Source organism: Adiantum capillus-veneris, chromosome 15, assembly GCF_014529385.1.
Source record: "Adiantum capillus-veneris isolate H3 chromosome 15, ASM1452938v2, whole genome shotgun sequence".
NCBI classification, from domain to species: Eukaryota; Viridiplantae; Streptophyta; class Polypodiopsida; order Polypodiales; family Pteridaceae; genus Adiantum; species Adiantum capillus-veneris.
In genome coordinates this window covers 123,272,365-123,344,453 of record NC_140945.1, presented here as the reverse complement: position 1 = coordinate 123,344,453, position 72,089 = coordinate 123,272,365, and the positions used below count along the sequence as shown (strand labels likewise).

The following is a 72,089-nucleotide window of genomic DNA, read 5'->3' as shown; positions in this document are numbered from 1 at the left end:
TTGTGAAGTGACCATAGTATGGTGGATGACTTCATTGATGGTCCTAGGTCTTTGAAAGTTGACATACTCGGCCATGTCTTCAGGTAGCCCAGCACAAAACTCTTGTTTTTGTTCTTCAAAGTCTATCTTTTGGTAGACCGTAGCTTTGAGATGTAAATCCCAAAACTTGTTCACATACTTAGACTCGTTAGGAGATAGCTTCAAGCTTCGCCATTTGGTAAGAACTTTGTCTTTGGCATTGCTTGCAAGAAATTGCTTCGCTATGGAAACTCTTAGAGTTTTTCATTGTCGAGCAGATTTTTGAAAATACATAGATACATGTTGCAGCTTAGAGGACTTTGTGATGCCCTCATCTCCAAAGGCCGCATCCAATTTCTGGATGAAGGCCAAGACTTTGTACTTGGCGCCAAAAGTGTCATCATACGTGAGAAAAGAAATACTCTTTTCTCCCTCTTTGAACTTCTTGAGCTTGTAGGACCTTTTCCAAGCAGCATAATACTTCCGATGTCCTCTCCTCTTGAACTCATTAGGAGATAAGGCAGTGCTTTTATCGGAAGAGGAGGAAGATGATGGAGATGGAGAAGAGAGTTGACCTCTTTTTTTCCCTTTTCTTCTTTTAATTCCTCTCTTCCTTCTCAGAATTATGAGGGGAAGGACTATATGATAACATTTTCCTCTTGGGAGGAATTGGAGATCATCGGGACTGTTGTCTTCGTGGAGCCGCATCTTCTGAAGGGTTTGGAGATTCACTTCTTTCTCTTTTATATGATTCTCCTCTTCTCTCACCGGAGAGGGTCTTCTTTTGGGACACTCAACAAGAGGCCTCCTAAGCTCTCTCTCTTCTTGGGGTTTGGAGAATCCCATGGATGCGAAGTTGTTGGGAAACTTTTGGCTTGTAAAGCGGGTTTGCCCATGGCTTGTTGCAACCTAGTGACAAGATAGTTTGCAAACACAAGGGCATCATTAGTAGCACCTTCATGTGCAAAATCAAAGTCATCAATATTCATTCTACTCTCTTTATTATTGTCATCCATGATAACTAAATTTATGTAAATGCTACTTTGTTCTTTGGCAACCTCAAAACTTTAGTTTCTACTCTTTTTATCTTTTGAAAATGAGCACTCAAGCAACCACACCCATGTTTTATAAACTATTAATTGCATAGATTAGTGGGGAGGGTTTACCAGTAATCAATTGATATAGTTCATTTTGAGCTTGCTAGTAGCTCAATAATGGTTAATCACAAGGCAAGCCCCAAAAGACTCCATTATTAAGTCTATAGTTCCCAATAGTATACCTCCAACTTTGTTCATTCCAACCAGGATAATAAATCCCTATCCCACTTACCCTCTTGCAATGAACAACTCCAACCTTTCATGGACAACTTAAGGACCTCTCTTCTTAATCAAGAAAAGAGAAACCAATAGCTATGATACCAATGTAACGGAATAAGGTTAATAACAGTGATTGTAGCGGAATTAAAGTGACAGAACATAGGGAAAGTACTTGATTGAAGATAGCAAAATAAACATTATACATAGTTAGCTTGGAATGAACAATACTTGCAGAATAGAGAGAGAATTAGAGAAATTGACAATGATTGAGGACCGAATTTACTTGGAGCCGGTCCGCCCTCCAAAAGGCTTTTGTATTATAAGTTCTTCCATAAAGAGAGACTTGGTACAATACATGCTTTGTGTTCCTTGAGACCTTGTTAATGTCATGAAGATGGTAATCTTCATGCACCAATAGTATGTCTGTAAGTAACTTGAAATAAATGAACTTGTCCCCGGCCTCAATCCCAAGACCTCGAACACCTTCGTAGGTGAAGAGAGCTAGGGAAGGGAAGAGAAGAAGTCTAGATATATTCTTACGAGAAAGAAGTAGTCTCCTCACATATCATTACTCTTAGAGCATAGCATAGCCTAGTAATGGAGATGAAGAAGATGATAAGCATTGCTTTGAAGCTTGACTCTTGGTTGCCAAGAGGAATTGGTGTAGGCTCTCTACTTCGCAAGCTTGGAGAAGGAGATGGAGTTCTTGCTCGACACATGAGATAATGTGCGAGTGTATGCCAAAAAGTAGGCCCCCATCTTGCTTTGGTCGACCCCCCTCTCCCTTAGCATTAGCTTGCACCCTATTGGCACATACCAAGGCCTAGCCAATCACAGGCTTTGGTCATAACTAGCAATAGAGGTAGCATTTGGACAAGTGTCCTCCTTTCCCCTTTTGAGAGAGAGCTTAATTGATTATTTAATTGAATCTAAATTCTCATTGGACCTCCCTAAAGGCCATCCAGTAGGATTCAGGTACACTATGAGGACAACATGGCTTGGGACTTGACATGTGTCCTTTATGCCTCTTGTGGAAAGGGTGCCTCTTGAGAGTGTGGGAGTTTGTTCTCTCTCATCCCCTACCTTTAGGGATCGCCCCCTTCTTTGTAGGCATCATGTTTGGCTTGAACACCTCAAGCACCTTGGTCATCAAGCACCTCAAGCACAGGCTTAGCTTGCCTAAGGTTTAAAGTACCTAAAGGTCCTAGATCTAAGGAGTTTCAGTATTAACCTTTGGAGAAGTTAATGAAGCTAACCCTAAGGTATTTTAAGTTCCAATTTGTGCACATTGTTCTTCAGTAGACCGTCTTCTTTTGAGCCCCTTTTGAGATGTAACCATCTCTAGGTCTAACAACACATATCTATGTTCTAGCTCTTGTTCGCCTTTTATCTTCCCATATTAAATGATCAGTGTAACATGAGAAAATCATTTGGTAAAGTTATATAATAGATTTTATGACATCACTTTGAGAATATCTATGTCCTAGCACTAGTTTGTCTTTTTTTTCCAATTTTTGGTACCAAACTAGTGCTAAGACAAATAGTTCTCGTACAATTTTTCAAAAAAGAAACAAAACTAGGATATACAGAGAGACAAATTACTCTCTCTCTCTCTCTCTCTCTCTCTCTCTCTCTCTCTCTCTCTCTCTCTCTCTCTCTCTCTCTCTCTCTCTCAAAAGAAAATGAACATCTGATTTCCTTAGGACCTTACATGTGGGTATTTGGAGCACATAGCATGGTGGCGCGCATTATCTTGGTGTGCACATTCTCATTATAAAAACATCAAGCCGTCACACCCACTGATATTCATGTATATGTGTGATCGACAAAAGATATGTAGGAAAAAAAATATGCACACATTTTCAATATGTGCACATAAGAGCAAAGAGGGTATACAAACCCATTGAAAACGCATATACTGATGTGCAACACTTATCGACACGTGAATGGCAGAATGTGCATTAGATAGAAAGTGCATACTGCAAAATGCTAAAAGCACCTATGTGTGCAAACAAGTACAATAGAGGTAGTGCTTGTATGAGGAAGGCTAGGGCTAGAAAAATACATTTTTCCTAACCGAAGAAATTAAGGGCCAACTTGAAATTCTCCCGGATTTTAGGTCAAAATTTGATACTTTTGCCAGTAATTACACTAAAACTTGTGAAAATTTCCCAGTTTTCTTCAAGGCAAGCTCAAAATCTAACCGGGATTTTAGGATTTCAACCGGTTAAAATACACTAGACCCCATTTGTTTTCCAGCACTGAGGAAGGCCATTCGCTAGAGACTAAGGTCGAATGGATTCTGGGGAGAAGAACTATAAATTATCCACCAAACAAAACTAAGGCATTCAATTGCAACCAAAATGCACAAAAAGGGTATGTAAGCCTACAAATACAAATGATGAGATTGTAATTGGCTATCTTGACATATGAGAAGCAAAGGACAATGTGTATAAGACGTTCCTTAGTGTTATAGTGAAGAGGGTTACCCTAATGTAGCAATGGCATGCACATAGTTAGTGGGGAAGGCAACAAAATGCGCGAGTAGTGAACGATCGAGGCCGTGCTCATGGCACACCACCAGTGGGGAATCAATCTTAGACCACCCCTCAAAGCCGTGCTGGCAACCCCCTGTTAGTCATGACCTCTGTGATTCCCTCCTATGCGCTTGAGCTACACCAACATTCCAGCAGTCTGCATTAGAAAATTTTGCACTTATCACAAGAAGATTTAGAAATTTTCTCATGTAGGAAAAGGGAGCCTTGTTCAATGTTTTTCATACTATACATAACATCATGAGCTTCTATTCGGGAGGCACTACATACCTAGCTAGGTACAATTGGGGAAAGGGGACGGCCCCCCCACCGGGCCGGCGGTCCCCTGCCCCCAATCGTACCTAGCTAGGTATGCCGTGCCTCCCTCACAGAAGCTCATGATGTTGAGGTAAGTGGTAATGTGGAAATTATTGTGAGAATCTATCCAAAACTTCTTGTGTAGTAGCCATCAATTTCTGCTGCTTGTTTGTGGATGTGCTTGAGTTTCCAGCCAAGAGGATGAACCCCTCACGTGTAGCCAGCCCAAATCAAAGGGTCGACATAGGGTGTGCTTATTTTTGCGCTTATTATCTTATTGAGTGCTTATTGTCTACATTCTTAGCGTTGGTTTTGTCAACAATTGTAATGGTTGTTGCTACACGTGTTTTGCTTTGGTGGCCTTAGCCCCCCCAATCCTAAGATCTTAACCTTTGTGTTGGAATTAGGGTTGCAGAGAAACACACACAGCTTGGAGAAGACGAAGGAAGCTCAAGGCACACAATAGAGAGTATGTTACTTAGTGTGCAATGGAAAGATAGATAGCCCTAGAGTGATGGGCGTATATACAATGCACGGGGGAAAAAACCTCCTAAAGAGGGAAAAAATGCCCCGGCGGTCCTAGTGTGTTCACACACATCACTACCACATGTATATGGTAACAAATCCCCCCTGGAGTGATGCGGTGAACGAGACTGGCACATGAGTAAAGGGAAGTGCCATGCCCTGAGGACAGGATCAGTCCACAAAGGGGAGTAAGCCCAAAGCTTTGCGGAAAGCTTCAAGCTTCTCACGAGACAATGCCTTTGTGAAAAGATCTGCAAGGTTGTCCTGTGTTGGCACATAAGCCAAGCTGATCTCTCCTGCTGAGAGCCTCTCCTTGACATAGTGGTAATGCACCTCAATGTGCTTTGTGCGAGCATGAAAAACTGGGTTCCTCGCAATTGCCAATGCGCTCTGACTGTCAGTGTAGATAGTGTTGGCAGTGTCCTGTCCAACACCCAAGTCAGCCATGAGGCGTCTGAGCCATACACACTCAACCGTAGCTGTGAAGACTGCCCTGTACTCAGCCTCACAACTCAAAGTGGCCACAGTAGGTTGCTTCTTGCTCAACCATGATATACATGAACTGCCAAGCATGAAACAAAAACCACTTGTGGACACTCGCATGTCAAAACAACCAGCCCAATCTGAGTCCGAAAAAGCATGTAAGTCTGGCGGCAATGATCCCCCCTTGGGATAAAACAAGCCAAGATGTAAAGTGCCACTAAGGTAGCGAAAAATCCTCTTGACAGCCTGCCAATGCTTAGACCCTGGGCTATGCATAAATCTGTTGACCTGCGAGACTGCAAACTGAATATCTGGCCTCGTGTTGCATACATAAATGAGGCAGCCAACAGCAGTTTGGTAAAGAGTGACATCAGCAGGATCGCCAGCATCATGTAGACTCAACTTCAAACCTGTTTCCATGGGAGTGGCAATAGGTTTGCAATCCTCAAGTCCAAACTTACATAGCAATGTCTCTATGTAGCTTTTCTGACACAAGGCAATACCACCATCACACTGCTTAAACTGTATACCCAAGCAATGATGCAACAACCCCAAATCTTTCATCTTGAAAGTAGCATTCAAATCAGCCTTAAATTCAGCAATATGTCTCTCATTTGGTCCAGTGATCAGCAAATCATCAACATAAAGAACCACAATGAGAAATACATCATCCTCACGCTTTACATACAATGTGCTTTCTGTTGGACTGTTACGAAAGCCTCGTTTAACCAAATGAGTGTCAGCTTTCTCATACCAAGCACGAGGAGATTGCTTCAACCCATACAAAGCCTTCTTACATTTTCACACTTTGTCCTCTTGTCCTTTTATGACAAAACCGCGAGGCTGCGTTACATAAACTTCCTCAAATATGTCACCATTCAAGAAAGCAGTAACAATGTCTGATTGATGTACATCCCAACCAAAATGAGCTGCCAATGCACATAGAAAACGCACAGTAGTCATACGACAAGTGGGAGCAAAAGTCTCTTCATAATCTATGCCTTTTTGTTGTGCATAACCCTTTGCAACAAGTCGAGCCTTATGGCGATCGATCTCACCATCCGGCTTGCGTTTCAACTTGTAAACCCACTTCGTACCAATGGCCTTTTTGCCAGGAGGCAAATCACATAAAGTCCATGTGTCATTCTCTATAAGTGCATCATATTCTGATTTCATGGCAGCAATCCAATTTTCTGAATTCTGTGCTTCATCAAAAGACAGAGGCTCCTCAACATCATGTAAACTAGACACAGCCAAAGCATAACAATCTGATGCATAAGATGCATGGCGAGAGCCTGAACGAGTACGACTAGATAAAGGTGCATCCAATTTACTGTCACGCAAAGTGTGCACCAGCCATTTTGGCATACCTCTAGCCTGCTCATTTTCAGCCCTTTCCTCATCAAGTACATCATGTACATCTGCATCAGTAATAGGCTGTTCTAAAACATTTTCAGAAACCCCCATAGGCTGTACATTTTCCTCATTGGAACTTACATTCGTATTTCCACCACTGAAAAGAGGCAACAAAGTGTCATAAATGTCCTGTGAGCTTACATTATTGTCTCTAGTACATGACAGCAAGGGCTGAACAGAGTCTTCCACAAACACTACATCCCGTGAAACCAGAATACGTTTTGTTTGCGGATGATACAACCTGTAACCTTTGCTTTCAGCACTATAAACAACAAAAATACATTTGACAGCCTTATCATCCAATTTTCTGCGCTGCACTTGTGACACCAAAGCATATGCCAAACAGCCAAAAACACGCATGTGCTCAATAGAAGGTTTTCTATCATGCCATGCTTCATATGGAGTAATAGACTGCAAAGCTTTCGTAGGACACCTGTTAAGTACATAAGTGGCACACATGATGGCCTCAAGCCAAAAAGAATGCGGCAAAGCTTGACTTTTGACCATACATCGTGCCATTTCCGTTAGTGACCTGTTTTTCCTCTCAGCAACACCATTTTGCTGAGGTGTATAAGGCACTGTACATTGGTGTTTTATCCCACGACTAGCCAGAAATGCATTAAATTCATGAGACATATACTCCCCCCCTCGATCGGAACGGAGGGTGCCCATAGTACATTTTGAGACATTTTCAGCCATAGCCAAAAATTGTTTGAAGCACATAAAAACTTCGGACATTGCTTTAAGCGGAAATACCCATACATGCCTGGAGTAATCATCAATGAAAGTCACGAAGTACAGGTAATTGCCCAAAGACGGAGTTTGCATGGGCCCACAAACATCACTATGCACAAGCTGCAACCTGCATGTGGCCCTAACTGAACCATCCTTTGGAAACTTAGAACGCTGCATTTTACCCAGAATACAGCCTTCACAAACATGTTTGACAGGTGCTTCAAGAGGCGGCAAAGAAGCAACCATATCAGATTTCTGCAAACGCAGCAAACTGGCAAAATTCAGATGACCAAAACGTGCATGCCAAAGTTTTGCATCTGCAATAGCCCTTGAATCTACAACAGCATTTGCAAAATTTTGTCCGCACTTGTCATACAAAGTGAGCTTATACAGCCCACGGCACAAGAGCCCAGATGAAACAATTTCATCACCAAAACTGAGATCATGAACTGTACATCTGTCATCCACAAATTTGACTACAAGTCCAAGTCTAGCAAGTGCGGATACAGACAAGAGATTCTTCTTGATCCCAGGTACATAAAGTGCATCAACAAGTGTGAAGGAACTGCCATTAGCAGCAGTGAGCACAATCTTTCCAACTCCCTGAACTGGATAAGAGGCGTTGTTGGCACAAGTGACTGAATTCCCATGAGGGACAGACTCGAGAGAGGTAAACAATTCACGATGTGAGGTAATGTGCTTTGTAGCACCACTGTCGAAATACCACACATGTGAATCTGCAGCAACTGACAAGCATGCATCATGGACAACAGGATTGTAAGTGCACTCTGCGCTAAAAGCCCATTCTGCATCAACATCAGCATCACAATCTCCTTTCACAGAAGACTCAACAATGGCTGCATTTGTAGTGGAACCAGCATTTGCAGTGGAACCACCCTCTTTCTTCTTAGCCTCTTTGGCCTTCAACTTAGGACACGACTTGATCAAGTGATCATTGGCTTTACAATAATGGCAACGCATCTTCTTTTTGCCCTTATCACCAGAATTGCCCGACGAAGTGCTGCCACCAGAAGCATTAGGAACAGAATTTTTGCCACTCGCAGCAGAACCATAAGAAGTGGCTGCATTACTGTTACCACCCTTTCTTTGAGAAGCAATAAAAGCCTGTTCAACTGCACGCTGCCTAGTCCTGTTTTTTCTAGAAAGTGACTCTTGCAACAGCAATGTGCATAATGCATCAAACTTGACAACTTCAGGATTTCCTTGGGTCATCAGTCTCCAAGTACTAGCAAAAGTCTGGTAGGAATCTGGTAAGGCATCAAGAACAGTCTGCACAAGGGAACTGTTTGAAATGACTTCACCTGCAGAAATGAGTTGCTCATTGATATCCTTGACACTAGCAAGGAAAGTGTCCATATCATCTTCCTCATGCATAATCTTCGACTCTAGCTCTTTACGCAGCAAAGCAATTTTAGCCTCATTGCGGCTTGCATAAAGACCTGCTAGAATATCCCAAGCCTGTTTTGCAGATTTTGCTAAACGGATGTGAGGAATAATGGTGCGCTTCACAGACAACGCAATCAATGCATGAGCCTGCGCATCCTTAACATCCCAACGAGCTTGTTCTGCCGTAGGCAAAACAACTCTAACAGCTGCAATCCTTGCAACAAGACCTGCAACATCCTCAACATCGCCTACATCTTCAGAACCAGGACGTACATCAATGCCCTGCACAATGTTCCAGACACCTTTTGACACAAGAACATTTTGCATCATATAAGCCCACATAGGGTAGTTGTCCCCATCCAACCTGTCCTCAGCAGCAAACATCTTGAACACATCTGTGTTATTGTTGTCAGCCATGGTAAATGCTGCACCTGATGTGAAAACTGCCCGAAAATAGGAGAAATGGAGTGGGAACAACTTGTGCTATATAGCACAAACCGTAGAAGACTATAAGGCACCTGTTATGCAGAAAACGGCACTGACAGAAAATCTGCACAAAATGACGAAATAGCCTGTGCAGTACTGCCCGTAGTGGAAACGGAGGCCGAAATGAGCCCAAATCAAAATTCTGAGCAGACCTCGCTCTTTGAGCTTTCCCAAAATATTTGTCGACTTGCGAACGCTCGCCAAAGCTCACTGAAATCGGAGAAAGTGAGCAGGCGTGTGCTGGAGCAGCTGCGACTAAGCCCGGGAGGACGTGACCTGCTCTGATACCAATTGTTGGAATTAGGGTTGCAGAGAAACACACACAGCTTGGAGAAGACGAAGGAAGCTCAAGGCACACAATAGAGAGTATGTTACTTAGTGTGCAATGGAAAGATAGATAGCCCTAGAGTGATGGGCGTATATACAATGCACGGGGGAAAAAACCTCCTAAAGAGGGAAAAAATGCCCCGGCGGTCCTAGTGTGTTCACACACATCACTACCACATGTATATGGTAACACTTTGATCTTCTGTGAGTTCCTTTTTTCTTATTTTTGTTAAAAGGAGATCTTAACCTCTTCTTTTCAAAACTTGGGCCCTATTGTCATCGAAGAAAGCCTACTAGCCTTCCAGAGCATCTATGGCAGTGAGCCACTCTACCCCCATGATGATGGAGCAAGAGAACGGCACAACAATGCATGAGAAAGGTGAGTCACGCAAAGACAAGGGTCATGTGTCAAACACGTTGTGGTGGAAAATAACAAATGTACTTGCCCCGTGGTGGATGCCATGCTTCTAGATGGTGGGGTCAGCTAGATAGCGGACCCAAGCACAAAGTCTGCAAGAGACATAGTCATGCAAGAGAGGTCGACTCCGGCTAACTTCATATTCAAGACGGTGCTTGCTAATGAGAATCAAGATCTCATTCACGCGAATATTGGCAATTCAAAAATCTGGACGGGAGTGTTATTTGCAAAAGTTGTGAGAGGTGCTAAGCTATCTGATAAAGCAATTTGGAATCTGGATAGGCAAAAACAGGGTTCCTTGGCCAACCTGTCTCGAAACAACTCGACAAAGAATGCGGCATTAGAGACCCCCTTGACGGTGCTTGGTTTAGAGATGCTCAGACAAAAGCGAGAGCTGCTAGATCAAGAATTGGGGAAATCACAAGGCAACTAAAATTAGGGCTATCTAGTATGAAAAGATCTTTGCGTGAAGCGGAATACACTACAAATTTAGAAGAGAATCTAATGGACAAAATGTACACCGACCTGATGGCAACCCTACCGCCAATAGCTATTGTTTGGATGATGACTCTGTCATAGCAAAAATTTCAGCAAGACATATCAAGAAACAATTATCTATGCAAGAAAAACTCACTTTAAATTGATCATGCAGTGCAATTGACCATGCAGCTAAAATTGACCATGCAACTTACCTAGCCAAGGGTTTCTTCTCAGATAAGATTCAAGGAAGCTTCTATTGTTCCTAAGGCCCTAGGTGAGGGTCCTCTTGTGTTCAACAGAGCTCATGTCTGTGTATTTCTTTGGAACCCTTTGTTCGACTTGCAAGAGTCTCTGCAAGAAATTCACCTGGTACGGGTGGAATTCGTAGGCCTTCCAAGTTGGCTATGGACAACCTTAGGGATCTAGCGAGTTGCCTTGGCACCCTTTGTTCATGCCAACCAAGAAAGGCCTTGGCAGAAGCTACAATGGAGTATGCATCAGATCGAATTTCCAAACCCACCCCCAAAAAAAGGGTTTTCAATGACGACGCAGGATTAAAAGTAATTCCGTTGCAGTTTGGGACTTACTTTGGGGTGTGTTTTGAATGCAACAAGTTCGGCCACTTTGCTAGAGATTGTCCATTGTGCCGTAGAGCATGGGAGGGAGAAAATATGGGAGATAGTTTATTGGTGGAAGGAGAAATAATGGATTGTTCTAAGGAAGCAGACAATAAAATTGAAGACTCATCCCAATCCCTTCTGCAAGTGGAGCCCACTTAAGGAACAAACAGGTCTATTCCAGACTACGAAACCTCGTCTATTGGAGGAAATCTTTAAAATGGCCTCGTTCAATTGCAAATTGAAGGGGAATTCTGCTTAGTGGGGGACTTTAGCATGGTGTGCTCAAGGCAAGACCAAAGTGATCCTTGAAACATTCTTTTTTTTTTTTTTTTTCCGGGGATGGGGGGGGGGGAGCTTAAGAAATGGTCGACTTTGGAGTAAAAATGGCCATCGAATGATGCCTTGATGATTGGTAGAGATGTCATAGGGTTCACCTATCATTGTCTTCAGTCAACCCAATTAGCTTCCACGCTTGACCAGCTTTACTTCCCGCACAATACGGGCTGGGTTCCATCATCTCTTCATATGTAATTTCTCATACAAGAAACATATTGAATCACTTTTCTCTTCTGGGAGTGTTGGATTTTATGGTAGAAGAAAAGTATCAACCACAGGGATGGAAGAAACTGCTAATCACTAGTCCAACCTTGTTTAAGGATCTGCACTTCAAGGCATTGTTGTCTGAAGCATCTAGGGAGCTCATTCAAGACATTGCAAAAGAGAGAGCGTACCCTTGGAAAACGTTCTGGAAAAAAATTCAAACAAGCGGGTTGGGCCAACACTAAAAAAGAACAAAGCTCACGAGGTGTCAGCCCTTACCTCTGGTTTCGAAGAGATCGTCAAAAGAAAGTGCAAGGCACCACTTCTGGTAAATTCATACGCAAGTGTTGCAAAGCCACCTCCACACTCATCTGAGATGAAGAGACTAGATACTGGAAAACCACTGCTCTGTGATGGTCTCCTTGGGGCCCCATTTTACAAGGTTTTGTTCTTGATCCCTATCGTCTCTGTGGAACCATCGTGAAGGAGGATGATTGTCTCTAGAATGATTGAAAGAGGTCAATAGCCTCTTCCTACAGGAAGAAGTTCTTGTTGGTAGACTCTTGGATCTCCTTTTCCACATCTTCCTCCCACCTTGCTCTACGGCAGTCGAGTGGAATGTGTGGAAGTGGCCCGAGGGAAAGTCATTTCTTTCTCTCTCGACAAAGAGTGTCTATGAGAAGTTGGCTTTCTCTACTCTTGGACGATAAAGAGTTGAGGAAAAAAATGTGTATAGTTAGAGCTGTAGTCCAAAAAACCATGTGGGTTTCTAGGAATGAAAAGCTTTTTTTGAAAAAGAACCAAATGCATGGAAAACTAGTGCTGAAAACTCGCGGATGGCTTTTGTCAAGCAAGAGGAAGTGGCTTGCGGAGAAGAAGAAAATAAGTCCTTGACGAAAATATAGAAATTTTGTAACATGAATTAAAGGTACATTTAGGGTCGATGGTCTCAAATCCCTATGGGGGCTTTGCACCCATTGAACTGACCTTTTTTGTATATGTTGGACACCCTTGTGCAAAGGATATGCTAGGGTTTACATGTATTATTTTGATTTAATTCAAATCAAGCTTGAGCATTTTTTTTAAACAGATGTTCCTTAGTGTTAAAATCATGAAGTCAAAGTAGGAATGCACAATGAGACCATTTTGGTGCTAACTCGAAGGTAGATTGTGGATGGCTACCCATAACTATGAGGTCAATGGTGCATGGCCACCTTGTAGTTTGCCCCTCGGTAGAATCACATGCAAGAGGCAACGTAGCATATCACCCATCTTGAGTTAGTTTCTTCGATGCTCATGTGGTGGATGCATTTTAGTTTGTCATCCAATGGAGGAGTCAATCCTCTCTTAAATTAAGAAAATTTTAGCTTGTCATCCAATGGAGGAGTCAGTCCTCTCTGTAAATTAAGAAAATTTGGTGGACCATTATGTTACCAATTCCTACTTGTTTCAAGATTCATCTAAGAAAAGACTATCAGCAAAGGCAGTCAAATGAAATTGCACAGTAAGAACCGAACTTTGTATAAGCTTGTGACCAAGAAAGTATCACGGAGTTCTAAGCTTTGAATTCTAGTAAGCATAATTTTTACCTAGTGGTTTTCTTTCATCATGGTTCCACAATGTTTACGAGGACGCATCTATGGTGGTGGGCTCATGGAGCACACATGGCAAGCGCACTTTTATAGAGTGCATAGAGCACACTACAAGTACATAGATTTGGGGATGGAGTCCATAGCTAGTGCCAGGAGGCCACACATGATGTCATGAGGTCTAAGATGGCCACACGGGTGTGCAGCTTTGCACACCACAAGTCTAGGATGCTCGCACACCCAGTGTGAACATGCCAAGTCGATTATATATATGTGGGGCTGCTAGGGTTGGTTAAGTCTTATAGCACTCTTAATCTAGAGAGCTCCTTGGTGGAGAGCTCTTCATGAGAGGCGTATGACACATGTGTCTCATTGAGTAGTTCTTGAATAATGAATCAATTAACGTGTGTGCTAACATCATTGTACCCTAAATCTTGTCAAATTTCTCTTTCTAACCAATAGAAGTCATAATGAATGTCACTCTATCTAACCCTCCTTAATCAAGATCCCTAATCTTCCATAAAAAAACATCATTTATTAGTTTTTCTTCTTTATGATGCCTTTGCTCAAGTTTTGGTCAGAGAGAGAGAGAGAGAGAGAGAGAGAGAGAGTCTATATAATCACCCGTATTGCAATATATATTTGTCTGGCAGATATCACGCACCTATATTAATAGAAGCCAAAATGTAGTGGGTCCATTTATCAATTGCAAGCCCAAATAGACTTTTGGTACCAATGTGCCTGCTAGGTTATGGATTTACCCGTCAAATAAAATTTTGCAATTAGGTCTCCCCCATCTCAGAAAAATAAAAATTCTTTCAAAACATATTATGTGCATAAGTGAAGGGTAAGTTTAAGGAATGAAAAAACAGATGAAAGTAGAAAGTCACAAGACCTTTTATGTTCATATAAATAGGTGTTTTTCTTCTCTTTCATTTCTCCTTTAGCGTTTTGTTCTCCTCTGTAGCGTTTTCTTTGCTCTCTCTCTCTCTCATGTTGTACCCGTTCTTTTGAGCTAATATTGTTGCAAATCTATGTGCTATAAACTAATGCATCGTTTTCTTGTTATGAATACGATGAGAGGAATCTTTGAATTAGGAAGACCTTTTAATTTTTTTGAAGTAGGTGCTACGATTTTTTTTAATGTTTTAATAGTGAGAATCAACGAAGATCCGCACTGGCAAAGCAAAGGGTTGGTGGAGCAGAAGGGTGCCGCAATGCAGTGACTGCTCACAAGCAGGTGGCGAGCCATGACGGGGTAGGTGAGGCCATGAGAGCAAAGGGGCGGCAACAGTTGACGAACACCAGCAAGGGACGGGCAAACAATTTAGTTTTTTTTTAATTAAATAAAGTAAAGCAACGGCAACAACTTCATGTGCCAGCGCGACTGGTTACGAGATTACTCACTAAGTCCTCAACCAAAATAATTGAGTTCAATGCCTGTCTCCTATTTTTGGAAGACGGGAGATGGCACCTTACCGTGTTTGAAAGGTAGGAGTGGGAGGAAACTTGAAAGTAATGGAATAAAATGGAAGAGGAGCGAGTAGGCACCAGTAAGATTTTCTTTTTCCTGATTGAGTTATAATTTTCCAGGAAACTGCAATGTTTTGGGAAAAACCTGTAAATTTCAGTAGGCTCATTTTTTCTCTATGTTTTGAGTAGTTTTCTTCGGGATTGATGTTTGGTACCACGATTTTGAATGGCGCATTTACAAACTGGTCTCAGTTCTGGCAACAAGAAACTTTCATATTTTGAGGACAAAAGGGTGACACAACCGCCAATTCTACTTACCACTGCTACTGTGAGCTCACCGACAGATTTGCAGAGGTGGATTGAGCAAGAAGAGAGCCAAACAGCGAAAGAGTGCGCAATGTGGCGCATACACAGAAGTCATGATAATCCATCACACGCATGATATAAAAGTACAAAGTTTCAGCAAAAAGTGCATGGAAAAGCATATCCATTGATGGCCAGAGCTTCAAGCAGCATTTGCTTCCCAAAATTGTGAAAAACATTCACATAGAAGACCACCCTTCCATACTCTGAATCTTGAACTGAATGCTTGTTATAAAATCCACAGGAGTAAAATAAGAACTAAATTAGTCATAACAAAGAAATCTAAACTGTAACCATCACTGATTTGAAGGGTAGCCCCTTCCTAGAATTGTGTTTATTTTGAAAGAAAATAATCGGCAACTATCACTAATCAACAATATTCGAATACAAGTTCCGTGGACTATTGTCACATTCCTCATCATCAAGTCAACAAAAATTCATCAACTCTGAATCTTGAACTGAATGCTTGTTACAAAATCCACAGCAGTAAAATAAGAACTAAATTAGTCATAACAAAGAAATTTAAACAGTAACCATAACTGATTTGAAGGGTAGCCCCTTCCTAAAATTGTGTTTCTTTTGAAAGAAAATAATCGGCAACTATCGCTAATTAACAATATACGAATACAAGTTCTGTGGACTATTATCACATTCCTCATCATCAAGTCAACAAAAATTCATCAACAAGACTAAACGTGTCAAAATCATTGTAGTTTGAAATTTCAACAGCAACCATCACATTTGTCACATTTCCTCATCATCAAAACAAAGATTCATCAGTTTGCGCCAATACAAGAGCATGAAGACACTAAATCATGCTATATAAAGAGGTATACTAACACTAATTTGTCCTCATATCATTGTGAGACAGACACCAATGTGACGAAAAAACATTGCTTCCACATCTTTGCGTAATGCCCTGGCTTGTACAAGCCTCTTTCAAGCCACTAGTCAGATTCAGACTTCTCAAACCCAAACATTTCCACATCTTCATGCAATGATCCTTGCCTCACAAGCCTTTCAAGTCACCATTCGAATTGGAACATCTAAAACCCCACCTCAACTCTGCTAGTACTGCTGATCGGCTCTTAGTGTCTGCTATCATCTTTTTGAGCCATGACTTCTTGAGCCGCCTTCAGTGGCAGGATGCAGGGCTACCATTTTCCTACTACCATTCCTTTTTCAGAATCTGTGTGAAGCTCATCCTCAAGACCTCTCTTATTATCTTATCACACTCGTCTTCACTTTATGCACAAACTCCCATCTGCATATTCATGATACTGATAAAGAAGCTTCAAGCTTCCACCTGAAATCATCGTCTGGCTTCCTTTTCCTTGCATTTTTTCATGGCCCCCGCTGTAACTTACAATGTCCTTAGGCTGAACAAACAGCACCTTGTTTTGAGGGGACCTGAACTCAGGTGCTCGTTTTCGCGGCGTTCAACAATCATCAATTTTATCAAGATTCGATGATGGCATCAAGAGCCTCAAAATTCCTAGTAACAACACATTTGTCTTTGGTTCTCGCAACTGTATTGATGTCTTTTTTCATTGGACTAGAATCCGGCTCCTTTGTCAAAAAAGGTATTGGCATTTGGAACATCGCAGCTTCCTTAGCCTCGCTTTCTCTAGCTAGCCTCTCTCGTCGCGCATCCACGCGTTCTTTTAAACTGCCAAATCTAGGTAAATCCAAAAAACTTGACGCCAGCCTAGCCATCAAAGAGCTGCCATTCTGTTCTATGCTGCATTGCACAATCGTTCTTCTAATTACATCCAAACCTTGCTCGTGCTCCACGGGCACTCACAATGAAAAGAAACAAGTACTCAAATACTTACAAAGCCTTACATTAGTATGCAGACCTGGCATTTCTTTCATGTGGTGAAGCTTCTCCATTTCCTGTACTACTGCCGTCTTCATCCTTGTCCACCTTTGCTGAATCGGTCTTTTGGTTGAAGTCTTGAGTTGGTTGGCTGGTGGCAGCTGGAAGATTCTCAGGAGTCGGTGTCGCACTGTTGCGTTGTGCATTGCTTGCAGAGTTAAGATCTTGCAGAATGTGAATAACTGCTGAGTTCAAATCACTTGGAAGAGCGCCACCCAATGCTGGCATACTGCGAACAGCTCGATATAAAAGACGCACAACATCTGTCAGCTTTGCTCGAGGGACCTGAAAAGGATGCAACTATTAGGCATGAATGCTTTTTCCTTGCAGTTGACATTTTACATAGCGAGTCCACAAAATACTACCTTGCTACTCCACACTTTGCTGCTCAGTCTACTACTGTCTGTTTTAAGATAACTCTGGAGTTTCTTTTTCCCGGCAGCTGTTTTCTCATCCATGCTGGGAAACTCCTGTTCTACCAACATGAGAAGATCCTTCCGTGACAATGACCTGTAATTTAAGTCTGTCCGCTTTAGTTTAATCAGCTTAAAAATCCAATAAGCACAAATAGATCTTGCATCGGGGACAAAGAGAAGAGTCTTACTGAAGGAACAGGGAAAGCAAATACAATTACCAGCAAAACTCACCTGAAAGCACCTTCATGAGCTTGAGCAAACTTCACAATAGCCCGTTTGAGGATAGTCGTGTCTTCAAACAACTCAAGATCCTCTTTTGACTTCTCATTGGAGGCATAAGGTCTGAGATGATTGAGAAATTCTGTCCACTCTGGCCAGGAAGGGTGCTGAAAGTTCTTAGTGCCAGCCACCTCTTTCATTGCTGTAGGGTCATCTTCCTTGCTTTCCTCTTCAGGAACGACAACAGGTGCTCCACTAACAGATGAGTTCTCGGATATTACACCTGATCCTAGGTCAGAACTTTTCTCGAACTGCTCTGCCACTAAGTTCTCAGCATATATATAGGAAGCTGTGCTAACTGGTTTCATAGCTACCTCCTTCCTATTGTTATAATCATTCAAACATGAGCTTATATCCTCTGACAAGCCCATGGTGTTATCAATTGCTGCCTTTCTCAATTCCAATTTAGATTTCGGTAAGCCAAGCTCCTCCCTTATTGAGCCGAAAACCACCCTTTGATCTTTTAGGTGACATAAAAGCTCATTAAAGAACTGTCTCTGCTCTTGAAGGAAACATCCAAGGGGCTCATTATGTCCTTTTCGAGCCCAAGGTTCAGCTCCTGATTCTTTAGTATGTTCTGAAAACAATTTGTTTGCTACTCAGATTCAATATTTTCTATCAACTTTCTTTCGTAGATGACTGAAAAAGATCAGATTGAAAACAAGACTTGACTGAGTCAGATCCATACAAAATACATCGTAACAAACCTTTTAAGTGCTTCATTTGCGCCACTACTATAAGGCAACAAAGGCTTTGGACACCTGACAGTGTCAAAACAGGGAATTACAGCATGCTGAAATAGACCTGCAGCTCACTGAAAAGCTTCCAAACCGCAAGGGAAAGTGTCCTTGACGTGTACTTTTGACCTACAAAGGTTTTTGTGCTGTTATGCTGGCGAAATAGGGTCAAAAACCTACAATTACAGCCATGGACAGGTTTGGACAGCTTGGTGAGAGTTAGGTGAAAGTGTTTGGATTGTCTATTCGCAATAAGAATAAAGAAATACCGAAAGGGGCGCCAGTCTTTGGGGCCTATAGGGTGTCGTTGTCTGCTTGGTAGTGCTGTAGCTGCCAAGCCATGGTTTGTTTGAAGTGTTAATTCCGGTTTATTCATGATTCGTGAAGTTCCTCTCTGTCGTAAAGTTCAAGTAAAGAATCGAGTGAAAGCTAAAGTCTACCGCCCTACGGTTTCAGTATCTGTACCCATATCAGCATCGAGTGTCAGGTGCAACTGAGGTGTTTCAAGGATTTAGCTCGGATTTGATTCCCCGCACAAACACAAGGGACACTTTACTTCGCATGAAAGAACTAAACTGAACTGAAAGAAAGAGAGAGAAAAGAGATGACACAGGGTGTCCGGTTCCAACCCTCACATAGTGGTAGCTTCGCACTCTGCCATTGCTTCGAGTCAATAACTTTCCAATGAAAAAATGGTAGCTACACATTTTGCCACTGTCTTATAGTACACGTTGGATCCAGTAACACTTTCGAGCATACCCAAACCGACAGTTTAAGAATGCAGTTACACATGTACTCTTTAATAGAAGCAATTACTGTATTCTTGACAAACTGACAAGAAATACTCAATTCTATAGCACTAACCAAACTTTTGGACATTCCGTAAGAGCAATTGCCAAACTGACAATCTGTACAACTCTAACATTCATGTAACATGTACTTCATATGAGCTCACTTTAAATAACATGTAGATCATTTCTTTCAGAAGCCATTGTCAGATTGACAATCCATGTAGCTCTGAAACTCAAGGGGTCAAGGTAGGTTGCAAATCCGAGGATTCAAGGTAAAGTGATAACACAGTTGGTGACTCTGTAAGTTCACCTTCTTCCATCCACTTAGCATCCATTGGTGGATAGTTTCTGAACTTCACCAAGTGACGCCTAGCAACCTTGCCTTTCACTTTTCTTTCTTTATGTACCAAAATCTGTTCCGGGACCAAGATCTCGTCAAGTTCCTCGACTTTCGGCTGATCTTCAGCTGGCATATCTTCAGGCACATCACCCACATAGGGTCTGAGAAGACTCACATGAAACGCATTGTGAATCTTCCAACTCTCAGGCAATTTCAGCCTATATGCAACATCATTGATTATGTCGCATACTTGAAAAGACCCATAGTAACGCATGCTGAGCTTTGAAAACAGTCTTTCCTTGCCCTTCATCTTCTTTAACCTTGCCTTTTCAAAGCGCAGAAGGACCCAATCACCAAGTGAAAATACCACTTCACGACGGTGACGATTAGCTGCTTTCTTTTGCTTTGCCTGAGTCTTTTCTAAGGCCACTTTGACCTTCTTGTACATTTCATCCATGTCCTGAACATACTTATCTGCTTCAAATATCTTGTCCTTTGTATGCAATATGGGAGGAACTTTCTTGCCACCTTCAACTATCTCAAAAGATGCCTTACCAGTAGATGAATGCACTGTACTATTGTATGCATATTCTCAAACAAGCCTCTCCAGAACAAACTTGTCATGCATGGATCACGGTTGCTAACAATCGACTGTGACATGCCATGATACTTGAAAATATTGCTCGTAAACAAGCGTGCCATCTGATCTGGCTTTATCTTCTTCCAGACAGGAATAAAATGAGCCTGCTTGCTGAATCTGCAAATGATGGTCCAAATACCATCATTTCCTGTCTGCGTTCTTGGAAGATCAAAGATAAAATCCATAGCAATACTTTCCCATGGTTTATCTGGAATAGGCAGTGGTTGCAATAACCCTAGTGCCTTTTGCATGTCAAACTTGACCTTCTGGCATATTAGGCATTCTCGCACAAAGGCATCCACATCTCTTCTCAATGTAGGCCAGTAGAAGAATGTCTCAACCGCTTTAACTGTAGCATCGATACCACGATGCCCTGCATACGGTGGGACATGACTCTCTTCCATAGCTTTGCGTCGCAATGGCTTTGTGACACACAATCTGCCATGCATCATCATAAAGCCATCTTTGAGAAGATAGTGTTCATGACGTTGTCCATCCATTAGCTGCTCGAAGACCCTTGCAAAATCTTCATCGTTTGCATATTGTTCCCTCGTATCATCAAGCTCATGATGATAAGGAATTGACACAGCTGAAATTTGTGGCTTCCTTGACAAGGCATCAGCCACAACGTTCTTCTTGCCTTCCACATGCACAATCTGAAAATGGAACATGGACAAGATATTTGCCCGTCGCATATGCTTCTCAGATAACTTTGTCTGTGTCAAGAAGTATCGCAAGGTCTGACGATCCGTTTAGACAACGAAATCTGCACCTAGCAGGTAGTGTTTCCAACTTAAGAGCGCATAAATCACGGCTTGCAGTTCTTTTTCATAGACTTGCATAGTCTTTTCTGGCCCTTGCAAGATTCTACTCTCATAGGCTACTACCCTGCCATCTTGCATTAGCACTGCACCAATGCTACTACCGCAGGCGTCACACTGGACCACAAATGACTGGATCTAAAGTCATATTTTCCTTTATGAGATTAAAAGCTGAAATCTCTTTTTGTGTCCATCTGAAGGTGACTGCCTTCTAAAGGTGAAGCAATCTCAACAAAATTTCGAATAAACCTTCTGTAATAGGAGCATAGTCCCAAGAAGCTTCGGACATCGTGCACCGTCTTCAAATCTGGCCATGACTTGATCGCTTCAACTTTAGCAAGATCCATTCTAACACCATCCTTTGAGACAATGTGTCCCAGAAAGTGAATCTCTTCCAGAAAAAATTCACTTTTCTTTGCATTGATGAGCAACCTATGGCTGCGTAGCTCTTTGAACACAATGGCCAAGTGATGCCTATGCTCCTCTTCATTCTTTGAGTAGACTATCATGTCGTCAAAGAATATACCAACAAACTGCTGGTGTGAACGGAAAATTCTGTCCATCATCCTATTGAACGTAGCAAGAGCATTTGTGAGACCAAAAGGCATCACTAAAAATTCGTAAAGGCCAAACGTCGTCCTAAAAGCAGTCTTGTGCACATCCACTGATCTAATGCGGATCTGATGGTACCCACTCTTTAGATCTATCCTGCTAAACATAGCTGCTGCTTCTAATTTGTCCAGAATATCATCAATTCTAGGTATAGGGAACCTATTCTTGATGGTATTCTTGTTCAGTGCGCGGTAGTCGATGCACATACGCCATGAGCCATCCTTTTTCTGCACCAACAGCACTGGAGAACAGAATGGAGATGAACTAGGCTAAATCAGCCCCTTTTCTAACAACTCTTGTACTTGGCTCATTATCTCTTTCTACTCAACCGCACTAACCCTGTACGGAGGCCTATTTGGTGGGCTACTGCCTGGCACCAAATCTATCGCATGGTCCTTGGGTCTCTCTGGCGGTAATTGAGACGGTAATGAATCGGAAAAAGTCACTAAATTGTTGTAAAAACATTGACCTTTCTTTATCTAACACAGATAAATTTGATTCATCACAATCTGACACTTCACGTGCAAAAACCAAGTATGCAAAAAGATGCTTTTTCATTACAGAAGTAATAGCAGAAGCTGATACAGTGGGAATAGACTCCCCTTTAAGCTTTACATCCAGAATGTGAGTCTTTCTCCTGCTCTGTACAGTGATCTTTTTCTTGTAGGCATCCATGATTCCCTGTACACGAAACAACCAAGGAATGCCTAACAACACATCACATCCATCCAGTGGCATGATATAAAATTCTTCAGCATCTACATAGGACTAGATATATAAGCGCAACTTTCCGATGATGGGTGTCACAGCCTCTGTATGGCCACGACATGCCAAACTTGCCTCTGCTGTATACCCCATTTCTTCAGGTTTGATTCCCAACTTTGAAGCCAATTCTCGGGAAATGAAGTTGGCTTTGGCACCTAGATCAAAGAAGATAAGCATTGTTTGATCCCTGACCTTTCCCCATGCTTTGCAAAGCTCACTTGCATGTGAATTTGGCTTGTCGCCCACCATATCTGGCACTAGACCAACCATGGGCCTCTTTCCTTTTCTGTCCTCCTTGTCTTCAGAATCAACTGGCCGTTTCTTTTGAGGACAATTATGAGAAATGTGGCCAGGCTGCTCACAGATAAAGCATTTGTTCTCTGACCTTAGGACCTTCCTTTGCTCTTCCGACTTGCGAGGAAAAGGTCTTTTCCATTTCTTTGCTGGTCCCTTTGCTGGTTCAACCGTGGCTTTGCCTTTCCATGCTTTGGTTGGCTCTTGAGTCGCTCTAGGAACCTCATTGAGAACATATTTCTTCGCTGAATTTTTCTTGGCTGATCCTTCAGTATTGAATTCACAATCTTCTCCCTTGAGCAAACCATTGCCAATGTTTGCTACCTCGATGAGCTGCGTCAAAGTAGTGACTTTGGTCTTTGTGCAGTACTTTCTCATTCCTTTGAGTAGGCCACAACAGTATTTTTCAATCCGTTCTGTCAATGGCACAAACCTGTAGGAAGTTACTGGAGGTAGAGCATTCCAAAACTTCCAATTGAAGTCATCCAGATTCTTGCAAGTAGCAGCATTAAGCTGGTGCCATTCTGTCATGACATCTACTTCAAAGTCATCAGAGAACCATGCCGATGCAAAAATCTACTTGAAGTAAATCCATGTGGACGGAGCTTGCCCTTGAAGCAATAAAGTTGTCCACCATTGTCCCACATTCCCTGTCAAGAAGGTGGCTGCCTTGCGGACCTTTGAAGCCTCTGTAAAGTTTCCTCCTGCATAGGCCTTGTCAAACTGCCGGAGGAATGAGAGAGCCTTCTTCCTATCATCAAACCATGTAAAGGTCTTGAATGTCACACCTTTGCCACCTTCTTTGTACGGAGTTGGCTTCTCCAGCGACGTTAAGTTGTCATATGGAAGTGAATGAAACATGGGAACACTGTTAGGGTTCATCTGTGTTCCTTAGCCGCTATTAAGTTGACCTGGAGATGCCATATTTGGCTGTTGATTTGTAATTCCAGCCATACCAAAATTTGCCTATGGTATCCCAAATTGGCCCTGAGTGCTTTGAAACCCTGGTTGCAAGCCCATGACACCATACATGGGGTTAGGCATCATCGTTTGAGCACCCCCGAACACTGTTCCTGGCGTGTAAAACTGACTTCCAGGTGCATGACCAACCATGCTCAGGAATACTGATCCACCTCCAAAATAGCCAAGGTGTACTGAAGGTGGTGGGAAGACTTGTTGCATAGCCTATAGGTTGCTTCCCTGCCCATTAGAACCAGCTATAGGCTGTTGAAAGGTGGCTGGCTGAACTGGTACATCTTGAAAGACTGGCGTTTCAGCCACCTATTCTTGCACCTTAGACACAAGTTTTGGAGACTGCAAGGTCTCCGTCAAGTGTACAGGTGTTTCCATTGATTCTGTAGTATGAATCACCTGTGCTTGAGCCTTAACAAGCTTTTGAATATGATCCAGTGACCCAACTTACTGAGACGGAAGAGGAGGTTACAGAAAGGCTAAAAACCTCGGGTTCTGCATTACCTGTGTGAACATAGTCACAACAGTAACCACCTAGGTCCTAAATATATCATCATCCGTATGTGGCGGTCTTGAAGACTCACCCACTTCATGTGTCTGTTGACCCTGTGAAGAGGAAACCTCTTCAGTCACATCATCTGGTCTGTCAACCAAAATTGCAATTCCCTGTGTCTTCAAGCCCAAACTGACCAAGGCTCACTTCTATGGGAAAAAGTGATTTAATCCCGGCGACGGAACCATGAAACCGGCCCGTAGGACGGTAGACATTAGCTTTCACCCGATTCTTCAACACTTAACTTTACGACACAGAGCAATGACTTAAAAGGAACCTGTAACCAAGACTGAATTACACTTCAAGACAAATAGCACGGCCAGGAAGCTAGAATGCCTCCAAGCAGACAGCGACACCTGTAGGCCCCAAAGGTTGGCGCCCCTTTCAGTATTTCTTTATTCTTTAAAAGAGGGAATAAAACCTGTGGTTCCCTACAAGCTGCCCCGCACAATCTGGGCTGAATTCCATCTGTTCTGGCCCGATTTCGGCAACATAATTGTACTAGGACCCTTCACAGTCAGTATCCCCACGCATTAGATGACTTTCCCGACACATATGGGCACTTTGCAAAACCTGGCGAGAATCTGCAGCACGCTGAATTCTCTGTTTTCTGCCCCGAAAATACGCCAGATCACCTGTACAGCGGTCCCCTCGCGTCCCCGAACCTCCTGGGGGTATTAGGGTCCGTTTAGGGCCGAAACCCTAAACCTGCAAAAATACACAGCAGACTGTAATTCACTGTTTCGGGGTCCGTTTCGCGTGCCGGTCGCATCCGTAGCAAGTCCTCGAGCTCCCGCACCTGTAGGGCTACTTGCCCTTTCAATCGGACAAGATTTCGCACGTGAAACCTCTCCGAATTCACCTGTACCTGCTTGGGATTAGCCGCTAGCTAATCCAATACCTGTGCAAGAGGCTCTTGCCTCGGCAATCGCACATGAACCCACATAACTGTACATTGGTCAAATGAAAAGCCCACTAGAGGGGCATAACATACTGCTCACAGGGGAGAGAGAGAGAGAGAGAGAGAGAGAGAGCAATGCGTAACGTGCAGGGCATCACTCCTGGCACCGCACTGTACATAAGAGGGAAAGGAAGATCTCAATGGCTCTTAACCTGTGACAAAGCTGCAAATGAGTCTCCTCTCTCATTTTAGGCACCCCCTCTCTAGCCAGGAGTAGCAGAATGCTCACAGAGTGCCACATGGCACACTTTTCGACTTTGGGCATTCCCGGCTAAAAATATCTCAACTGGTGCATCAGTTGACTTTGCAGCACGGCAATAAAATGTTCCTCTTGTCATTCCAGAGCTAATGACGCGAACACATTTTCAGGTCCAAAATAGCAGTTCCCTAAATTTTAGATGCTGCCGCCATTGTATCTTCCTAGGTCATCTGACTCTCTTTGTACACTGCAGCCACACCAAGAACTAAAATGTAGCCTACGTAGCAAAGGATTCCACTTTGGCTAGTCAATGACCCCACTTTGGCTAACCATAGTCCTTGTCCAACCTTAGTGCTCTCTTGCCGTCAGGCATGGACTCCCTCTGAACAGTTCCACACTAGCTATGCAATGCAGGGCAGATAGATTTCCAGAGGGGTGTTTCCAAAAAGTGAAAATAAATAAATAATAAGAAAGAAATCAACAAGAAGGATAGATAGTAGTCACATGCTGGTGACAACAAGCAACTGCTTTGCGGTTCCGTCCCTCGAGTGCGGATCACGGGTACCCAAAAGGGCATCCGCTTCCCGCGAGCCTCCCTACCAAGGAGGATAACAGTCCTTTCGTGTCGACGGAGGTGGATGCACGCTACATGCGAATGCGAATGCAGAAGAGGTTAGGGATCCTATCTCCAACTCCTTCCATATCCGCATAAGAGGCTAGTAGATCTTAGTACTCAAGATCCGGGTTCTCGTGTATCCAATGTCGATCTTCCTTCAAAGACATGGCAATGAAGATGGGAGCTAATGAGTCCATGAGGGGACTCGAAGATTCTTTCAGGGAAAAAACTCGAAGAGGTTCTTTGGGTTCTTTGGTACTTGATGGTTCTTGGTTCTTGGGTTCTTGGTACTTGAGGTTCTTGATTCTTATGGGGTTCTTCTTTAGGTTCTTCCCTTGAGTTTACGAAGCCGAAGCACACACAAAGCTCTAATACCACTATCAGGCGTAGCGGAAGTGTTTAAGGATTTAGCTCGGATCTAGTACTCCGCACAAACAGAAGGGACACTATACTTCGCTAGAAAGGCCTGAATTGAACTGGAAGAAAGAGAGAGACAAGAGACGACACAAGGATGCCGAGGCCCAACCCTCAAGGGCCCCCTTGCTCTGTTGCCAGAGCAAGTACTTTATTTATTCTTGCACAAATGCTCATACAATGACTGAATGCTAAGATGCTAATGCTAATGGGTATTGATGCTAGGTACTATTGGTTCTATATCGAAGTCGACGACGACGATGGTGTCGACGACGAGTCTACGGTTGAATGTCGAGATGTTAGCAAGGTCAATGGTTAGGGCTCTGCAACCACGACGAGGCTAGGGCTAGAATTTGCAGATGCTCCAAAGCTGAAAACATTGTTATCTTGGACTGAAAACGCTGGTCCTGCAAAGCCGAAAATGTTGGCCATGCCTTCTAAGAAAACACTGGCCTGTTGGCTATCTTGCTACACGATCTGGTGCACCGCCACTTTCCTGGGTTCTTTGCCTTCTTCAAGCGCCCAAGCGTAGTAACAAGAAACGGCAGTTCAGAGGCTTGAAACGGAAACGCCGTTTCCTCACCGTTTCGGACCGGAAGAAACTTCGTTTCGAACCTTTTTTTTTTAAAGGCCAATATGAAGGAAAAAGGCAGGGGCTTGAGCACTTGCTCCAAACGAAGGGGATACAGAAGGCCCTCAAGGCACTCCCAAGGGGTAGTTGCCCAAGGGAGGATGGTTTGACTATGAGTTTCTTCTTGGAGTACTTGTAGTGCCTACCAATACATTTTGCACACTGGGGAGATGCCTGACAACACGTTTCTTATAGACCGTAGGTTGAAGGTTCTGAGTTTTTGTCATATAAATTCTGAAGGTTTGAAATTATAATCATTGACTTACCTTTCTCGGCTTCTTAATATTATATTGGTTTTCTTAATGAATAAAAGAACCTCGTTTCTTAACAGTTTCGGGTTGTCACTATGCGCCAAAGGCTACCCCTTTATAGGTGATAAGAGATGTGTTACGTGAGTATTTCACTTGCGCTACGTGGACATGCTTTTGCCATAGTCTAGCATCAGTCATAGCCTAGCTTAGGACTGAGTCTGGCACTTTGTGAGCCTCTAGCACGACGTGCATGTCCGAGCCGCTCATAGTTGCATACCCTCTCTTGCACAGTATAACATTCTCAGCATATAGGTTTTGACCGTGTAAACCACCTCTTAAGTGGACACTTATTTAATAAGTAACTTGTAGCAAATAAATGGAATCGTGGCTTCCTGGTAGCCTGCTCGACTCATCTTCAGGCACCTATAAAGAGCAACTTGTGGCAACGCTAGAAAGGTAGGAAGGCAGGAGAAGAAGGCAAACATTTTCCCTCACGACTTCCTCAGTGCGGCAGTCCAAGTCAGCCAACGTTTTCAACCATGACCAATCAGCGTTTTCAGGCATCATCTGCCAAAGAGGTTGCAATCGAACGTTTTCAATATTAGCCGCAGTCAATCAGCATCAGTACCCGCAAGACCCTTAGCACTTCGTCGTCTTCGACATAGTATCCGCAAGACACTTAGCACTTTGTCGTTGACTTCGCTGTCTTCGACATAAAACCCGTCGTCGACATATAACCTATCGTCGACCTCTTCGTCTTCGACATAGAACCCATCAATACCTCAGTACCCGCAGTGCCCAAGTAAACACAGTACCTTCAACATCTCCGTAGCATCAGTACCAGTACCCAACATCAGTAGCATCAGTACCCATTTTCGTCAGCATCTCAACATTTAGTCATTGTATCAGCATTGTGCAAGAATAAAGAAAGTACTTGCTCTGGCAATAGAGCAAGGGGGCCCCCGAGGGTTGGGACCCGACATCCCTGTCTCGTCTTCTCTTTCTCTCTCTCGTGTCTCTCTCTTTCTTTCAATTCAGTTCATGTTCTTTCAACTGAAGTAAAGTGTCCCTTGTGTTTGTGCGAAGTACTAGATCCGAGCTAAATCCATAAACACTTCCACTGCACCTTAGAGGATGGGTCGAGCAAGCCAAAGACAACCCTCACGATTCCATAAAATGGCTGACAATCACTTATTAATTAAGTGACCAAAATAAAAGGTGGTTCACGCGGCACAAAATGCCTACATAGTAAAATAATGTATTGTGCGAGAGGGTATGCAACTGTGACCGGCTTGGACATGCACATCCTGCCAGAGGCTCACAAAGGTGTCAGGCTCAGTCCTAAGCTATTGCAAATAAAGAGCGCACGTGACATCCAAGTTTTCCACACTTATGATTGGTGCTTGTGTGTGTGAAGAGAAGGAGTAAGAGAATGTCCGTGTGGGCTTAACATTAAGCTTGTAATGAGCGACAAAATTGGCTAAAGCCACACCGCTGGCTCAGATCGTCTTTCTAATAAATGAGATATAACTTTTGTATATGACATTAGAACCTCATGAAACTTTTCACATATGGGTTTTGTCAAAGTCGACGATGCGGAAGCGTAGAGACCAAAGGGAGTGAGCACGAGAGAGAGAGAGAGAGAGAGAGAGAGAGAGAGAGAGAGAGAGAGAGAGAGTCTCCTGAACCAATCAACCTTGGCAATGAATAACTGAATGTATATACAATGGAGGCAAGGGGTTGCTTATATAGCAAGCCTAGTAAATTGCCCTACCCAAGACTTTGACAAATAAGTAAAATAAATACCTAAAAGCCAAACTAAATAATGGAATCACATTGGGCTGTTCACTTGAGATGCCTAAACTTTAACACCCTCTCTGCAACTCATAGTGGACATCAATAGTGAGACCAAGTCGATGAAGAAGCTACCATGGACACCCCAGAAAGTGGCCATGAATTGGATACACCTCGGTGTTGCTCTCCTCAACTTTGTACCTGAAAGTAATGCCATCTTGAGCATCAGTTGCCTTTGTTCGTGTACTGTGAACAATCACGTCCAAAATATAAAAACCCAAGATAATGAACTGTTGCAACACATCCTGTCCATTATTTGATCAACAACAATGAATTGGCTAGCCCATCCATAGTGTTTTAGACGTCTGATTGGTTCCCTGCCAGATACATGTGCATTGAACTCCGACCTACGGGTCCAAACACCAATAACAACACAAGGGTCTAAATTAAATATAGGGAGCATTCATTGCCCCTCTCTGCCACTCACAAGCCTCTCTTTGGCTGAAGCTAGTCGTGACACCTGTCATTTGACTAGAATCTGACGTCGAGGCCACTGTGGCCATCGCCACAAGTGCCATACCGATGATCCAGTGTAACAAGGAATGGGCGAAACGCAGCCCAAACGTTCAGAAAAGGCGTTCCGACCGAGTCCCGTTCCCGAAACGGAGTCAGGAATGGAACTCCGTTCCAAAACGAGGTGTAATCGGAACGGTGTCCCGGAATAGGGCAGAACATGAGGCAAAACGGCGGAACAGGAAAAAGTAGGCATTTGGGGGCAAAAAAGTAGGTATTTGGGAGCTGATTTGGGGCTGTTTGGGGGGCGTATTTGAGGCAGTTTGAGGGTAGGTTTCAAGGCAAATTTTGGGACAGCTTTGGGGTTGTTTAAAAGTTGATTTGGGTCTAAGCTGAATGGAGGTAGTTCAAGCCTTACTTTAGTCAACCTTTTTGGCCCCCTCTCCTCCTCCCCGTTCCCGTCTTGTTCCGAACCCTCTCATTCCCGTTCCGGGTAACTATGTGTCGATCTCCTTTGTCAAATCTTTATTACCGTAATCTCTATCTGTAACGAACTTGGATACTCCAAGTCAAGATTCTACCACGACACAACAGAGATTCACTTCAAAACAATTCACAGTTTACAATTGATTCGACACGGCTCGAGTAGTTTCGTGCCTAGAGATATTGGCCCCAAAGACTGGCGCCCCTTTCGGTATTTCTTTTTGTATTAATTTGCAACTCAAAGTACAAGGAGTGGGAGGGGTCTCACTCTCAGACTCTGCGTCCAGATGCTCTACAGAGTGGGAGCCCAACCATGTATTTCAAGGTTTACAAGGGATGCCAAAAGCAGAGCCTCAAAAGCTGCCATATTTTTAAAAGCATTAAAAAATAAAGCAAATAGCCCCAAAAGCTTCAAAACTACCAAAATCAACATTGCGTAGAATTCTACCCAGTTTTTGCGTAGAGAAAAGCAGTTCGTACAGCTGCCACAATTTGTGCCGCAAAACACGGAATTCTCGTACAGCATGCCACGTCAGCACTACAACACCATTCTCGAAATTCTGCAGCCAGTCGGGGTGTAAGTGTGTGTATCTGGGCTACACGTCACTAGTTTGTGACATACCCCCCTCTTGCAAGCATTGTAATCGCCCTCGATTACGCCTGCAAAACAAACAGAGGCCATAAATGATAAATTGTCATAGTCGACACTGACTGTTAGTACCGATGCACTAGAAACACATATCTAGCACATGTACCAATCGACAGTCACATCACAGGACATCACTTGACAAATTACATTCAAAACTCATTCGAATCTCAGACCATGATTAATCGGCAACGTATTTAGCAATCGCATCTAGATCTACTCGGGACCTCTAACTAATCCATATTGCAATCACATCTATCGAGATCTTTCAAACCGAAATGCTGCAGTCATTTCGTCTATCAATTCCTGCACTTAGACAAGTCAAGAACAAATTAGTATCATATTATCGGGAATTCCATGATACTCCTTGATCATCATCGTTGTTGCATCGTCAACCAATTGCCGATGCTCCATCTCTTCAATCTCCGTCTGAGTAGGCCGAGGCGGGCCGCACTCCTCGTGAGAATCTTCTTTGTGATCTTTCCGCATCCTCAGATGAAGAGGAAGTCGATTGATGTTTGTTTGAATCCATAAGTGTCACGAGAAAAGGATCGGATTTCTCGATAGAAGAGAAATCGGCCAAGCTCTGATACCATTATAACAAACTTGGACACTCAAGTCAAGATTCTACCGCGACACAGCAGAGATTCACTTCAAAACAGTTCACAATTAACAATTGATTCGACACGGCCCGACGAAGTTCCGTGCCTAGCGAACTCCTCTGTTTGCTTTTGACTTCACAAACTTGAGCCAAACAATTTGTCGGGTTCCTTGAGAACTATGTCGTTGCATAGGCCACTAAATAGATGGTTGACGATCCGTTATCCATAGCTTTTGTTACCTCTTTTGCTTCTCCCCAACCGCTTCAATAGCGCTCCCAAGCCGCTCTGATTTAGCTTCCGTCTCCGCCTCTTCCGAGCCGCCGCGTAGCACTTCAATGGTGGCTGCAGAATGTGCACCAAGCCAGCTCCTAAACACATTAAGACGCCGAAGTCTCTCCCTCCAAGAGGTGGCCGTACAAAACTCCACCGAGACGTTTCACCAAATTTTAACACCCTCTCTCTAGCTTAAGTACCTGCTCATAAGCCTCCACCCGCCATTCTCTTCTCTATGCCCACATCATTTTAAAACGTTGGGCTCATTGCTAAGACGGGGAGACACTGTTGCAATGCGTTTCAAAATGCAAAACACAAGAAGGCAATTTGTTGATTGTTGGCATCTCAAAACACGCAAGAGCAGAGGAAGCAAGGCGCCGTCGACAGCAGCGTTTCAAGACGTTGGAACCAGGGGAAGTTGCACGGGACAGTGTCGTAGAGGGAGCTTCAAAATGCTGTGTGCAGGGAGGGGAGGCGAGTCACAAAATGGTGATGTGGCATAACCCTAACACACACATACTCTCTTGCGGGGGAAATGCAGTTACAGAAAGGCTGACGTGGCTGGCTGCGGATTTCCAGTGACACGTGGCAGCTGTACGGACGCTCGCGTTTTGCGGCGAAAATTACAGAGACTGAATCTACGACAGTTTTGCTTTTAAGCATGCTTTTTGGCTACACATATTGAGAGAAAGAGAGAGCTCTTCTCATTTATTTTAAAAGCTATTTATGGACAGCTTTTTGAACTTGCTTTATTTTACAAGCAAGAGAGAGAAAGAGCCTTTGCTTTATTTGGGCCTTTGATTTTCAGCTTTAAGGCTCTGCTTTTAGCATCCCTTTGTAATCTTTAAATAAGCATGTAGGCCTCTCATAACTCAAAGCATCTGGACGTAAAAGCTGAGTGTGAGCGCCTGCTTGCACTCTTGTACTTTGAACACAGATTAATACAAAAAGAAATACCGAAAGGGGCGCCAGTCTTGTTAGGAAATAAGACGTAGCTAAATATATAATTGAGTAGATTACTTAATGGAGAGAGACAGATTTACATACACGAGATTATAGAGTAGAGAGAGAGAGAGAGAGCACACAATATACGTGGTTCACCCAATGTGGGCTACGTCCACGGGAAAGCAACCACTCAATGGCTTTAGTACTTCAAAACAAGAAGTAGTTTACAAAAGGATTATACCCTTTTGGAGCTCCCGCCTTGCTTCACTCTCACCACCTCACACCCACCTTGTTGCATCAACTTTACACTATGAAATGTGTGAAGAAATGGCCTCCTTTTATAGGCCAAAAGGGTTGCCCTCTCTCATGCATGTGTAGCTGCCCTTGTGTGAATAAGTCTAAATCGGACCCTCTAATCCGCCCAGGTGTGGCCGCCCTTGTGTAGACAAATCCGCTTTTGAATTCGGCCACCGACCATTGACTTCCGACCACCAACCACCGGCCACCGGCCAACCGACCGATCGTATTCCGACCACTTTCCGGCCGCCGTCCTGCCATACTATTCCGGCGAAAAGGAATATTCCGACGAAAGGAAAAAAAAAAGTCTCGAGGACGGCAGCTCCCGAGGCCCCTACAGTTGTCCCTCAATTTTGGCCGTGAAAATTTTGGTTTCCGGCGAGTGATTTTCTTTCATGCACAATGGCTTCTCTTCATAATGGGGACCTTATGGATGTGCGTTTTTACCACAAAAAATTACAAGGGATAAATCAGGCTCCATACTTAACAATCTCCCACTTGGAGACTAATCTCCAAAACAAACCTGTGACTGCTTTCCATCCTGGCTTCTTATCCTTGAATGCCGATTGAAGATGAACAAAAGCTCAACTTCTCCTCGTTGACCACCTTTGTAAACATGTCTGCAAGATTTTTACTTGTATGCACCTTTCCTAGCTTTAGCTGTCCCTCTTCCAAAAGAGTGCGTATGAAGTGATATCTCACCTCAATGTGCTTTGTCCTTGAATGAAAGGCTGAGTTCTTCGCAAGATGGATAGCGCTTTGGCTATCACTATACAAGACACAATTGTCTTGTTTGAATCCAAGCTCTTCTAAGAATTTGTGAAGCCACAGAATTTCTTTGCTTGCCTCCGTCATTGCTACATACTCTGCTTCCGTGGTAGAAAGTGAGACCACTTTTTGCAGCTTTGAAGCCCAGCTTACTGTTGTGCCTCCAACCGTGAAGACATAGCCAGTAGTGCTCCTTCGAGTATCTTTGTCGCCTGCCATATCTGCATCAGCATACCCTTCTAGAAAAATATCAGTTTCTCCAAAATACAAAGCATTTGTTGTTGTTCCTTATAGATACCTAAGTATCCACTTCACAGCTTGCCAGTGTTCTTTACCTGGGTTGTCCATGAATCTACTCACAACTCCCACTGCATGTGCCTTGTCCAGACCATAGCATACATTCGAGAACCTACCACTGCAGCATATGAAACTTTAGACATATAGGCTATCTCGTCTTGTGTCTTTGGACACATATCCTTCGTTAGTTTAAAGTGACCAACCAAAGGTGTAGAAACAAGTTTTGCATTTTGCATTGCAAACCTTTCTAGTACCTTCTTGATGTAATCCTCTTGAGATAGCTTTATTGTCTTCTTCGTCCTGTCCCTTGATATTTTCATACCAAGTATCCTCTTTGCAGCACCTAAATCTTTCATTGAAAATGATTTAGACAGCTCCTCTTTTAGGTCTTTGATGTCCTACATGTTAGCACTCGCAATCAACATGTCATCAGCATACAACATTAGGATGATGAACTTCCAATCTCCCAAATTCTTCGTGTAGACGCAATGATCTGAGTTGCATCTTTTGAATCCATGATCTAACATCCATCAATCGAACTTCAAATAGTATCATTGTCTTTATGCTTGCTTTAATCCATACAAGCTTTTCTTTAATCTGCAAACCATTTTCTCCTTACCTTTTACTTCATACCCCTTTGGTTGAAGCATGTAGATTTCCTCCTCTAAGTCACCGTGAGGAAATGCCGTACTTACATCCATTTGCTTGAGATTTAGATCATGAGCAGCCACAAGGTTTAAGACAGGCCTAATTGAGTCCATTTTTACAACAGGAGAAAATATTTCATTGAAGTCAATACCTTTCTTTTGAAAAAAAACCTTTTACCACAAGCCTAGACTTGTACCTTTTCTTTCCACCTTCTTCTTTCTTCACCTTATACACCCATTTGTTTTGAAGTGCCCGCTTACCTTTAGGCAACTCAACCAACTCCCATGTTTGGTTGCGATGTAGTGAGTCCATCTCCACTTGGATGCTCTTCATCCATTCTTCTTTGGATTCATGTTGCATAGCTTCTTCGTATGATTCCGGCTCTCCTGAATCTGAGATCAAGAGATGGTTGAAGGAAGGAACAAACCTTTCTGGAGGTCTACTTGCTCTTGTAGATCTTCGAGGAATAGGTTGAGGCTCCTCATTTGGTTGATGTTGTTGCACATTGTCATCGTTTGCAATCCTTGAGTCTTCACCGTCCTCAAGCTCCATGTACTCATCAGTTGTTTCTTTTGTTTGTATTCTTTTCAACTAATCTTTGTACATATTTTGTTCGTTAAAAATTACATCCCTACTCCTTAAGATTTTACCATCTTCAAGATTCCATAGGCAATACCCAAAGTCACCTTCTCCACAGCCAATGAAGAAACACTTTTTGGACTTTGCATCTAGCTTTAATCTTAGGCTTCTATCTATGTGCATTAAAGCCTCACACCCAAACACTTTGAGAAATGCATAATTCACCGGTTTACCTGTCCATGCCTCTTCTGGAACTCCCCCATCCAATGCCGTTGAGGGTGACCGATTGACTAAGTACACAGACGTACTTACAGCTTCCGCCCAAAGCTCAAGCGGTAGGCCTGCATGTAGCCGCATGCTTCGTGCTCGCTCCATGATTGTTTTGTTCATCCTTTCCGAAATCTCATTTTGTTGAGGTGTACTTGGGGTTGTCCTTTGCCTCCGAATGCCATTGCTAGCACAAAAGCTTTCAAAAGCTTGGCTACAATATTCGCCTCCATTGTCGGATCTGAGGCATTTAACCTTGGGACCTGTTTCATTCTCCACAAAGGCTTTCCACCTTTGAAATATGGAAAATACATCCGACTTATTCTTCATGACATAAACCCATGTTTTTCTAGTCGCATCGTCTATGAATGTTACATAGTACAATGAGCCACCAAGTGATGGTGTACTTGCAAGACCCCAAACATCAGAATGAACCAACTCAAGTTTTTTATTTTTTCTTTCATTTCCTGATTTTTGAAATTTTACCCTCTTTTGTTTACCATAAACACAATCTTCACAGAACTCTAAGTCCACTTCTTTCAAACCTGGTAGAAGCTTCTTCGTTTGAAGGATTTGCATTCCTTTGGCACTCATATGTCCAAGCCGGTAGTGCCACACCGCACTGTCAACTTCTGTAGTTGCTGCACAAGCTGAAGGTTGTGTGCTGATAGTACACAAGTAAAGTGTACTAACCTTTTCTCCCTTGGCAACCACCAAAGATCCCTTTGAGATCTTCCACCGTTTGCTTCCGAATGCAATGTTGTGACCTTCATCGTCCAATTGTCCTGTAGAGATCAAATTTTTCCGAAGAGAAGAAACATGCCTAACATCTTTAAGCTTCCATTCATTTCCGTTAGCAGTTTTGACAGAAACTGTACCTTTGCCGACAATCTCACAAGCTTCATCATCTCCCAAGTATACATACCCAAAATTACCTTTGGTGTAATCTTGGAAATGTTGCTTGATTGGTGTCACATGGAATGAAGCCCCAAAATCTACTATCTAGGAATTAGACACATAGTCTAATGAGAGAATTAGAGCATCTTGCTCTACTTTACCTGCCACATTGGCCTCCGATGTTGGCTTGTTGTCTTAAGACTTTGTTTCCTTCTTCTTCTTCTTGGACCAACAATCCTTCTTGACGTGGCCCTTCTTGCCGCAGTTCCAACATTCAAGAACTGACATTGTGGTTCACTTGCTCTGCCTTGAGCGATCGCGACGCTTTTGGTTTTTGAACCTCTTCTTAGGCCTTCCTCTTGTTTCCACTGACAGTGCAGCACTTGATGATTCTCTTGTGCTTCTCCTTTGTATTTCCTCGCTTAGAAGAACACCCACAACATCATCAAACTTAAGAGTATTTGTACCAGAGATAGAATTACTTACAGCCATCACCAGGGTGTCCCAACTATCCGGTAGAGATGATAGTATACGGAGAGCTCGCACTTCGTCATCGAAATTGATTTTCACCGATCGAAGTTGACATATATTTGTGTTAAAGTCATTTAGGTGTTCTGCAACTGAACCATTCTCTGCCATCTTTAGATTGAACAAGCGCTTCATAAGAAATACCTTATTGGATGCCGATGGTTTCTCGTAGAAGTCGTCAAGTGACTTCATCAAGTCCTCCGTGGTCTTCATCTCCGAAACATTGAAGGCCACCGTTGACACCAAGCTTGCTTTAAACCATACAAGCTCTTCTTTAATTTGCAAACCATTTTCTCCTTACCTTTTACTTCATACCCCTTTGGTTGAAGCATGTAGATTTCCTCCTCTAAGTCACCGTGAGGGAATGCCGTATTTACATCCATTTGCTCGAGATTTAGATCATGAGCAGCCACAAGGCTTAAGACAAGCTTAATTGAGTTCATTTTTACAACAGGAGAAAATATTTCATTGAAGTCAATACCTTTCTTTTGAGAAAAACCTTTTACCACAAGCCTAGACTTGTACCTTTTCTTCCCACCTTCTACTTCCTTTAGCTTGTACACCCATTTGTTTTGAAGTGCCCGCTTACCTTTAGGCAACTCAACCAACTCCCATGTTTGGTTGCGATGTAGTGAGTCCATCTCCACTTGCATGCTCTTCGTCCATTCTTCTTTGGATTCATGTTGCATAGCTTCTTCATATGATTCCGGCTCTCCAGAATCTGAGATCAAGAGATGGTTGAAGGAAGGAACAAACCTTTCTAGAGGTCTACTTGCTCTTGTAGATCTTCGGGGAATAGGTTGAGGCTCCTCATTTGGTTGACGATGTTGCACATTGTCACCGTTTGCAGTCCTTGAGTCTTCACCGTCCTCAAGCTCCATGTACTCATCACCTGTTTCTTTTGTTTGTTTTCTTTCCAAGTAATCTTTGTACATATTTTGTTCGTTAAAAATTACATCCCTACTCCTTAAGATTTTACCATCTTCAGGATTCCATAGGCGATACCCAAAGTCTCCTTCTCCATAGCCAATGAAGAAACACTTTTTGGACTTTGCATCTAGCTTTTATCTTAGGCTTCTATTTATGTGCATGAAAGCCTCACACCCAAACACTTTGAGAAATGCATAATTCACCGGTTTACCTGTCCATGCCTCTTCTGGAACTCCCCCATCCAATGCCGTTGAGGGTGACCGATTGATTAAGAGCACAGACGTACTTACAGCTTCCGCCCAAAGCTCAAGCGGTAGGCCTGCATGTAGCCGCATGCTTCGTGCTCGTTCCATGATTGTCCTGTTCATCCTTTCCGAAATCCCATTTTGTTGAGGTGTCCTTGGGGTTGTCCTTTGCCTCCGAATGCCATTGCTAGCACAAAAGCTTTCAAAAGCTTGGCTGCAATATTCGCCTCCATTGTCGGATCTGAGGCATTTAACCTTGGTACCTGTTTCATTCTCCACAAAGGCTTTCCACCTTTGAAATATGGAAAATACATCCGACTTATTCTTCATGACATAAACCCATGTTTTTCTAGTCGCATCGTCTATGAATGTTACATAGTACAATGAGCCACCAAGTGATGGTGTACTTGCAGGACCCCAAACATCAGAATGAACCAACTCAAGTTTTTTATTTTTTCTTTCATTTCCTGATTTTTGAAATTTTACCCTCTTTTGTTTACCATAAACACAATCTTCACAGAACTCTAAGTCCACTTCTTTCAAACCTGGTAGAAGCTTCTTTGTTTGAAGGATTTGCATTCCTTTGGCACTCATATGCCCAAGTCGGTAGTGCCACACCGCACTGTCAACTTCTGTAGTTGTTGCACAAGCTGAAGGTTGCGTGCTAACAGCACACAAGTAAAGTGTACCGACTTTTTCACCCTTGGCAACCACCAAAGATCCCTTTGAGATCTTCCACCGTTTGTTTCCGAATGCAATGTTGTGACCTTCATCGTCCAATTGTCCTGTAGGGATCAAATTTTTGCGAAGAGAAGGAACATGCCTAACATCTTTAAGCTTCCATTCATTTTCGTTAGCAGTTTTGACAGAAACTGTACCTTTGCCGGCAATCTCACAAGCTTCATCATCTCCCAAGTATACATACCCAAAATTACCTTTAGTGTAGTCTTGGAAATGTTGCTTGTGTGGTGTCCCATGGAATGAAGCCCCGGAATCTACTATCCAAGAATTAGACACATTGTCTAATGAGAGAATTAGAGCATCTTGCTCTACTTTACCTGCCACATTGGCCTCCGATGTTGGCTTGTTGTCTTGAGACTCTGTCTCCTTCTTCTTCTTCTTGGACCAGCAATCCTTCTTGACGTGGCCTTTCTTGCCGCAGTTCCAACATTCAAGAACTGACATTGTGCGTGACTTGCTCCGCCTTGAGCGATCACGACCCTTTTGGTTTTTGAACCTCTCCTTAGGCCTTCCTCTTGTTTCCACTGATAGTGCAGCACTTGATGATTCTCCTGTGCTTCTCCTTCGCATTTCCTCGCTTAGGAGAACACCCACAACATCATCAAACTTAACAGTATTTGTGCCAGAGATAGAATTACTTACAGCCATCACAAGGCTGTCCCAACTATCCGGTAGAGATGATAGTATAAGGAGAGCTCGTACTTCGTCATCGAAATTGATTTTCACTGATCGAAGTTGACTTATGTTTGTGTTAAAGTCATTTAGGTGTTCTGCAACTGAACCATTCTCTGCCATCTTTAGATTGAACAAGCGCTTCATAAGAAATACCTTATTGGATGCCGATGGTTTCTCGTAGAAGTCGTCAAGTGACTTCATCAAGTCCTCCGTGGTCTTCATCTCCGAAACATTGAAGGCCACCGTTGACGCCAAGCTTAACCGGATTGTTCCCAGTGTCTTTCGATCAAGGACAATCCATGCTTCATCTGCCATTGTTGCGGGCTTCTTCGCAAGACCGCCTAGTGGCAAATAGAGGTCCTTCTGGTAGAGATAGTCTTCAATTTGCATCTTCCAATGTTGGTAGTTTTTGCCATTGAACTTCTCAATCTTGAGCTTCCCTTCCTCCGCCATAACTCCCACTCAATTCAAGGAATCCTTTCCTTGAGATAATTTAGCTACGAGCAAACCTTGCTCTGATACCAGTTGTTAGGAAATAAGACGTAGCTAAATAGATAATTTAGTAGATTACTTAATGGAGAGAGACAGATTTATATACACGAGATTATAGAGTAGAGAGAGAGAGAGAGTACACACGATATACGTGGTTCACCCAATGTGGGCTACGTCCACGGAAAAGCAGCCACTCAATGGCTTTAGTACTTCAAAACAAGAAGTAATTTACAAAGGGATTATACCCTTAATGGAGCTCCCGCCTTGCTTCACTCTCACCACCTCACACCCACCTTGTTGCATCAACTTCACACCATGAAATGTGTGTAGAAATGGCCTCCTTTTATCGGCCAAAAGGACTGCCCTCTCTCATGTATATGTAGCCGCCCTTGTGTGAATAAGTCCAAATCGGACCCTCTAATCCGCCCATGTGTGGCCGCCCTTGTGTAGACAAATCCGCTTTTGAATTCGGCCACCGGCCATTGACTTCCGACCACCAACCACCAGCCACCAACCATTAACTATCGGCTACCAACCAACCGACTGATTGTTTTCCGACCACTTTCCGACCTGCGTCCGGCCATAATATTCCGACGAAAAGGAATATTCCGACGAAGGGAAAAAAAAGTTGCCCCTGAATTTTGGCCGTGAAAATTTTGGTTTCCGACGAGTGATTTTCCTTCACGCACAATGGCTTCTCCTCATAATGGGGACGACCTTACAAATGTGTGTTTTTACCACAAAAAATTACAAGGGGTAAATCAGGCTCCATAAGTCTTTGGGGCCAATATCTCTAGGCACGGAACTCCGCCAGCCCAGTGTCGAATCAATTGTGAACTGTGAACTGTTTTGAAGTGATCTTTTGTGGTGTCGCGGTAGATTCTCGACTCGGAGTGTCCAAGTCTGTTACAATGGTATCAGAGCAGGGCCGATTTCTCTCCTACGGGAAATCCAATCCTTTTTACGCGGCACCTATGGCTTCAGGCAAGGATCAATCGACTTCCTCTGCATCCGGAGATGCGAGAAGAGATCACAACGAAGATTCACGCGAAGAGTACGGCTCACCTCGGCCTACTCAAGCGGAGCGTCAAGAGATGGAGCGTCGACAATTGATCGGCGAGCAACAAAGATGATGCTTAATTTTACGAAGGATCCGAAATTGGCAAAATATATAAGCCGGACTTCTTTCGATGAGGTGCACACACAGAGGCGGCAGACCACAAAACCACCCTGCAAACTCACTCTCAAGAAACCTCCTACTCCCAGGAAGTATACAGAGCAAGAATTAGAAGAGGTGATTGATGCACGAATTGCTCAGCTTTTTGACGCGCAGAACAAAGCTAAAAAGCACGGCAAAAAGCAGAAGAAAGGCGCTGCCTTCCCAGGTTATTTGGGTCGTCAATCTACATTTGAAAAGGCGAGAAAGCAGAAGAAGCGTGTTCAATTTGAAGGAGTACTGTCACAAACTGTTGTCGTGTCAAAGCCCTGAAGAAGGGAGCCAACTTGCAGATGTGGGCCGAGGGGGCCTAAACCCTAAGAAGAACAAGTAACAAAAGAAGAAGTCCTACCAACTTATGGGGACCTCGTCCGCTGGGGCCCCAAGTGACATAAAGGAAATAAAGCAAGACCCAACTACACACAAATTCCGTAGTTGCTGATGACGTGGCAAATTTTCGAAAAAAAAGCAGATTGATGACATGGCAAGCTGTACGGATTTCCACACTTTGCGTTGACTACTGGCGTGGCAACTGTACGGATTTTCGCAAACTACCCTGGTAGCTTTTTGGCATTGCTTTTGGACCAGGAGCTTTTGAGTTTGAAGGCTTTTCATGTTGATGTACCGGCTTATACAGTGTTGATGCAATATAAAGAATATCGAAAGGGGTGCCAAGGTTTCGGGCCAATACTCTCTGAGGTGGAATTCTCCCCCTCCGTGTCGCGTGTCGTCTCTCTCTCTCAATTCAATTGTTATTGAAGTGCTAAAAGTCTGTTCAGTCTGTTCTTTTCTATTGGCACGTGGTGCCCGTCTTGTGACAAGTACCCAATTCTTCTTCTTCTTCTTCTTCGAGTTCTTCTAGCTCCTCTGACTCGAGCGAAGAACACAAAAAAGGCAAAAAGCGAAGCAAAAAGCAACACTTTGGAAAGGGCAAGAAAAAGGCAAAGAAGAGGGCAAGAAAAAGACAAAGAAGTCTAATTCTACGGAAGACTCGTCTATAGACAGTTCGGACTCTGAAGGAAGCAACTTTTATGCAAAGAAGAAGAATGTTTATAAAGCCAACCAGTATGACTTTCTGGAAGACAAAAGCAAGAAAGTCCGAGAGTTTAAGGAAGATGGACAGTCAATTAAATTTGACACGTTTTCAGGCTATAGAGATGCTTCGAAGGCTTTGCTTTTATACAGCAGTTTGACATCCCTTTCGCTGGAGGGCGTTACTCAGAGTATAAGATTCAGAGAGATGTCTCTTACTTTAAGGGGAATGCTCGAACTTGGTGGTCTTCGCTTCTATTAAACAAGACAGCGCCAGTTAAATGGCTGAAATTCAAGAGGCTTTTTATTTGTTCTTGGCTGAGTATGAACGCGATATACGAACTACTTGGAACCATCTTCGGATGACCAACAAGGATACAGTGGACGCTTATTGTGAGAGATTCTAGAGCTCTTTTCTACCCGCCTCTTCATTTAAGAAGATCTCGTTCAAGGAACAAATTGAGCGGTTTACCTTGGGTCTTCCTACAAAGATCCGAGATCACTACTTGGAACAAAAGTCAGCTTCCATTCAGGAGTTGATGAGTCATGCGAAACGGGGTTTTGCCATTCACTCTGGCAGTTTGACCTACCTCACAGATGAGATCATGACGCAAAGAGCAGAACAGACTTCGACAACTCAAAGTAGAAAGAGGAAGAGCAACCCAGAACAAAAAGATGCACGACCCAAACTCACTCCTCAAGAGAGAGCTCGCTACATCAAGGAGAGGAAACTTTGGATGCAAAGAAACTGAGCATATCTCCGCGAAGTGCCCTAAAAAGGCACAGAAAGTACAGAACAACAAGGACGACGACAGGCCTGAGAGTTCGAGAGCCGCTGAGGAACATGGAAGAAAAGGCAAGATGAAAACAGGACTCGTTCCAGATTGCATGGATACTGATCCCAGCACGATGGACGAGAGTACAAAACTTTGTCGAGCTTGGGACAAAGTGAAAGACCAAGAAGCCCTCATCTTCTTTGAAGGAGGAGCCAAGGCCAACTTCATCTCATAGGAATTGGCGGCACGGCTCGAGATCACTCCCGATCGGATGGGACCACTTGCGCAGGCAGTTCTAGCGACACCGGGCAGGGACGTAGCACCTGTCATTGGCAAACTTCGGTTGCATTGTCAAGGGTATTTGGGGCATGAGGACTTTTATATAATGCCTTTAAAAGGTTGTGATGTTCTCTTAGGAATTCCCTGGTACCACAAGAACAACGCCGTGGTCGACTATCGGGCAAGAAAAGCGACATTGACCACAGAGAAGAGCAGAACCATTGTACTTGATATTAAACTTAAGGACGAGTATGTCCCTATTGTATTGGCTTCGGCCATTTCAAAGTTAATGAAATCCAGTCTGTTTGTTTACTCGATCTTTATGAAAGAGTTGAGTAATGATGATAGGATTTACCACCCACTCGTCCTGAAGATCATACCATTGATCAGATACCTGGAAGCACACCACCGAACCGGCCACCTTACCGTGTGAGCCAAGTCCAGAACGAAGAAATTATGAACCAAGTGAAAGACCTCTTGGAAAAGGGTCTTATCCAGCCTAGTACTTCACCGTACCGCTCTCCACTATTGCTAGTCTTGAAGAAAGACGGATCTTGGAGAATGTGCATAGATTATAGAGCTCTCAACAAAATCACCATCAAGAACAGATTTCCGATTCCTAGGATCGATGATATACTCGACAGATTACAGGGATCCTCGTGTTTTAGCAAGATTGATTTGAAGAGTTATATCATCAGATCCAAATCGCGCCGGGAGACGTCTACAAGATAGCCTTTCGGGCGACTTTTGGGTTATTTGAGTTTTTGATGATAAATTTTGTCTTGACCAATGCTCCTGCGACATTTAACCGGATGATGGACAGGATTTTTCGAGAGTATAGACTATTTGTTGGCACTTTCTTTGACGACATCATTGTTTTCTCCAAGGATGAGGCAGAACATAGAGTACATCTACTTCAAGTCTTTCACGCATTACGAGATCACAAGTTGGTGATTAATGCGAAGAAAAGTGAATTTCTTCTACCAAAGATACACTTTTTGAGACACATTGTCTGAGCAACAGCAGGAGTGCAGATGGATCCGGCCAAGATAGAGATTATCCGTGATTGGCCCGATTTGAAGAATGTCCATGAAGTTAGAAGCTTCTTGGGATTGTGTTCGTACTACAGACGGTTCATTTGAAGTTTGCAAAGGTTGCTTCCCCTTTGCATATCTTGACACAGAAAGGAGTCCTCTCGTGGGGACCCACAGAGGTGACCGTCTTTCAGACATTGAAAGAGAAATTGATTGTGGGACCAGTTTTGACTTTGCCGGACTTGCAGAAGTCATTTGAAGTATATTGTGATGCTTGTGTAGTCTGGGAGCGGTCTTAATGCAAGAAGGCCATGTCATTGCTTACGAGAGCAGACTGTTCTCAAGGCCGGAATTGACAGCACAGATTTATGAGAAACAGCTTTTGGCGGTTATCCATGCTCTTACTCAGTGGCGGCACTCCCTACTCGGAGCGGATTTTACTGTCTTTAAAGACCATCAGAGTTTACGCTACTTCTTGTCACAGAAGCAGCTATCAAAAAAGCAGATGCGGTGGGCGAACATCTTGTCACAGTTTCACATTCAGATTGTCCACGTTCAATGACATAAGAATTTAGTGGTAGATGCTTTGTCTCGGAAGCCGTTGGTTCTGGCTATTTCCGCGATACATCATAGGAGCTTCGAGGATATGATCGATCAATATGCCACGGATACGGATTTTGCAGATGTTTTCACACGGATACGGGATGGGGAGACAGTAGCTGGATATTCCATTCGAGATGGCTACTTAATGAGGAAAACCATGTTGTGCGTTACACAACAGATGAGGGAAAAAGTTATGACTGAATGCCACTGTCCACCTTTTACGGGTCACCGCGGCATTGCTACCACCTTGCAAGGGGTAGAGAGATACTTCTTTTGGCCGAGACTCAAGAAGGATGTGGACGAGTTTGTGCGCAGTTGCTTGGTATGCCAGAAGGTCAAGTTTGGCAGGCATAAAGCACAGGGATTGTTGCAGCCTTTGCCCATACCCACCCGCCCATGGGAAAGTATTGCAATGGATTTCATTTTTGATCTCCCGAGAGCACACAATGGTCACGATAAGCAGGCTCATTTCATTCCAGTGAAGAAAACGGTCAAGTCAAATCACTTAGCGAGACTCTTTGTGGCCTAGATTTTCAGATTACATGGCATACCTGAGACGATTGTCTCGGACAACGAGTTTGTTTTGGAAGGCAATTTGGGAGAACATTGGCACACGGTTGCAGTTCTCATCATCTTTCCACCCGCAGACTGAAGGACAATTTGAGATTGCCATAGATTTATTGAAGTCTTATATCTCGGATCAGAAGACTCAATGGGAAAAGTATCTACCTTTGGTGGAATTTGCCTACAACAACACGATACACTCTTCGACGAGGAAGGTGTCATTTAAGATTATTGAAGGTGTTGCGAAGGTTCCACCGAAGCTTCCTAAGCATGAAAGATACGATTTTTGAAGACGATGAGTACACGCGCGACTTGGACACGACTTTTGCCAAGGTCCGTGAGGCTTTGCAGAAATCTCACGAAAGACGGAAAAAGGTAACAAATCGCGGGTGCTCTTACGTTTTGAGAAGGCACGCCTGAGAAAGAAGAGAAAGGAGAGGCTTTTTCCAAAGCTTAGTATGCAATACTACGAACCTTTCCAGATCTCCGAAAAGATCAACGATGTCTCTTTCCGACTGAAACTGCCTGACACTTGGAGGATTCACAATGCATTTCATGTGAGTCTCTTGAAACCTTTTGAAGGTGATGTGCCCGAAGATGGGGAGCCTGATGAGCAACCCGAAGTGGAAGAAAACGAGGAGATCCTTGTTCCTAAACAGATTTTGGCACATAAGCACAAAAAGAATAAGGGTAAAGTGAGAAGGCAGTTCTTGGTTAAATTCAAGAACTATCCTGCATTGGATGCGAAGTGGATGGAGGAGGAGGATCTAGCAGATACTCCTCAAATTGTTAACCTCTACCTTGAAGCTTTTGGTTTAGCATAGTCTATTCCAAATGGAAACCCGAATTCAGCTTGGCCGGAGATCTGGTGCAGTGGGTTGCACAAGAGGGGAGTTACTCCGCTCCTTTGTCAACAGATGCCTTGATTTTTGAATACTAGAGTCACTGATGTCTCTTTGAGCTTCAAGGATACGGAGAGCTGATAGTATTCTACTGTATGACTTTATGAAATGGAATTCCAGATAATATGAAACAGATTTGTTCTTGACTTGTTTTTAAGTGCAGAAACTGATAAACAAAATGACTGCAGCATTTGGTCTGAATGATCTCGAATAGACATGGTTGCAATAGGGGTTAGTCAATCGGGCATCTATTAGGTCCTAAGTGGATCTCGATGCGATTGCTAATTGCATTGCCGATAAATCATGCTCTAAGATCCGAATGAATGTTGAATGTGATTGGTCATGTGATGTCGAGTGATGTCTTGTGATGTCGTGTGATGTGACTATCGATTGGTACATATGCTAGATATGTGTTCCTAGTGCGTGTCGTGTGATGTAACTATCGATTGGTATATGTGCTAGATATGTGTTCCTAGTGCATCGGTACTAACAGTCAGTGTCTGCAAAGGTAGTATATGGCTTGTGTCTGTTTTGCAGGCCTAATCGAGGGCGATTACAATGCTTTCAAGCGGCGGAAATTGCGAAGGCTGAATCTGCGGCAATTTTGCTATTAGGCATGCTTTATGGCTACACATATTGAGAGAAAGAGAGAGCTCTTCTGCTTTATTTTAATAGCTATTTATGGACAGCTTTTGGAACTTGCTTTATTTTACAAGCCAAGGTGGTAAGGTACGTAAGGTACGGTACGTATTCGGTACGACTTGTACGTAGTACCGAATGGATAGTGTTGTTAGGTACGTAAAATTCGTAGTTTTTTTTTAAATGCCAAAAACCTACAATACAATCTGTACTTGATAAAAAGTTCATAAGTATCACTCCAAGGATGTTAATTCACTATTCTATAAACCAAGGCAAAGCTTTCATACGAGTTCTTGATCGTGCTTGCCCTCCTATATTCACCACCGCAATGACGTTCGTCTGTGCTCTACAAATGCAAGTTGTGTCGAAATGTGTACAAAACTAGGTGTTGGGATAAGGCTAAAGAAGGACAAACCAAAAATTCTTGCCACAATAGGGTTTATTTCCACACATTACCCACAGCTGTGCGTCCAAAACAAAAAAAACACAAAAAATCCGTAAGGTACAGACGTACCGTATCGTTCAGATCCTACCTTGTTAATACAAGAAGAGAGAGAAAGAGCCTTTGCTTTATTTGGGTTTTTGATTTTCAGCTTTTGGGCTCTGCTTTTGGCATCCCTTTGTAATCTTTAAATAAGCAGATAGACCTCTCATAACTCGGAGCATTTGGACGCAAAGTCTGAGTGTGAGCGCCTGCTTGCACTCTTGTACTTTGAACATAGATTAATACAAAAAGAAATACCAAAAGGGGCGCCAATCTTTGGGACCAATATCTCTAAGCACGGAACTCCGTCGGACCGGTGTCAAATCAATTGTGAACTGTGAACTGTTTTAATGTGATCTTTTGTGGTGTCGCGGTAGATTCTCGACTTGGAGTGTCCAAGTCTGTGACAAGGCGCCTAGCAATCGCTGCCTGGCGACATTTCAAAAAGCATGGGAGAGAGCACCCCCGGCATGAGCATAGGGGACAAGGCAAGAGAAAATGCTAGCGTTTTGATATGCCACTGCAAAGGGTGGTGACTGTCGACAATGAGAGATCTTCCTCTTCTCTTCATCAGCTACTCCTCCATGTCCAAGGGCTTCACACGCACAGAGCTTCACCAAGATGCTTTGATTCCATGTCAAAGTCAACGATGTGGAAGCGTAGAGACCAAGGGGAGTGAGCACGAGTGAGAGAGAGAGAGTCTGTTGAACCAATCAGCCTTGGCAAAGAATAAATAAATGTGTATACAATGGAGGCAAGGGGTTGCTTATATAACAAGCCTAGTAAATTGCCCTAACCAAGACTTTGACAAATAAGTAAAATAAATACTTAAAAGCCAAACTAAATAATGGGATCACATTGGGCAGTTCACTTGAGATGCCTAAACTTTAACAAGTTTAAGGTACGAAACAAGTTTTCAAGTATATAGTTTACATGAAAAATGCAAGAATAAAAATTTTCCTTCTCTAAAATTAGCAAATTGTACATAAAATTGCACTTCATTACTTAACTTGGAGGAGTTAAAAATGTCAACTATCTTTGAATATAGGTCAAAAAAGCTTGGTATGTCTACCATTGTCACAAACTGCTCATGCTTACCGAAGTCCCGATGAGTTGGAAATTCCTAGACCAAACCCTAGTCGACCTACAGAACCTAAGGGACCTAAACCCTAGAAGCAGTAGAAGAAGTTCTTATCAACTTACAATTCCTCGCCGAGTAGACCAAACAGTTAAAAAGTTTCAATAAAAAGTTTACCAACTTATGGGACCCTATCCGATGGGGCCAGGTGACTGGGATTAAGCAAGACACTCTCGCGTTGATGGCTATTGACGTGGCATACTATATGAAAATCCTAAAATTGCGCTGTTAGTTTTTGGGTTATATACTTTTAGACCAGATGCTTTTAGGTTGCGGCTTCTCATGTATTGCTTTTGCAGGCCAATGGCCTTTAAATGTGGCAAAAGGACTCACTCTCCGGCAATCTTCCGAGTGAAGGTGCAGGTACGTGACGCCGCCATTATATTGAGTTCAAGCAATATAAAGGAATACCGAAAGGGGCACCAGGGTTTAGGGCCAGTGCTCTCTTGGGGTGAAACTCCACCACTCCCCGTCTCATGTGTCGTATACTCTCTCAGTTCCATTGTTTTGAAGTGTTTAAATTTGTCTTGCCTCTTCTTTTTCATTGGCACAAGGTGTCCTTCCATTACCGTCACATACCTGATGAGGAGTTTTGGGTTTGCTTAATAATAATTTGATTTACTTTCAAAAAATAGGAAAACATTGTACGTCTCCACAAATTAGTTGTAAAAGATCATGGAAGGACAACTTTAGACCTTCATTTAGCTTTTACTATTTTTTATCAACTCATATTGAGTTTCGGGGCATAATTCCTTGAAAGAATTTTCTATTAGATAACTTACATAGCATTGGAGACATTTTTTGAAAGCCACAAAAGTGGCTATTATTTTATAGGACTAGCATCAAGAGACATTTGAGTGAAGATTAGTGGGAGGGAGTGAAGAGTGAGACGAAGGGAGGGTTTCCTTGAGACCTAACGTGCATCAAAATGAGATTGGATATGTGAGGGTGTGAATGAGACTTGAGTATGTGTGTGAGTATTCCCTTGCTTGTGTGTGTGTGTGTGTGTGTGTGTGTGAAGAGTTAAAACATGACAGCATGAAGCCTTAACTTGGCAACTTGACCAAACATGAAGAGTGTGATCTTCTAACAAGCATAACTTGAACAAGGGTCTAGGCTTAAACAAAAATCGCCCCAAGCTAGAAGGTCGTTTAGGGAACCAACTGCTCAGCCGCATCAGAGGACAACCATAACCATTAAGTAGCGCCTACTGTACAACTAATTTTTCAGAGGCGGGTTAAATATAAGATGGCGAGCCACAAAGGCAATCAACAGCGGCTAAACGTACCAGTATACCCTATTATAAACTTGTTTTGATCTGCGGCCTAAACTTGTGTTAAACATTTTTTTTTCTTTTTTTTTGGGGGGGGGGGGGGGGGGGGGGGGGGGGGGGGGGTTTGGGATGTGCTCGTGTGCGCGCACACAGGAGACACAGAGAGAAAGACAGAGAGATTGTCTATTCCAGTGCCCCTGTCTTTACTGAAAACACGTCCATCCATCTTGCACTGTGCTGTGACGTGTGCCGCATAAATAAGTACTAAGCAAACACCTGAAAGCAGTAATGACATAATGTGAGCACATGGGCTCTGTGTACTGCGCGCGCGCGCGTGTGAGAGATTCATCATACCTGCTTTAACAGCATAATCTTCTACCGCCGAGCTTGTGAATTTCGAATGTCGGAGACACGAAAGAGAAAACGAGCAAGAGCGAGAAGGACATCCTGTGAGGGCAGCACGAGCCATCGCCATAGCTGAGTTAGGCGAGCACGGGTTCTTACCAACGGCAGCCAAAAAACCTACCTGTTTCGTGATGTAACCTCACGTAGAAGGTCTACTATAATCCTCTACGGTTTGCAACCCTAAAACCTTTTCTCCGTCATATATCCCGGTTAGTAGTGTAAATTTCCTGCAAATGAAAATTCCTAATCGCAAATCCATTGGACCTTGATTTCCAAGGTGAAAAAATTGGGCAGTTTAGTTAATAATTCTAGCAAGTATACTACATCTATAACGCCAGTTCGAAGCCACGTGTCACACTACAAGATGAAGGCTACACTCTAAGCACGCATTAACCGTTGTGTTCAGAGAATATTTAGTGAGAGAGAGAGAGAGTCCAAATCATTAGCTTCTGTTAGCTGTTGTCGGCTCTTCTGCCATAGATTTGATTGCTGCCACCTCATATTCCCAAGCTCCCTAAAGTTCTCAACACTTGCTTGCTCGCACAACCACAGAGAGAGAGAGAGAGGGTCCTGCACAGTGGAGCTTCGCCAATCTTCATCTTCGTCGCCAATCTTCAAGGTGTGTGCGTGCAATGCAGCTTTCTGCGTGTAGACGAGAGAGAGAGAGAGAGAGAGAGAGAGAGATTGTAATGCAAAAGACATCGCCACAATGGAACTTGAAGCCAATGAGGCCCACACGCTTTTTGCATGCAAAGCAACAGTTGGGCTTTTGAGGAGAGGTGGCCGACGAAGAAGAGCTTGGCGAAGCTGCGCCGTCGTCTAGCTTTGTGGGAGAAGAGGAGGACGTGGGCGGCACCTCTTTTGCAGAGTTCCAGCGATGACGAGTGGGAGAAGAGTTTGAGCTTGAAGCAACAAGAGCAGAGATATTGGTTCTAGGGGTTCCATAGAAGCCGCATTCGTGAGATAGGGCATCAAGATGGCGGCAAGAGGAAGTTGTAGAGGATCTAAATGGCAAGTGACACCTTCGGTCCGCAACTTCTGCTCTTGTGGATGCACTTGTGATGCGTTGTTGTCATTAGAAACCATGGCCATTTCATGGAGGTGATGTAGAAGTACTTGCTAGCTAATGCGCTACAAGAAGCCCTTTTATCTTGGGCTCTTACTAAATAGAGGATGTGGCACCCTCTAGAGCTCGCCATATAGTGCATTGGGCAACTGGTCAAGCTAGTTGCCGGCAGTCAAGTTTCATGCCTTAGATTTTTCCAAGGGGGGTGAAATGCTCCGCTATCTAGATTGAGGCGCCATCATGCATGCATCCCAAGTCAGTACCTTGCATGTAGATGATAGTAGTTATAGTTGATCATCTCGATAGTAGCATGCATCCCAAATCACTACCTCACCCATAGGCGATAGTAGTTACACCTGATCATTTCGATAGCAAGATGGCCCCTCGATCTAGATATCAGACTCTATGCCTACGTGGCACTACTGGTAAACGAGGCACCCGTACACATAGAACCCCCCGCCCCCCCAAAAAAAAGGCACATGCTTTATGATTTTATGCAAGCAAGTGCCCAACAGTGAGTTGTGTGTAGTTGAGTGGTAGAGCACTCGCCCCTCATAACCCCCGCACTAGTTCAAACCCCGTGCACGAATAAACACCTTTTTGGTTTGAGCATTTCGCCCACCTTGAAAAAAACTAAGGGATGAAATTTGACCAAAAGTTGGCTTGTTGACCGGCTGCCCAATGCACCATGTGGCAAGCTTTAGAGGTGCCACATCCTCGATATTTAGTAAGAGCCCATGATGGTGTTGGTGATGCAAGTAGAGTCGTGTGCGGGCCAAGCTGGTGTGCGTACGTCTATGTGTGCACCCGTCGTTTATGAATAGAGGTTGCAGTGCGTTGTTAGCCAAGCCAACTTCAGTCACACACACACACACACACACACACACACACATAGAGAGAGAGAAAGAGAGAGAGAGAGAGAGAGAGAGAGAGAGAGAGAGAGAGAGAGAGAGCATGAATGCTTCTTTGTTAGTGCCATCCACCTTCACAAGCATGAGGCATTATGAATTGGAGCCTTCAATACCACAATTCAATGCCCAACCCCGATCCTATCCACCACCCTCCTACCCTTTTCGGTAGAGTTGGAGATTGCTCGCCATTGAGATGACGTCTCTCCAAATGAAATCACGTACACTTGCACCTTGAAGGCATTAGGCATTACACAGGATGCTGATATGGGCAAAAGAATCCACGATGATATTGCTAGGCAGGGGTTGTTTAAAGAAAACGCCATGTTTGACATTGCCTTGGTCAACATGTATGCCAAATGTGGTGCATTTCATAAGGCACAAAAAGTGCTTGAAGAGCTTTTTGTCCCGAATGTCCTTGTCTCTTACAATGCACTGATTGCAGGATATGCCCAACTTGGGCAAGGCCAAGAAGCTCTAGGCTGTTTTCGGCGGATGCGAAGCAAGGGTGTCTCTAGAGATGCAATCACATACGCTTGCATCTTGAAGGGTCAGAGCCAAGAAGCTTCGGTCTGTTTTCATCAGTAAATGCAGAGACATGGCATCTCTCCAAATGCAATCACGTACACTTGCACCTCTAAGGCATGTGGCATTACACAAGATGCGGATATGGGCAAAATAATTCATGATAATATTATTACTAAAGTGTTTTTCAAAGAAAACATCGTGCCTTGGTCGACATGTATGCCAAATGCAGTGCACTTCATATGTCACTTGGAATGCATTGATTGCAGGATATGCCCAATTTTGGTAGGGCCAAGAAGCTCTGGCTATTTGATGATCGCCAAAGCACCTTGCTTGACCAAACAAAAGGTTTTGTCCAAAGTAAACATTAAAGCACAACAAAACAAGAAGAAGTTGAAATTGTCTAACGTGTTTTCCCCTCTTGCTAGTTGCCTTCACGTGATTCTGGCTCATGGCCCTATATGTTGATAAATTTTAGAGTTGTTGGATGTACCCTACATGCCCTCGTGGCTTGATTTATATAGACCTCCATTGAAAAATTAGGCAGACATGTTGCAAATTTTCTCGATTTTGTATGTTGATAGCATATTCCAAACTTTGGAAGCCTCTATGAAATATGCCTTAAATTGAAGCCTTACTTTACATACATCAAAAGGTAAGACAAGATGGAGCATGTGCTCATAGCTAACAAATGCTCCTGCCGACAAGCAGTGCAAAAGAAAATCGACCTTGTCGAGTTTTCACAGAGAATTGGCCTTGCCGAATCATACATCTTATTGTGAATCATAAAAGTTTCTTAGACTGCCCAATTGTCACAATAGATAGCTCAAGAAATGTAGCTATCAAACTTCATCTAACTGCCAAACTCTACTTGATTGAAGCAACCTTTGTGGGTCAAGTTGGTATTGTAGAAAATTTTACAGTATTGAATAAGTTTGAAATTTGAAACTTAAACTTAACGTACTGAACCAATTTTCTAAAGCACTGCCCTTCGCATCAGATTTCATATTCCCCTTAGTGATTGGCTTATATAGAATGTTGTATGTGTGTAGAAGTCGAACCGCACCATGGACCATTGCCTTGATCAACTAAAGTGCAGAAACATTTTGCTTAGGAACCATGTCCTAGCAAATATTCAAACACCAAAACTCGGAGAGAGACTCTTGTAGGCTTCATGAATTGTAACAAATGATCAGCCATGCCATGCATCCTTGCTACCCATTGGCCTTGTCGAGCACCTTTTCCTGCTTTGGCGAACAAAGAATATTGACCCTTCTACACAAGCCTTGCTCTTGAGAGGCCTCATGTGGAGCCTCGTTCCTTTGTCCAAACATGATCACATGTAAAGCCTTGTTATGCTTGTCAAGCACGGCATACAAAAGAAACTTGAGATCAAGCTAAACAGAAATAGACCTACTTACCCACGACCATGTCAATCAATTGGGTTGGGTTTCTCATTCTATAGTCAATGCTTGATTATGTGCTCCATAATCCAAACATGACCGATGTACCTTGGTTGTACGGAGCCATGCTCCATAGTCAAACATAACCGATATATTGTGGCCGATCTTATGGCCATTGCATGTTGCTACACCTATAAGATACCCTGCTTCCATGCTTAAAATCATAACTATGTCGAGTTAAAATAAAATTGACCTGGTTAATCCTTAGCTTTGTCGGAGTAAGATGCCATAACGGAAGCAGAAAAATAGCTACCATGAGTGCATGTCAACCAAGCGTACCTTGTGATGATGAAGCATTACCGACACCTTGTTGAATGCAACTTGTAGAATTTGAGTATACTTTGATTCAATGATCATAATTTCATGCTCCTTGCTACTGAGAGCCTTGTCGGATTCGAGTTCCTTGCTCGATTCACAACGCAATTGAAGCATGTGAAACCCATGCCTACTTGTCCTCGACCCTCAACACCCTTTTGCATGGCTTGAAGAGTCAATGCTCACAGACCCTGAGGTGATTGGGGGTCTAGATTGTTAACTGATGCATAGCAATTGATCTCTATGCAAGAGTTCGAATCTAGCATGCAACATTTGCAGACCTTGTCGATTACCATTGTTGTGGATTACCACCCTTAGTTGGGGAGGGTGGCCAACTTAGGGCCCACTTTGAACTTCAAGCAAAAAATGGGCTATGGTGGCAAAGAGAGAAAACACTTAGGGAGAAGAAGAATGGCTCACGCAGAATCATGCTACCTGTTTTAGGGCTTGCTCTAGAATCGAATGTTTCTCATCTCAACAGGGTGCTCCCCTTCGGAGTAGGTCCCATCCAATTCCATGAAGGTTAGCATGCACCCTTTATGCTTGCAAGATCATGTTCCCACTGCTTCCTCTTTGTTACCATATACATGTGGTAGTGATGTGTGTGAACACACTTAGGATCGTTGGGGCATTTTTTTCCTCAAGGAGGGTTTTCCCCCCCATGCATTGTATATACGCCCATCATTGTAGGGCTATCTTGTCTTTCATTATGCACTAAGCAATACATACTCTCTATTGCATTCCTTGAGCTTCTTCATGTTCTCAAAGCTGTATGTGTTTCCCTGCAACCCTATTTCCAACAATTGGTATCAGAGCAGGTTGCATCCTCCCTGGCTTAGTTGCGAGCATCAACAACACATGCCTCCTCACTTTCTTAGATTTCAGTGAGCTTTGGCGAGTGTCAGTAGGTCAACAAATACTTTGGGAGAGTTTGTAGAGCCTAGTTTGCTCAGATTTTCCATTCGGGCTCATTTTGGCCTCCGTTTCCACTACAGGCAGTATTGTGCATGCAATTTCGTCATTTTGTGCAGAAGTTCTGTGAGTGCCTTTTTTTTTCATAACAGTCTTCTTTGGGTTGTGATATATAGCATGTGTTAGTCCCGCTTCATTTCTCCGTTACCATATACATGTGGTAGTGATGTGTGTGAACACACTTAGGAGCATCGGGGCATTTTTTCCCTCTCTAGAAGGTTTTCCCCCCCAGCATTGTATATACGCCCATCACTCTAAGGCTTCCATTGCACACTAAGTAATACACTCTCTGTTGTGTGCCTTGAGCTTCCTTAGTCTTCTCCAAGCTGTGTGTGTTTTTCTGCAACCCTAATTCCAACAATTGGTATCAGAGCAGGTTCCATCCTCCCGGGCTTTATCGTCGGCAGCTCCAGCATACGCTTGCTCACTTTCTCCAATTTTTGTGAGCTTTGGCGAGCGTCAGCAGGTCAAAAAATACTTTGGGTTTCGATTCGGCTCATTTCGGCCTCTGTTTCCACTACAGGCAGTACTGCACATGCTCTTTCGTCATTTTGTGCAAATTTTTGTCATTGCCGTTTTTTGCAGAACAGGTCCCTTACAGTCTTCTACGATTTGTGTTGTATAGCACGTGTTGTTCCCACCTCATTTCACCTCTTTTCGGGCAGTTTTCACATTAGGTGCAGGCATTCGCCTTGGCTGACAACAACACAAATGGGTTCAAGATGTTTGTTGCTGAGGACAGATTCGATAGGGACAATTATAATCCCTATGTGGGCTTACATGATGCAACATGTCCTTGTGTCAAAGGGAGTTTGGAATATTGTGCAGGGTATTGATGTACGTCCTGGTTCTAAGGATGTAGGCGATGTTGAGGATGTTGCAGGTTTTGGTGGTTGTTGCTCAAAGAAAAGGTGGTAACAACAATGTAGCCACTTCTCATGGTTCTTCTGCAAGTGGTAAATCACTTGTTCCTAATGCTTCTGCTGGTAGAAATTCATTTGGGAATTTTGGTGATAAGGGTAAAAAGAAGATGCGTTGCCATTATTGTAAAGCTAATGATCACTTAATCAAACAGTGCCCTAAGTTGAAGGCCAAAGAGGCCAAGAAAAAAGAGATTGGTTCCACTACTAATGTTGGTTCCACTACAAATGCAGCTATTATTGAGTCTTCTATGAAAGGAGATTGTGATGCGTATGTTGATATAGAATGGGCTTTTAGTGCAGAGTGTACTTATGATCATGATGTCCATGATGCATGCATGTCTGTTTTGCTACAGATTCACATGTGTGGTATTTTGATAGTGGTGCTACAAAGCACATTACCTCACATCGCGATTTGTTTATCTCTCTTGAGTCTATCCCTCATGGAAATTGAGTCACTTGTGCCAATAATGCCTCATATCCAGTTCATGGAGTTGGAAAGATTGTGCTTACTGTTAAGTATGGAGCCTGATTTAGCCTTGTAATTTTCTGTGGTAAAAGAGCACATTTGTAAGGCCCCCATTATGAGGAGAAGCCATCATGCGTGAAGGAAAATCACTCACCGGAAACCAAAATTTCCACGGACGAGACTTTTTTCCCGCCGGAATATTCCTTTTCGCCGGAATATTATGGCCGGACGGCGGACGAAAAGTGGTCGGAAAACAACCGGTCGGTTGGTCGGTGGCCGATAGTCAATGGCCGATAGTCAATGGCCGATGGCCGGTGGTCGGAAGTCAATGGCCGGTGGCCGGTGGCCGAATTCAAAAGCGGACTTGTCTTCTCAAGGGCGGCCACACATGGGCGGATTGGAGGGTCCGATTTGGACTTATTCGCACAAGGGCGGCTACACATGGCTGTCTCTCATAAGAGAGGGCAACCCTTTTGGCCTATAAAAGGAGGCCATTTCTACACACATTTCATAGTGTGAAGTTGATGCAACAAGGTGAGTGTGAGGTGGTGAGAGTGAAGCAAGGCGGGAGCTCCATTAAGGGTATAATCCCCTTGTAAATTACTTCTTGTTTTGAAGTACTAAAGCCATTGAGTGGCTACTTTCCCGTGGACGTAGCCCACATTGGGTGAACCACGTATATCGTGTGTACTCTCTCTCTCTCTCTCTCTACTCTACAATCTCGTGTATGTAAATCTGTCTCTCTCCATTAAGTAATCTACTCAATTATCTATGTGGCTACGTCTTATTTCCTAACAACTGGTATCAGAGCAAGGTTTGCTCGTAGCTAAATTATCTCAAGGAAAGGATTCCTTGAATTGAGTGGGAGTTATGGCGGAGGAAGGGAAGCTCAAAATTGAGAAGTTCAACGGCAGAAACTACCAACATTGGAAGATGCAGATTGAAGACTATCTCTACCAGAAGGACCTCTATTTTCCACTAGGCGGTCTTGCAAAGAAGCCCGCAACAATGGCAGATGAAGCATGGATTGTCCTTGATCGAAAGGCACTGGGAACAATCCGGTTAAGCTTGGCGTCAACGGTGGCCTTCAATGTTTCGGAGATGAAGACCACGGAGGACTTGATGAAGTCACTTGACGACTTCTACGAGAAACCATCGGCATCCAATAAGGTATTTCTTATGAAGCGCTTGTTCAATCTAAAGATTGCAGAGAATGGTTCAGTTGCAGAACACCTAAATGAATTTAACACAAACATAAGTCAACTTCGATCAGTGAAAATCAATTTTGATGACGAAGTGCGAGCTCTCCTTATACTATCATCTCTACCGGATAGTTGGGACAGCCTTGTGATGGCTGTAAGTAATTCTATCTCTGGCACAAATACTCTTAAGTTTGATGATTTTGTGGGTGTTCTCCTAAGCGAGGAAATGCGAAGGAGAAGCACTGGAGAATCATCAAGTGCTGCACTATCAGTGGAAACAAGAGGAAGGCTTAAGGAGAGGTTCAAAAACCAAAAGGGTCGTGATCGCTCAAGGCGGAGCAAGTCACGCACAAAGTCAGTTCTTGAATGTTGGAACTGCGGCAAGAAGGGCCACGTCAAGAAGGATTGCTGGTCCAAGAAGAAGAAGGAGACAGAGTCTCAAGACAACAAGCCAACATCGGAGGCCAATGTGGCAGGTAAAGTAGAGCAAGATGCTCTAATTCTCTCATTAGACAATGTGTCTAATTCCTGGATAGTAGATTCCGGGGCTTCATTCCATGCGACACCACACAAGCAACATTTCCAAGACTACACCAAAGGTAATTTTGGGTATGTATACTTGGGAGATGATGAAGCTTGTGAGATTGTCGGCAAAGGTACAGTTTCTGTCAAAATTGCTAACGGAAATGAATGGAAGCTTAAAGATGTTAGGCATGTTCCTTCTCTTCGCAAAAATTTGATCTCTACAGGATAATTGGACGATGAAGGTCACAACATTGCATTCGGAAACAAACGGTGGAAGATCTCAAAGGGATCTTTGGTGGGTGCCAAGGGTGAAAAAGTCGGTACACTTTACTTGTGTACTGTTAGCATGCAACCTTTAGCTTGTGCAACAACTACAGAAGTTGACAGTGCGGTGTGGCACTACCGACTTGGGCATATGAGTGCCAAAGGAATGCAAATCCTTCAAACAAAGAAGCTTCTACCAGGTTTGAAAGAAGTGGACTTAGAGTTCTGTGAAGATTGTGTTTATGGTAAACAAAAGAGGGTAAAATTTCAAAAATCAGGAAATGAAAGAAAAAATAAAAAACTTGAGTTGGTTCATTCTGATGTTTGGGGTCCTGCAAGTACACCATCACTTGGTGGCTCATTGTACTATGTAACATTCATAGACGATGCGACTAGAAAAACATGGGTTTATGTCATGAAGAATAAATCCGATGTATTTTCCATATTTCAAAGGTGGAAAGCCTTTGTGGAGAATGAAACAGGTACCAAGGTTAAATGCCTCAGATCCGACAATGGAGGCGAATATTGCAGCCAAGCTTTTGAAAGCTTTTGTGCTAGCAATGGCATTCGGAGGCAAAGGACAACCCCAAGGACACCTCAACAAAATGGGATTTCAGAAAGGATGAACAGGACAATCATGGAACGAGCACGAAGCATGCGGCTACATGCAGGCCTACCGCTTGAGCTTTGGGCGGAAGCTGTAAGTACGTCTGTGTACTTAGTCAATCGGTCACCCTCAACGGCATTGGATGGGGGAGTTCCAGAAGAGGCATGGACAGGTAAACCGGTAAATTATGTATTTCTCAAAGTGTTTGGGTGTGAGGCTTTCATGCACATAGATAGAAGCCTAAGATCAAAGCTAGATGCAAAGTCCAAAAAGTGTTTCTTCATTGGCTATGGAGAAGGAGACTTTGGGTATCGCCTATGGAATCCTGAAGATGGTAAAATCTTAAGGAGTAGGGATGTAATTTTTAACGAACAAAATATGTACAAAGATTACTTGGAAAGAAAGCAAACAAAAGAAACAGGTGATGAGTACATGGAGCTTGAGGACGGTGAAGACTCAAGGACTGCAAACGGTGACAATGTGCAACAACGTCAACCAAATGAGGAGCCTCAACCTATTCCCCGAAGATCTACAAGAGCAAGTAGACCTCCAGAAAGGTTTGTTCCTTCCTTCAACCATCTCTTGCTCTCAGATTCTGGAGAGCCGGAATCATATGAAGAAGCTATGCAACATGAATCCAAAGAAGAATGGACGAAGAGCATGCAAGTGGAGATGGACTCACTACATCGCAACCAAACATGGGAGTTGGTTGAGTTGCCTAAAGGTAAGCGGGCACTTCAAAACAAATGGGTGTACAAGCTAAAGGAAGAAGAAGGTGGGAAGAAAAGGTACAAGTCTAGGCTTGTGGTAAAAGGTTTTTCTCAAAAGAAAGGTATCGACTTCAATGAAATATTTTCTCCTGTTGTAAAAATGAACTCAATTAGGCTTGTCTTAAGCCTTGTGGCTACTCATGATCTAAATCTCGAGCAAATGGATGTAAATACGGCATTCCCTCACGGTGACTTAGAGGAGGAAATCTACATGCTTCAACCAAAGGGGTATGAAGTAAAAGGTAAGGAGAAAATGGTTTGCAGATTAAAGAAGAGCTTGTATGGTTTAAAGCAAGCATCAAGACAATGGTACTTGAAGTTTGATCGATGGATGTTGGATCATGGATTCACAAGATGCAACTCGGATCACTGCGTCTACACGAAGAATTTGGGAGATGGGAAATTCATCATCCTAATGTTATATGTTGATGACATGTTGATTGCAAGTGCTAACATGCAGGACGTCAAAGACCTAAAAGAGGAGCTGTCTAAATCATTTTCAATGAAAGATTTAGGTGCTGCAAAGAGGATACTTGGTATGAAAATATCAAGGGACAGGACGAAGAAGACAATAAAGCTATCTCAAGAAGATTACATCAAGAAGGTACTAGAAAGGTTTGCAATGCAAAATGCAAAACCAATTTCTACACCTTTGGCTGGTCATTTTAAACTAACAAAGGATATGTGTCCAAAGACACAAGAGGAGATAGCCTATATGTCTAAAGTTCCATATGCTGCAGCGGTAGGTTCTCTAATGTATGCTATGGTCTGGACAAGGCCAGACATTGCACATGCAGTGGGAGTTGTGAGTAGGTTCATGGACAACCCAGGTAAAGAGCATTGGCAAGTTGTGAAGTGGATACTTAGGTATCTAAAAGGGACAGCAACAAATGCTTTGTATTTTGGAGGAACTGATATTTTTCTAGAAGGGTATGCTGATGCAGATATGGCAGGTGACAAAGATACTCGAAGGAGCACTACTGGCTATGTGTTCACGGTTGGAGGCACAGCAGTAAGCTAGGCTTCAAAGCTGCAGAAAGTGGTTTCACTTTCTACCACGGAAGCAGAGTATGTAGCAATGACGGAGGCAAGCAAAGAAATTATGTGGCTTCACAGATTCTTAGAAGAGCTTGGATTCAAACAAGACAATTGTGTCTTGTACAGTGATAGCCAAAGCGCTATCCATCTTGCGAAGAACTCAGCCTTTCATTCAAGGACAAAGCACATTGAGGTGAGATATCACTTCATACGCACTCTTTTGGAAGAGAGACAACTAAAGCTAGGAAAGGTGCATACAAGTGAAAATCCTGCAGACATGTTTACAAAGGTGGTCAACAAGGAGAAGTTGAGCTTTTGCTCATCTTCAATCGGCATTCAAGGATAAGAAGCCAGAATGGAAAGCAGTCACAGGTTTGGTTTGGAGATCAGTCTCCAAGCTCCAAGTGGGAGATTGTTAAGTATGGAGCCTGATTTAGCCTTGTAATTTTCTGTGGTAAAAGCGCACATTTGTAAGGCCCCCATTATGAGGAGAAGCCATCATGCGTGAAGGAAAATCACTCACCGGAAACCAAAATTTCCACGGACGAGACTTTTTTTTCCGCCGGAATATTCCTTTTCGCCGGAATATTATGGCCGGACGGCGGACGAAAAGTGGTCGGAAAACAACCGGTCGGTTGGCCGGTGGCCGATAGTCAATGGCCGATGGCCGGTGGCCGGTGGCCGAATTCAATGGCCGGTGGCCGAATTCAAAAGCGGACTTGTCTTCTCAAGGGCGGCCACACATGGGCGGATTGGAGGGTCCGATTTGGACTTATTCGCACAAGGGCGGCTACACATGGCTGTCTCTCATAAGAGAGGGCATCCCTTTTGGCCTATAAAAGGAGGCCATTTCTACACACATTTCATAGTGTGAAGTTGATGCAACAAGGTGAGTGTGAGGTGGTGAGAGTGAAGCAAGGCGGGAGCTCCATTAAGGGTATAATCCCCTTGTAAATTACTTCTTGTTTTGAAGTACTAAAGCCATTGAGTGGCTGCTTTCCCGTGGACGTAGCCCACATTGGGTGAACCACGTATATCGTGTGTACTCTCTCTCTCTCTCTCTCTCTCTCTCTCTACTCTACAATCTCGTGTATGTAAATCTGTCTCTCTCCATTAAGTAATCTACTCAATTATCTATGTGGCTACGTCTTATTTCCTAACACTTACTGCTGCAAATGGTAGTGATTTCACACTTGTTGATCACTTTATGTACCTGGGATAAAAAAGAACCTTTTGTCTGTATCTGCACTTGCTAGACTTGGTCTTGTCGTGAAATTTTTGGATGACAAATGTACAGTTTATGATCTCAATTTTGGTGCTAAGATTGTTGCATCAGGCATTTTATGTCGTGGGATGTCTAAGCTCACTTTGTATGACAAGTGTGGGCAGAATTTTGCAAATACTATTGTAGATTCAAAGGCTATTTCAGATGCAAAACTTTTGCATGTACATTTTGGGCATCTGAACTTTGCTGCGTTTGCAAAAGTCTGATATGGTTGCTTCTTTGCCACCTCTTGAAGCACCTGTCAAACATGTTTGTGAAGGTTATATTTTGGGTAAGATGTAGCGTTCAAAGTTTCCAAAGGATGGTTCAGTTAGGGCCGCATGCAGGCTACAACTTATGCATATCGATGTTTGTGGGCCCATGCAAACTCCGTCCTTGGGCAATTACTTTTACTTTGTGACTTTCATTGATGATTACTCTTGGTATGCATGGGTGTATCCACTTAAAGCGAAGTCTGAAGTGTATATGTGCTTCAAACAATTTTTGGCTATGGCTGAAAATGTCTTGAAATGTACTATGTGCACCCTCCATTTAGATCGAGGGGGAGAGTATATGTCTCATGAATTTAATGCATTTCTAGCTAGTTGTGGGATAAAACAACAATGTACAGTGCCATATACACCTTAGCAAAATGGTGTTACTTAAAGGAAAAACAGGTCACTTACAAAAATGGCACAATATATGTCAAAAGTCAAGCTTTGCTGCATTCGTTTTGGCTTGAGGTCATCATGTGTGCCACTTATGTACTAAACATGTGTCCTACAAAAGCTTTGTAGTCTATGACTCCATATGAAGCATGGCATGATAGAAAGCCTTCTACAAACAAAGCATATCTTGGTAATTTGCTGATGTGAGAGACTACAAATTGAATATATGGCCTTGTGTTGAATACATCAATAAGGCATCCAACAACAATTTGGTAAAGAGTGACATCGACAAGATCACCAACATCATGAAGACTCAATTTCAAACATGTTTCCATGGGAGTGGCAATAGGTCTGCAATCCTCAAGTCCAAACTTACATAGCAATTTCTCTATGTAACTTTTCTGACACAAGGAAATACCACCATCACATTGCTTAAACTATATGCCCAAGTAATGATGCAGCAACCCCAAATCTTCCATCTTGAAAGTAGCATTCAAATCAACCTTAAATTTAGCAATATGTGCCTTATTCAAACCAGTGATCAACAAGTCATCCACATATAGAACAACGACGAGAAGTAAACCGCCCTCATGTTTTACATACAAAGTGCTTTCTATTGGTGGATTGTTACGAAAGCCTCATTTAACCAAATGAGTGTCAAATGCCCATATCAACATCTTGTGTAATGCCATATGCCTTCAAGGTGCAAGTGTATGTGATTGCATTTGGAGAGATGCCCTCTCTCTACATCTATTAAAAACAACCCTAAGCTTCTTGACCATGACTCTTGCTTTCAAGATGCAAACGTATGTGATTGCATCTGGAGAGACACCCTCATTCACATCCGTCAAAAACAACCCATAGCTTCTTGGCCCTACCCAAGTTGGACCTATCCTGCAATCAACACATTCCAATAGACATATGACATGCACCATATCTGGCATACATGTCGACCAAGGCAGTGCCAAGCATGATATTTTCTTTCAACAACTCCTAACTAACAATATCATCATGAATTCTTTTGCGCATATCAACATCTTGTGTAATGCCACATGCCTTCAAGGATCTATGTTAGTATAGATTGTGCAAGGCACGTATGTTATTGACTCGGACTGTTGAGACCGTTGTTGAAGAGAAGGGCATGTCACTTTATTTTTCTCCTTTGCATGCATAGCATGCCAAAAAGGTGGATTCCACCCATCATTGTTTATGCTTCTGCTATAACATTAGCTCCTCTATTTAGGAAGAGTTGAGGATGGTAGTTTTGCTTGTGATCGTTGTATATGTCTACAACGGCAAGCACTTCAAATCATTGGTTCTATGCACAAGGTGCAACCAATACAAATGATTCTTTCTATGGATAGCAAGTAGGCATGGCCTTGCTATCAAGCAACTAATTCATGGGATGACATGAATAGACTAAGAGAGCCTCAAAGTAGGTAATCTCTTATTTGAACACCCAAGAAGATATAGTATGACTATCTTCTTCAGGTTGTTAGACATCTTCCTCTTCTGTACATAGAGAGATATGATTATTTCAAGATCTGATTGTGAATAAGATTCCAACTTGAGAGAATCTATTGTTTAATTTATAGCACTAATTGTGGCTATAATAGTGTTATTTCTAGGGGTATGACATAGCTAATGCCAAATCACTCTGTGAGTGTTGATTGATCTCTTTAGAGTGCAGGTTTGGAGCAAGCTTTTGAGTTTTCTCGTGCCACGTGGTGATCCTTCCCTAAAAAAGTTAACTCAAAAAGCTTGCTCCCAACCAAAAAATATCACTCAAAAAGCTCGCTGAAACCTATTTGTATCGTAGTTTGAATGTGAGGAGATCTCAAAAAAAAAATCGTCTCAATCAAATAACAATTTTGCACTACAATGTAAAAACCAATTTATGTGCATGTTGCCCGCTCTTCCGATTGTCATGCCCTAAGACCTACTCGTATATTACCCCTATTTAATAATCTTTCACCCTTGTGGAACCAAGACACAACAAAGAAAAGAGGCCCCAACTGGTGTCCCTAAGTTTTGGAGACATGATCTCCATGACATGACTGCTAACATAGCTAGACATGGATCTTTGACTATCCACACAACCTGTATATATCTGCATCCGTGTCACCCACAATGGATGCATCACTACTCCCAAAGCGTAAGCACTCATTTGTTGTACCTTTCATATATCTAAAGATATGCTTCACTGCTTCATAGTGCTTTCTGCAAGGATTTGCCATAAATCTGCTAACCACTCCCACTGCAAAAGCAATGTCTGGCCCCATGGCTACCATCATGTACATGAGACTACTGATAGCTAAAGCATATGGCACCTTGGCCATTTCAGCTTTTTCAACATCAGACTTGGGAGCATCATTCTTGCTAAGTTTTTCATATGCCTACATTGGGGTACTCAATGTAGCCTTCCCCCCCCCCCCCCCCCCCCCCCCCGCATATTAAAATGTTGCAAGCTCTTGTGAATATAGTTTCTTGAGACATCTCCAGTATTGTATGTTTTCTATCCCTCTTGATACGCATACCAAGAAAGTGACTTGCATCTCCCAAATCCTTCATAGCAAACTGCATGCTAAGTGACTTCTTTAAAATGGCCATCTTGTAGTTGGATGTTCCAGCAATGAGCATATCATCGACATATAGTATCAAGATGATAAGTGAACCATTGTTCAACTTCTGGGTATACAAGCAATGATCTTCCTCGCTCCTTTTATACCCTTGGGTTTGCATGTACTTGTCAAACCTCAAGTACCACTACCTTGAGCCTCGTTTTAGGCCATACAATGCCTCACACAATTTACACATCAATTCTACCCTTGTAGGCTTCTCATGTTTCACTTCAAAGCCCTCTGGTTGTTTCATGTAGACATCCTCATCAAGATCCCCATGAAGGAAAGTCATCTTCATGTCTTTCTGGACAAGTTCCATGTCCTTAGTGGCTACTAGTCCAAGAACAATACAAAATTTAGTCATCTTAACCTCTAGAAAAAAAATCTCATCAAAATCCATGCCAATATTTGTCTCCTGGAAGTGCATCTTTTGCTATTCCTTTGTTTGACATGTGAAGAGGAAGCTTCGGTGTGTGTATGAGTATGTATGTCTCTATTGACTTAGACCTTATTTATGCATTTTGAGATATGGAGAGAGAGAGAGAGAGAGAGTCACATATTTGTACATCCGTGGATTTCACCCCCATAAGGATTGTACTATTTTAATTCTCTCTCTCTCTCTCTCTCTCTCTCTCTCTCTCTCTCTCTCTCTCTCTCTCTCCCCCCCCCCCCTCCGAAACTGCATTAGTAGACCTAGGTATAAGTAAATAAGGACAAAAAACCTATGAAACTTGTTTGTATCTAGTTGAATGTGAGAATCTCTCAAAATTCTATTGTCGTCTGAAGCAAATAACAATTTTGCATTGCAATGTAAAAACCAACTTATGTGCATGCTGCTGGCCTCCATAGATATTGCTGAATCTATTCATCTGGCTCCAACGGCTGAGATACCTGGACAATAGCGCATGTTTGTTGGCTCATTCACCAAGTGCTTTTGAACCTTAAATCCTCGTTCCTCTAATCTTCATTTCGGTTAGAGTCAAATTTGTCTCTTTTTCCACATGCCATGTGTTTGGTACTCACCCTGGACAATGGGTTATTGTGTTGCAGATTTTCCACATGTGATCCACATTGTCATTGCAAAACCACATGAATTGGGCTTTTGGTCCAACCCCATGATATCTACCTTCCACAAATGCAAGCATCTTCACACTTTGCAGCAACGAGTTTCCTAGATTTGAAACACTTGCATCATACAGACTGAGCATCTGTTTGTTTCCTTCTCTAGCAACTGGTGTGTTTTGTCTCAGACAAATTTGTTGTTGGAATGAATGTAATGTCTTATGGATCGTGAAATATATTCCTTCATTATTGTCATTAAAAAATGGTTCAAAATTTGGCCACCGACAACATGGACACTACATCTACTTAGTGCCACAAGAAACTTTCTCCAACATGGATAGCAGAAATGCCACTAACTCATCCAACAATCCATTTAGGGAATATTTACATCTGGCACCTTTCCAGATACCCATCAAGCATGGATCTATCTATACATGGTTGCAGCTTCTTCCTCACTCCGAGCGCAATGCCACATTTCACAAAGCCTTTTGTGTTCATCTTGAAAGTTCTTGTTTACAAATTCGCTAGTGTGAATATTAAGGAATTGTTCCCAGTGAAACAAAAAGGAGCGTTCTCTTCCATCCATCACATTTTGCGATCCTCCATTAATAACAGTTCGAACTAATCTCCAGTTTGCAATGTCTTCGTCAGCCACCGTGAACCCTCAAAAATCTATCGGGGGATTAAAATAAGGACCTTCTTCCCAAAAGGACCCTGCTAGCCAATCGAGAGTTGTAAACACTTTAAATCTTTCCCAAAAAGCTAAAAATACGCCTAATCATCCATTCTATATAGTGATGACATAGTCCGTTGGGATTTAGATATTCCGGACGAGGCCTGTCGAGTATTAAGTATACACGATGGGCCCGCCAGGTAAATTCTAAATCCCAGAGGGTTTACAAGCAAATCAGGTTTAAGCCGGTCATTGGCAAAAGTTGTGTGAATATAGATGTGATCACAACATAAATTATGTTATTAACACATGTAATTAATGTGTTCATGCATTTGTGAACACGTTAATGAAATCCTTTTTATGGAGCTGTTTTATGCATATGTGTTTTGATGTGATTGATCATGGTTTCATGATTGTGGAGTGGTCGAGTGATCTCTCCACTTTGTTGTCAGTTTGGCTTGGCCTCAAGTTGAGATTTTGCTTGAGGTTTTGCTCAGTTTATAGGGGAGACTCTGCCAATTAACTCCCTCCATTTCTCGCCATAGCTTTGGTCTTTTGACATTCGCTTATGGTAGCAAATATGTGTGACAATTTAGAGTTGATAGTCATGACTCATGAGAGACACCGGTCTTGTAGTTATCAATATATGCAATGATGGCATTGTGGTCACACTGGCACATTAGGCACTGCTGTTTTAGATGTATGAGGCAGCATCGGAGATCTATGCGTGATGTAGATGAGGTTTTCACACATGCTAGAGCTGTGGCTTTGTATGCTATTGATGGTGATGTTACAATTGCCTTTAACATTCCTCCTACTTACATGTCTTTGAGAGGTGACACTTCTCCATGTTGGTTGCTAGATGAGGATGCAGTTTTCCATGTCACACCACATCGTGAATGGTTTAGCACCTTCTCTATCGGGAGCACCTTCTCTATTGGGATCTTTGGTTGTGTGCACTTGGCCAATTGTTTGGCGTTTGACATTGCAGGTGTAGGAGATGTTTGCTTGTCATTGCCGAGTGGTGCATCATATATGCTCTGACCTGTGTAGTATGCTCCTCAAGTAAGATAGAGTTTGATTTGTAAGCATTTCAGTTTCCAAAAGAGAGTGCTTGGCAAGAGTAGGAGCAATAAGTTTTGCTCAGATAGGGAATCTTGCTTAAGGTAGGCTCTTTTTTGGTGTGAGATCTATGCAGGGGTTTCTTTTGGCCAAAGGAAAAGTCTCTTTAGAGGTTTTTTGTTCATACTTTGATTGCAATTATGTAGCTTTACTATGTTTAGTGTTTGATATGAGTAGCTAGTTCCATGTATGAATACAAAATTTGGTATTTTCCTAGTGGATAGCAGACTTGACGCAGGTTTATATTAGGCAAACACTTTGTGTTCTTAGGAAGAAATAGTTCATTAATGTTTTTGAGGATGAAACCTCTCCTTCAAGGGGAAACGATGTCAAGACAAGAGTGGGAGGGTGGGACAGAATCTTAGGCAAGGCTACTAGCATGATGAGTATAGGGGTCCCCTAAAGATAGCTCAAGGAGTCTATAAAAGGGGGTGGATGGGTGGAGAACTAGCATGCAGAGTCCACTTAGTCTCACATCATTAGTCTTGTGAACTAAAGGTTGCAAGGGCTCTCCTCAATGTGGGCACCAAAAATTAGGCTAGGAAAGCCACGATCATTGGGAAGATGGACAACTTCAATTAGAAAATATGGGGCACCCCATAGAATTTCCTGTAGCTAGGACACAATAGACCTATCATCTAGCACCAAACATACTAAAATTAGAATCGTGGGCTCTTGCCACGCTCTTTGGATTTTTTTATAAGCTTTTATACCACTATAAGAATGAGGGGGCTCTACATGCCTATTCTCCACCCAACCACCCCTTTTCTAAACTTCTTGAGCTATCTTTATGAGACCCCTATGTACTTAGTATGCTAGTGGCCTTGCCTTGGATCCTCTCACATCCTCCTACTTTTGTCTTGACAAATGACGTCCATTTTGAGGATGAATGAGGCATAAAAGTTTGGCAACTGGAAACTAAGGAAAAGCAAGGTTGGAAACCTAACCACTTCTTCAGCTTATCCTACCCATAGGCAAGGCTCCGTGAGATGAGGTGCTAGGTTTTGTCATCACTACTACCAATGGCCACATTTCATTAATGACTATTCCCAAAGGTGAAGTGTGTGCTGCTATTTTCTCCTTTGACATCTGTAGTGGAGTTGTCACATCAATGGGTTTTCAAATTTCCCAATGCTTCTTTGTAGCTATGTCACAGCCATAGTTGCCATCGTGAGTACCAACACCAAAGGAGAGTTTACACAATTTGAAGAACCTCATGTGTGCTAGTGGCCCTACTCTTTCTCTTGCTTGAAGAAGTTCAAGTGGCTTTAAAGTGCCAATTTGTTGCCACCATATGCAAAATGGTAGGTCATTTGAGGTGACCTCAACTATCATGTTTACATTCTAATTGTGAAGAGTGTGCCAATAGCATGGGTGCTATGCCAAGCAATGTATGAAGCATTGAAGGCAAAAGCTAAATGAAAAGATGAGTCAAAACTATCAACAGACGTTTTGTTGAGGCCAGCCTTTTGCACCACAAAACATCCATTCTATGAGGGTCAGCTTGGATATGAAAATGGTTTTCCAAAAGACCATCAATGCTATATTTAAAAGAGAAAGTCTATAGGAGATCAACAACTCTAAAGAACCCTTTTTTTCCCTTTGATCCATCATGATCACATCTTTTATGATTATAAGGTCTCTTTATTTTATATGTATGTATTAAGAAATAGTAAATAAAAGAAAAAATTAATAAAAAACAAAAGTGAAACTTGTTGGGGTATAAAGCCCAATGTGGTCGCCCAGGTAAGTGGGCAGGCCGCCATGTATGTACACATGTTCTTTTGTAAAAACCTAATAAGAACTCACTATGCTCTACACATTACAGTAGAGCGAGTTCACCATATCGTGGTGCTCTTCTTCTCGCACTCTCTCTCGCATCGCACTTCCGCTCGTACTCCTTCAATTGGTATCAGAGCTCAGATCGAGGCTCGGGGCAGTACTGTAGGAGGCTAGAGTCACCAGCTCAGATTGGAGTGAAATTCGACAGGCAAAGACATGGCCCCAAATCTCGTGGGTGAGCCCGAAGGCCTCGGTGTTGTCAGAATTTCATTCCGAGGTCATCTCGGCCACCGTTCGGCTTCGACAAAGTTCTGCGCATGCCATCTTTGACTACATGGTCTCAGTGGGTGCAGATCCGACTCTGCAAATTTGGGGTTTTCGGCCTACGACTGCAGGTGCTCAGGATATCGACACTCCCAGAGTGTTGATTTGTGGCTGTCTACACATCGAAGGACGGGTCACAGTTCTTGGAGGCGTGTCACATACGACACGGGCGCATCTACACACAGACTGTAGGCGACATCCACTAGTTTATCAGGTAGCTTGTGTTTACTGCTTGAAATTCCAGATTTCATCCTGACATTGCAGGTACTTCCACATGGGATGTATTGTCAGAGATGATGTATGTCTGTTGAGGGTTTGCTGGCTGTGAGTCACGCAGCAAACAATCGCCGCAGCGGTTACAGCATACAGTGGGAAATTTATGGATGTATGACTTTGTGGGAAGTCTATGTACTGTCAGATTTACTGCAGCCTTTATTGAGGGTCGAGTGAGGTTTTATTGAGCTGGGGGATTCTCAAATGTTGAGATCCTTTCGGTGATACACGTCTTGGAGCGATCCCTCGAGCACCCTTAGATAGGCAGCTAGGATGTATTGACTGTGAGTTAGACAGTTGGGATTGCATCTTTGCTTTGCTGCCGTTGAGGCATTGTCGCAGTCTATGCTTACAGGATAGTGACAGGACAGCCAGAGATAGTACAGGTGCAGGACAGGTTTACCCACAGCTTACAGTGTCAGAGAGACAGTGTTTTTGAGCTGTTTTTGGTATGTTTTTTAGTACACCAGAGCCATTTTACAAAAGAGACTCTGCCAAAATTTCTGTAGAATATGAAGCTTTCTTGGTTCATTTGACAGGTTGATATTGGTTCAGAGGTCAGTTTACAGGGGAAACTCTGTCGAATTTTTCCCAGGAAAGTAAACTACTGTGAACCGTAGCTATGGCTGGATCACAGGACACTGCTCTTTACAATATCAAGAAGCTGGATGGAACCAATTTCCCATTGTGGAAGAAGCAGATTTGGTACGTGTTGGTACAAAAGAAGCAGATAAAACCTATAAAGCTCAAGGGGATAAAACTAGAAGATATGGACGAAGATGAATGGAGAGAAATGGATGAATTGGCACTTTCTACCATTATGATGACTTTGGCAGAAAGCGTTTACTTCAATGTAGCAGATGAGATGTCGGCTTATCAAGTATGGTTAAAGCTGAGTGATCTTTATGAGAAGCAGAGTGCAGCTTCATAGGTATACTGGCTTAAGAAGCTTGTTGACTTGAAGATGAAATAAGGGACACCTATGTCCAATCATCTGAATGAATTCAACACAATCTATAGTCAGTTGTTAACTCAAGGTGTCAAGTTTGATGAACCTGTTAGAGCTATGTTC

The 72,089-nt window shown here is 43.0% G+C and overlaps 1 protein-coding gene across 3 annotated transcripts; it reads right to left on the bottom strand.

Annotated features, from left to right (window-relative positions):
- Nucleotides 1–15,744: 15,744 nt before the first annotated feature.
- Nucleotides 15,745–50,360, bottom strand: LOC147441427 (uncharacterized). 3 transcript variants are annotated; one of them, XM_086483069.1, is made up of 5 exons: nt 50,134–50,359; nt 17,575–18,199; nt 17,293–17,437; nt 16,908–17,212; nt 15,745–16,789 (listed from the first exon to the last, which is right to left on the bottom strand). In XM_086483069.1, the coding sequence occupies exons 1-5, from the start codon at nt 50,252–50,254 to the stop codon at nt 16,507–16,509; spliced, it is 1,479 nt and encodes a 492-aa protein (XP_086339195.1). In that variant the 5' UTR covers nt 50,255–50,359; the 3' UTR covers nt 15,745–16,506. The 3 variants fall into 3 exon arrangements, with proteins under 3 accessions (XP_086339195.1, XP_086339196.1, XP_086339197.1); XM_086483070.1 differs by having other exon boundaries at nt 16,650–16,789; nt 16,894–17,212; nt 50,134–50,358; XM_086483071.1 differs by having other exon boundaries at nt 16,653–16,789; nt 16,884–17,212; nt 50,134–50,360.
- Between the last annotated feature and the right edge of the window lie 21,729 nt (nt 50,361–72,089).

Bases quoted from the DNA above. Each gene is read 5' to 3' on its own strand.
- LOC147441427 (XM_086483069.1), bottom strand. From the start codon at position 50,254: ATGGCGATGGCTCGTGCTGCCCTCACAGGATGTCCTTCTCGCTCTTGC. The intron at 18,200-50,133 runs GTATGATGAATC...AATTGTTTTCAG, and splicing joins AGATTATGCTGTTAAAGCAG to AACATACTAAAGAATCAGGA. The intron at 17,213-17,292 runs GTAGTATTTTGT...CATCCTTTTCAG, and splicing joins GCAAAGTGTGGAGTAGCAAG to GTCCCTCGAGCAAAGCTGAC.